Here is a 71,743-nt window from a genome sequence, read left to right as displayed (position 1 = left end):
ACACATACCGCTCACATGTTTGTCATATTCATTTTGAAGTTTGTAAATGGTGACAAGTAATTTTATTTTTTCAAAGTTCTAACTTTTTTTTTTTTTTGAAGGGTGACTTTCTTTTTGAGTGATCCAATGTCACATCGCCTAATCGGCGGCCCTAGCCAAGTCCGCCCAGACTTACGTTGTCTTAACCAGGCCCGCTCTGGGTTGGCCAGACTTGGTTACGGCGTTCCCCCGAAAACCGTACTGTCTCCACACGAAAAGCTTCGCTGAAGTAACAACCGGATGAAAACCGGGGTGTGGCTCAGGATCGAACCCCACTCGGTGGGTTTGTCACAAGTGGGAATTGAACTTGAGTTTCCATTGGAAAAGTTAAGTCTCCTATCACTAGGCCACAAGTGGGGGATTAAAAAAACATACACAAACACTAAGAGCACACGTTACATAGAGAGTGAGAGACAACTTATGTTTCGGCCTTTGAATGTTTATTAACTTGATTTAAAGTTTTCTTTGGGTGGTGTTGGGTTGGGTCACCAAAATTAGGTTAATCCATATTTGATCCAGAAAATACAATGTTATTCAAACAAAAAAAATGATACATTATGTAACTGTTTTCTATAAATATTTATATTTTGATAACAATATAACTAAATAGTCATTCGAAACATTGTTAATATTTATGGCCCGTTATGGGGGCCGACCAGGATTAGGTGAGGGACTAAGGCTATGTCAAGTCACCCGGCAAGATGGGTTCACGCGGCAACATACTTGCAACTCCCCCATTGAGTAAAGTAATGTGACTAATTTAGTTGGGGTAAATGACTAGAAGGTACATTTAGTCAGAATGTCTTAGAAATAACTGGATCAAAACCGTAAAACACACAAGGATTTTATGATCAACATCTGGATCATGACCCTTTCTTCTTTATTACTATTGAACAAAAACATCCAAATAATTACAAAACCTAAACCATCTATTTATACTAAATTAATTACCTCTTATACAAGTTATCCTAAACTAATACAAACTCTAATATTTAATTTACCAATAAATAAAATAACTAGATAAACCTAATATTAAAACTAATAGTTATCTATAAACAAATAACTTATATTTTGTTATTTCCTTCTCTTTATCAACTCACTCATCTTTATCTTTTCTTTCGCTTTATCTCGTCCTACAATTTTACCTAAACTATTAGGATTAACTCTTCAGAAGTTAAAACTAATAGTTATCTCTAAACAAATAACTAATATTTTGTTATTTCCTTTTCTTTATCAACTCACTCATCTTTATCTTTTCTTCCGCTTTATCTCGTCCCATAATTTTACCCGAACTATTAGGATTAACTCTTCAGAAGGTACATTTCAGTAATGTGTGGTAGACCTTTTGAGTACAACCCTTTGTTGGGATGGTTTTGTACCAAGTATATGTGGGTTGTCTTCTAAGTAGAAGCAGGAATAGGAAACGGGACTTGTGTGCAAAACATTTCAACATGTCGCGGGCCTGGGTTGGACTTGTACACAGACTGATGTCATCCATGAGCTTGACAATAAAAAAAAGGACATTGAAGGCAGGTTAATTTTCTTGATTTGAACTTGACAGTGAAAAAAGGACATTGAAGAGTAATAGAAAATAAGTTAAATAACATTTGAATCGGCTATTGCTAAAGATCTCGGGTTACACTGGGATGACGAAGATTTGGTTCGCATTCTACAAGCGCAATATTTTGATGTTTCGGAAGGGAATTTAAAAGTCCAGAGAGCAACGAGGATTCAGTGATCCAATGCAGAAGGTTTAAGCTCAATGAATGTCGATAAGTAGCCAACAAAAGTAACAAGCCATAAAGATGCTTTCACGCTCTCAAATATCACTGAATGAAGATGACTATGCACTATATCGATTGGAATGCTGCAAAGACGCTAATCAAGAGAAGGCGATTAGACTTTCAACAAAAGAACTTGATGAAGCCACTAAAATGCTTCCGAAGGCATCACCTAAACAATTTTAGTTGGGGATGGCTAGTCATCGATTAAACGAAACTCTAAAACAATTAAGTGTGAATTACATTTTCCGTCTCTTTCATCAAATTTCAGGGAGCATCCTTTTAACTAAGCTATTTACAAAGGATGTCCTATTATAAATACTTTACATGCGGTACCCTTTTGCCATATCCCTATTACTTTTTCTTGTTAAATCCACCTATGTACCACTTACATGAAGGCATAAAAGTCATTTAAAATCTCTATTTATAATAATTCAAAAGGTGATGTTAATTGACCATCATGCCCTCACGTGAGTGGCACATGGATGAACTTAACAAGAAAAAGTATGTGGGTTAGAACAAAAATATACCGTATGTTAATAACTTAAAAATAAAGGAAATTCTTTTTAAATAACTTGGTTAAAAGACATCGTCTGAAATTTGATGAAAACATAAAGGATGGAAAATCCAATCCATCCTATGTTTTCATCAAATTTCAAGGAGTGTCAGTTTAACTAAGGTATTTACGAAGGATGTCCTTTTGTTATAAATACTTTATATATGGTATCCTTTTGCCATAATCCAATAATTTTTCTTGTTAAATCCATCCATATACCACTAACGTGAGGACATAATAGTTATTTAACATCTCTCTTTTAAATAATTTTAAAAAGGATGTTAATTGACTTTTATGCACTCACGTGAGTGGCATATGAATAAATTTAACAAGAAAAAGTATATGGGTTAGAACAAAAGGACATCATTTGTAAATAATTTAAAAAGAAAGGACATTCTTTGTAAATACCTTGGTTAAAAGACACCATCTAAATTTGATGAAAAACATAAAGGATTGATTACCGTTATCATCTATAATTCATGTTGTAATACTATGTTGGTATTGGTATACGTTTTTTTTTTTAAATTTTGTATAAGTAGAAGCGTGCACACGAACTGATCCAAACTAGACCTTGCACACCCGTAGTCCACATGCAAAACCAAATAGAACCAATAAAACCACCCTAGGATGTTTAAAATAAACTTACCTATTTGTAGAAATAACTAACCAAGTCGATAACACCATGAGATCAACGTAGATTCGTTAGCATAATACAATCCGAAGCACCTGAACTCATTCAGGCCTTGATCACGAAACCACCTGACAAAGCAGCCCGGGCCCTATTTTGGCTATGGTGGCGGCGTGAAAACCAGCACGCAATGGTGGTGCTTTGGCCGACTATTTAGCATACTTAAGTAGGATTTGAACTCTAGGTGATAAATCAGGACTCACTCTTTGCATTTAACCAAAATCCCATTGTTATCCTTAAATGGTTGGCAGGAAGTTGGCCCTAAAAAAACCATAAAATAACATCTATCCAATTAGCCTGTTATTCTCTGATTTGATTACGAGGATTACCCGTTTAATCATGTATTTTATCCTATTTGATTTCACATGTGATATTTAATCAATAATAACCAACATATAAAATTTTAAATTTTTTCTTGTGTTACAAAATAATTTAACTAAAACCATAGTTTAAGAAATGTATTCTACTAATAATCAAATTGAAGAATGTATTAAATTATAAAAATTAACGACCAATAAAATTGAAGAATGTATTAAATTATAAAAATTAACGACCAATAAAAAAAATATATCCACTCAATCACTCAAAACTTGTCAATAAACATGCAATGATCTTTAATACAGTTTAACATACACAAACACTTTTTTTTTAAATACGCTCAAAACTTTCATAAAAAAGTTTTCAATAAACATGCAACAAAAACGTAACTGATTCTTTCCCGCCAAAATTCTCTATAAATCTGTCACACACGTTCAGTCTTCACTCTTCCCTCACAATCCGTACACACATTTTTCAGATCTGAATTTCACATAACTTGAAGAAGAAGAAATGAGAGGACCGAAGAGCACTGCTACCATTGCTGACAAGTAATTTCTGCAAATCTCATTCTACTTCTTTTATCATCTCCACGTTGTCACTCATTATTGATCTAGTTTTTCAACATAATAGCTTATTCTCTGTTCTTACGAGCAATTTCATTCAAATTTCACATCGTTTTCTCCTCATACTTCCTGTACGAACCGATATTTAACTTGTTGATCGCTTACTGCTTTCAATCGTGCATGAGGATGTTAATTTACGTCTGCTTGATGCGTTATTTGATCATATCTGTAACGCATCTTTGAATTTTCGTGTTGTTAAAGCACAACGAAGAAGACGAAGGCTGATAAGAGTACAGGAAAGAAGAATAAAGCCTCGAGTAAGAATTCCGGTGCTCTAAAGCGTCCTCCGACTGCTTTCTTCATCTTCATGTAAGCACGACTTGTTTCATGCTTCCAGATCTGCAGGTTTTTGAATATACATGAACACATCGATTCGCTTGTTGTTTCCAATTAACTTACGGCTCGTTTTCTCGTATCACAGGGAGCAATTCAGGAATGGAAACAAGGAGAATTTTCCTGTTGCCAAATCAGCCTCTGCTGTGTGTTTTTTAACCTCATTTGCACCTTTTGATTTTGATATTTGATTAATAACTTCTGTATGAATTGATGAATATGAATTTAATCGATTGATGATTAGATGAGTTGTGGTGTTTGTTACAGATTGCTAAGGAAGGCGGAGCTATATGGAAGTCTATGACCGAATCCGTAAGATCTACTCATAAAATCGAATAGTATTATCAGATCTGTTTGTTTAGACATTTCATCAGACGGTTGGAGTGCATGTTAAATTATGTTTGATGTGTTTAATCTGTGCGTAGGAGAAAGCTCCTTATTTTGCAAAGGCAGCTAGAAAGAAAGCAGAGTATGAAATTGCTATTAAACAACACAATGATAATCTGGTAATCATTCCTAAAGTTTATTTTGTCACATTATTAATTTGTTATATATCTATGAAATAATTTTGTTGTGTGTGAGCAATTAGAACGAAACTGCGATGGAGATATCTACAACATCATCTATGAACACTAATGAGGATGTTGAGCTGGAAGTTAACTCTCAGGTAATCTGCTAAACAAACAGACAGTTAGATTCGCATTCGAGTTAGTCGTAATCATTTTTTTTAGAATTAAACTCGATTTTGTATATTATTTTCTGCAGATTGTGAAGGTCCTGTGATAAGTGAAGTGTAGGATGAAGGTATTGATGCCTATATGGTAGCATAAAAATCAGTAAATAAAGTAGCGTTTAGTTTACTACTATGAATTGTGATTAATGTGCATGCGTTATCGCTTATAAGTTTTTAGAAACTATTTTTTGAGAAACTTGTATTGTGGTTTCTGTTGGTTTAGTATATTTTGGTACTTTCATATTTGTCTATCATGCGCCTTAAAGATCTACTTTCTTATCTTCAAATTTTGGCTACCACATTTGGGAGTATTCTGTTTGTCATAAAATGCTTAGTTTCAGACTATGATATATATGATTATAGGCTATGTAAGTTGTGAATTGCTTATAATTCGTAGGGCAAAACGTTCTCAACAGGAACCAACTTGTAACATTTTTAAAGTTATAGCAACACACATCCTTCACATAAGTAAAGACAAAGTAGACCTTCTGTGTAAAATAGAAAGAAACGTCACTAATTAGCAGGGGTAGATGACTAGAGGCCTAGACGCTACATTTTGTAAAAATAGTATGAAGGTACATTTGAGTAATCATGTGTAGACCTTTTGAGTACAACCCTTTGTTGGGATGGTTTTGTACAAACTACAAAGTGAAAGTATACTTGGGTTGTTTTCCAAGTAGAAGCAGGAATTGGAAACGGGACTTGTACACAGACTAATGCGATCCATCATCCATAAGCTTTGTATTGCAGGTGGATGTAGAGGTTTTTTTTTTATAAAGGTTAGGAAAAGTAAGTTGTATACTTTGTATTCTACTGACATATATGAAATTTAGGTTGATGCTACCTTTTGGTATAGATTGTAAAGTAAGCTAGTGTCAAAGTTCTCTATCTTTTATGGAGTAGAATTCTTACCATATCAAAAGTAAGCACATGTTAAAATGTTTATTTTATTGTTGTTTTCCTTGACCTGACAAGGCTCGCGACTTTCTTCGCTTTTGACCCCCAAAATGGTTATGGAAAAAAGGTAACAACATCCGAAAAGGAGCTAGGGAGGGATGAGTTGTGTAAGGATGTGAATTATTGGCATGACACAAATCTAACACGGAGATTAAGGCTTTAGGTCTGGTCTAAAAAAAATTGAGCTAGTTTCAAGCAGTGACGAAGCTTGAGATTTCCGACCAGAGGTCGAAAACATATATACCCAAAAATTTCTATAAAACAGGGGGTCGAAAATGTATATACCCAAAAATTTCTATACGAAAACTACATACTCTCCACTACTGAGCGAAAAGTTCGAAGGGTAGGCCGCCCCCTCCCGCCCCCACTATCCTTCGCCCATGGTTTCAAGTCAAACTTGCTAACACGTTTAGCTAAATGAGTCATATTTATATTAGCATGGCAGGTTGGTTAACCCGTCCGATCAAACTGTATATTAATTATTATCTAAAAATGTGTTCTATGTAATAACTAAAAGTATTTGAGTATTTTTATAAAATTTATAAGTTTAGTAATAAGTTGGAATAGCGTAGATATATTTTTTTCCCAACAAAATTAAAATAACATGCACATTTAGAATTTTAAAACATTAATATGGAATAAAGGAAAATTCAGTTAAATTGTATGTAACACGATTTTCGGGTCATGTATAATAATCGGGTTCAAGTGTGTTTCAATATTTCTAGTTGGTGGTAGTTGATGTGTGTAACATGATTTTCAAGTCGTGTATGATAACTGGGTTTTGAGTGTCTTTCAACTCACGAGCATGACATGTTTAGTATTCCTAATTGGTAGTGGTAGTTGATGTATGTAACATGATTTTCGAGTCGTGTAAAATTTTTAGGTTTTAGCTAGTTTGGCTATAAACTCCCATTTGATGTTTCCTAGGATTGTGGACTTGTGGCTGTTTTAGAAAGATGTAGTTCTCAATTTGTCGCTAGATCATGGGCTTTTGGAATATGTGGATCAAACTCTATTGTATGCAAGTATTTATAAAGTAAAAACTAAATTTAACAATATATGTAACTAATTTATAAAATTTTAACTAGTTGATTATGTCACGTCATAAATTAAATTTGGCATGTCATGTCAACATTAAACTTGTTACTAGAGGTTACTTGCTATAAAAATTGTAAGAAATAACAAATTGGATGTTAGCTATTAAATACATATAATAAAATAAAAGTTGCTTGCTAATATATACTTTTTATTTTAAAATTAGAAAGTTGGTTCCTACTAGATGTCATTAATATCCTATTTTATCAATTTAACTCGACAAATAGAGGTGGATCATTACTTAACCACATACATTCCTCGTTATAAAGGCCATATAAAGGAAGATATTTCCAATTAAATATTAAGAAATTGTATATAACACTTGCGTAACGATTGTGCAAATAATATGAATTTGGTTGTAAAAGTGTAGCCATAAAATATATATGTACATTTATATCTCATTCCTATCTAACCTTGCTGTCTTATTTACTGGTATTTAAAGAGATTGTTTTTTCTTACCAAACTCAATGCTATGAATACTTATAATCATAATTCATAAGGGTAGGTAGGTTTTTTTATGTCTCCCCAAAAAAAATGTATATGATAAATACATACCAAATCAAACCAAAAACTGTTGTAATTTCTTAATTTGATTATTTGATAATATACTTTTACAATACTATGGGTATTTAAGTTCTGGTTTGGTGGATTTTTATAAAACTTCTGGAGGATTTTGATAAAAATTCTAGACCGAATCGCTAGCTATGACCGTAGGTCGGCTAGATGACCGGTTAAGCAATTTGAACCGAATACATTTATTTAAAAAAAATTCCAAAAACATTAATTCGTCAAATCGTGAGATCCGAACCGTTTGAATCTCTAACTGGTCGGCTAGCTTCATTTACGTTTAAAGCCAGTCCAAATCCAAAAACAATAATATAAGAAGACAAAAATGAGTTAAGTTATATGTTTCATAATTTGGTATTAAGCATTTGTTTTTCATATACTGATAGATTATGGATACCAACCACGTGACATAATTACATAAAATTGACTAAAAAGCTAATATTATTATTCGAGTTTTTCTCATCTCTAAAAATTGACAGCAAATTTGGAGTTTTATATTAACAATAATAATAAATAAATTAACAACTGTATCTCTTCACGTCCTTACGGCTACATATCTGTAATTCTGTACATACATGTATTTATATATATGGTCAAGAACAACTGATATATTCCTGACACACAAAAAAAAAAAACAACTCCCACCTTAAATCTCGTTAGTTTCCACAAAAGTTAGTTTTTGGGTTTCATCTGTCAAAAAGCAAACTTCTGGTCACATAACTTTTCTGGTACGTCTTCTCATCGTTCATCATCTTATATTGTTGTTATTAGATCCATTTTCAATTTTCATATCTTCTGTTTTCAAAACTTTAATTAATTTGTAGGCCCTTTTGTTTTGTTGTTATGTTAAATTGTATAGATTTAAGGTAATTATGGCTAGAGATTCAGAAATAGTCAAAGTCAAAGAGGGTGGTGGTACAATTAGGGTAGGGGCAACTGGGAAAGTAAGTGATTTGATGATGCAAGAACTTGAGTCAAATGTCAAAGGTTTATCAAAGAAACCTGTGATCAAGTCGCAACGAATCCAGACAGCACCAGTTTCGATCGATTGTGGGGGGTCTACGAAAAGGCTGCAGAGGATGATGACAATGAATGGTCATGAAATTGCTCCAAGAAAGAAGGATGTGAAACATGTGTCTCAACAGATTCCTATGTTGGATTCCGAGGATTTGTGGATTGATAAAACACCGGTTCGAGGGGAACAAGGTAAGAAAGTGACGCGACGGATTGTTGAAACGGTGGACTTGAAGTGTGGGAAGTATGATGGAGATTGGTCGATTACGCCCATTGGCAATCAACTTAGAAGGCTTAGTTTTTCCAAGATTTCGAGTTGAGTTTGAAATTGTTTGATGTTTTTTATCATCTAACACTTGAATTAATTCATACACCATTAAAGATGCATTTGATGAAAGTGTGACTTTTGGTGTAGATATCAATTCTGGTGATGTACAAATCAAATTGAAAATTGAAGGTTTGGATTGGATTGTTTTTTGAGCAAACTTGTGGGTGCATGTACATAGAAAGAGTTTGATTGATGAATATAAGCTGTTTTACTTTTAAAAATTCAAATTTTGCAACTTTTTTTCTTGATTAAGAAGGAATCCTACTGGTATTATTCATTGATTTGTTCAAAAGTCACCTTGTCATGTTTCTTGAATCAATTAGAAAGATCTGTGGGGTCACTTACTATTCTTTATTCCTCATAATTTGTTCTTTACCTCTTGTCAATCATTTGATGAGTCTTATAGCTCAAGTAGAAAAATAACATGTTTGTTAAAATAATTGAAGTACTTTCATTATCGCCTTTTGCAATGTCGAATATCATTGGGATGACCATGTGGTAAGCGTCTTATTACCTCTAGCAAATAGTTGAACGCTACTTGCCCAAAACACGCATTTTACATGGTCTCTTTGATTAACAAGGCATTGGTGGACCCCGTGAATTTTCCAGTGACAGATTATTACGGTTACAAACATAAAATAAACGGATACAATGATTTAATCTAGGCATCTAGCCACTTAAACATCTTAGCAAAAGACAAGCCACAAGGTTTTTAAGTAAGATTGAGAAATATTTTTCAATAAATAACAAACAAAAGGGGAAATTACATTGAGAATTAAACTCAAGTGAATGAATACACAACCTACTTCTTCTTCCCTGCTTTGCCCTCCTTTCTTCTAATGATTTCATCAGCATATTTCACCCCCTTACCTTTGTACGGTTCCGGAGGTCTCCACTTCCTTATTGACGCCGCGAATTGACCAATGTTTGACTTATCATAACCACTCACAGTGATTCGGGTGTTGTCTTCGACTTTGACTTTTAGGTCATCCGGGATTGTCATTTTGACCGGATGAGAGAACCCAAGACTCAGTATCAACTCTTTCCCTTCAACCGTTGCACGATAACCGACACCAACCAACTGAAGCTTCTTCTCAAACCCCTTTGATACACCAACCACCATATTGCTGGTCAGAGTCCTGAATGTAAAATGTTCAGTGAATATAATTATCAACATTTAAGACAGAACAAATGAAATAGAGAAGAAGAAAATAAGATTTAAGATTGGTTACCTAAATAGCCCATGCATTTGATTGGCCCTTCGTGTCTCAACCGCCTTACTGACCTTAAGGATTGATTCCTGCCTATCTATTGTTATTTCTCGTGGATAAGATAACGCAAGTTCTCCTAAAGGACCCTTGACCTTCATATCTTGGCCTTCTAATGTGATAACCACATTTGACGGTACTTCAATCGGTTGCTTCCCGATTCTCGACTCTTTACATTCAACAGTTTTCCTTCTAAACCCAAGACGCGTGACGGGAACAGTCGAAACACAGATTCCAGCTCTTTCACCCAAAAAAGCAGACCCCAATTGGCTGAAACAAAGGTAACAATTGTAGATTTGTATCCCCAAAATGTTATAACATGATATCCTAACAAGGTTTAATACAGAAATATAACAGGCAAATAAATCAATAAAACTCTCGTAATTTGGTCACATGGTAGGTTTTATGAGAGACCTATCCATCAACGTTCATCACTTATCAGTGCAAATTAGGCGTGTAACTGTTCACAGTCCGGTTTTGACAAAAAAAAATCTGTTTGACCAAAATTTTGGGCCAAACCGCTAACTAAGGTTTTGGAAAAATACAAACTGAACGGGCCGAACAGTTGAAACCGGTTTTCCAAACCATGAACCGAACAGCATCGGTCCTAATCCCGCAGAACCAGCTGTTTTGACTCGGATGCAGCTGCTGGTTCGGCTTGCTTTCAACAGTTTTCGAACACACCTAGCGTAAATTGTTTATCTTCTACATGTACCATAGCAAAACCCTTAACAAATAATACTAATATCATAAACACAAATCCATAATTGTATGAATACCTAATAATTTAACCAATAATAACATGGATGAATTCAGTGAAATACAAATGTTGTTATATTCGCTAAATTAACAGATATTGTGTAATAGAATCTGCGTATTGAAACCGTACAGGCAAGTGTAAACCCTAATTGAGGTGAAAATGACAGAAATGGGTCAATTTGAGGATAAAGAGTGTGAAATTGAGTGGATAAGTTTGTTGAGGGAACAGAGAATGAAGGTGAATGAAATGGATAGAAGAGAATTAGGGTTTGAGAGTACCTAGTATGGAGAGATGCAGCCATTGTCACCAAGAGGAAGAAGATGATGATGATTGTGCAGAACTCACAATGCTGCTTTATCCTTTCACCATGTTTTAGGATTAGGACATTTTTGCCCTTGTTGTAACACTATAATCACAATCGTACCCTCGTATCTATTGCATCCACTTGTATGTATTTCTTCCCATAACACCTCTAATCTGAATTGCTCAGACATTTGACTTTGAACGGTTAAACATTATACTTGCTCTTAATAGTTTAGACCTCTTACTGATTTATCACTTAACCATTCAAAAGTTGTCAAACAACCCTTAAGTTGGTTACAAAGGTTGTGTGGTGTGGTGTATCTCTTAGTAGCTTTATAGTGTCACGTTATGTATCTCACATAAGTGAGAGGTTTTATCATTTGTACAGTGTTGGATAATACCCTTTTAAAGCACTCTATTAAAGAAAATAAAAAAAAAAAATCAAAGAGTAAAAAATCTGATTGGTTGGAATCGTTAGGTCCCACCTACAGATTCCATTGGTACTCGTTGCTGGGATGGAGCCCCCTCCATAGCGCCCCCCCCCCCCACCTCACTTTGGCGTCTAGGAAATGGGGGAGGGGCGCTATAGAACGTCATTTTGGCTGATTTGGCAATGGCGATATACCACACCATGTGGTCTAATAGTTCTTTTTCTAACAGCAACTTGCATTAAAGAGAAAGCAAGGCGTTAGGAACAAACAATACAAACAAAGCCAAACATTACAGTGTGCAAGACGATCTATTCTTATTCCAAAGGAAGCTACACAATTTAATGTCTTCAACTGCTTTTGCCACGTTCGAGACTCTCGTTGAGAAAACCTGCTCGTTCCTAACCTTACGTATTATCTAGCAAGCTGAGAGCATGAACTGTATAAAATTCTACTTTTGGTTTTTAAAAGATTTAAAGTCTTGTGTACCTTAATAAGATCCGAGAATACGAAAATTGGTTACGAATAATACTTAAAACATGGTTATGAATCTAAAGTTTATATAATGGTATTTTATAATCTTTTTAAGACAACTAATAAGGTGTTATAGTGTTTTGCTATTATTTTTAAGTATTATTGTTTAATTGTTTAAACTTAGTACGTGAATAAATAATAATATGTTATTATTGGTTAGACTTAATAAGTGAATAATATGTTAGAGGAATGTTTAAATGAAAACCACTAGTTATCGCGAAAACTTGAAAACTAACTAAAAAGGCCTAAAAAACTTACAATTTTTTTTTGCATACCAATTTTCGCTATTTTAGGTATATAAAAAAAGTTTCAAAAAAAAAAAATAGTAGTGCACATACTACACGTGTGAATTACACATGTGCACTAAAAAAAAAATTTTTTTGAAAGAAGTTTTTTTATATAAAAAAAATAGCGATTTTTAATAAAAAAATTGAAAAAAAAAAAGAAAAAAAAATTGTGTGTTTTTTAGGCTTTTTTAGTTAGTTTTCGAGTTTTCACGATAAAAGTAGTTTTCATTTAAACCATCCCCTATTATGTTATTTATGAGGATATAAACATTTAAAATTGTTTGACACATCACATTATGAGAAAAAAAGAAATTACTGGTATAGAAAGATGTGTTTGTTGTTTTGATGTAAGGGGCGTTATTTCTCACCATGTAAGTTAACGATAAAGCCCCCTGGTTATGTGTCGTCAACGTGGCGCTTAAGTGGCGTAATAAAGCCTATGGCTTTAAACCACACCCTCTAGCCTAATAGGCATGTCCTCTCTCTCATGCCGCTGACTCACCCACCTGTAAAGACAAATTCACACTCCGTCTCTCCTTGTCACACCATCCCGTCCACTTCTCTCTTCCATATGGGTTAGGACTGGCATATCTTGTTAGACACGACCTGTTAAGACACGAACACGAAATAGGTAAACACGAACTCGATACGAAATCTTATCGTGTCAGTTTTTCCAAACACGAACACGACATGTTAAGACACAAAAAAACTTACAAACGTATCAGAAAACATGTTAAGACACGAACATGACTTATTAAGACACAAACTTACCCTGAAGGGGTGGAGTGTGGAGTCTAGGGCTGGCATATTGTGTTAGACACGACATGTCAAGACACGAACACGATAAAACACGAACACGAAATAGGTAAACATGAACTCGACACGAAAATTAACAGGTCTTATCATGCCGACCTGTTTAAGACACGAAACTTGTTAAAGATCAAACACAAACCTGTTAAAATCGTGTTGTTTCATGTCATATTTTCGTGTCCCTGTCGTCTTCTATGGGTGTACCCGTTAGTAATGGTCTTATGCCTTACACATTTGTAAGGAAAGATAAACTCAAAATGAGCTCGATAGAAAGTTAAGATTTTCTAAATTCAAGGTTATACTGTTTTTTTTTTAAATATCCAGTGTCTACTATCAAACCTTTAAAAACAATACACTTTGTATAAACACACCAATACCAAACTATAAAAAACTCATAACTGGGCACAAATATCATATATCAATGTTTAATATCATACACGAGAAAAATAAATATAGTGAGGTAGCAAATATAAAGATTTACAAAGCGTTGTCGAATTTTATAACCTGACGCTATTGAATGTATCCACTCCTCTCACACACTTGGTGGACACTCCTCTATTAAAGATAATCTCTATCACATAAGGGTACGTTTAACCAACCCCTTTTTAGTTTGGTTATATTAGATTGTGAATTAGCTCTTTAAACCTAAAACAGATAAATCGGTTTTGTAGAACTGATAATGACTTGATGATTTTTCATGGTTAAAACTAGAAACTATCTTTTGGAAAACAGATACTAGTCATATGATTATCTTAAGCTTGTTCTTAAATGCAATGATCAATTTAAAATCCCACATCCAAACACCCTACATACTACCTTTTTAACAACATTTCCTATGCATGCTTTTAACAACATTTAACTTTAAATGGGTAGAAGAAGACATTATTTCACCCTTGGTCTAATCTGCACCTTAAGTCATAATCTCCAGCACCCGTGTTCAACTTGATCATGCATGAGCCACTTTGGTCCCTCGTGGGTGAAACTACATTCTGTGCGTGTGGGGTTTTAACTGCCATCTTTTCAACGGCCAAATCTTTGTTCGTTTTCAAAAGGTAGCTCTATGGGAGTCGCGTTGGCGTAAAACTCTTCCAGGTTGTAAATTTCTCTTTGTTCCGGTAGAAATATGTGCACCACTACATCACCTGAAAATAATATATAACACCACATAGTTAATTGTAGAACCAAGAGTAGGGCACGGACCAAACGTTCGGCGACCCAGTTAGTGAACCGTTCGGCGGGAAGTTCGTTTGTGTTCCTTCGTTTATTAAACAAACGTACACGAACAAGAAATTTCGTTCGTTTAGTTAAATGAACGAACATGAACAGAGGCCGCGCTCGTTCATTTATGTTGGTGAATGTTTGGTAACGTGTTCGTTTGTGTTCAATAGTTCATTGATGTTTTTAGTTTTTATATTTTATTTAAATACTTCAGAATTCTGACAAATAAAATATTTAATAAGTGTTAAGTGTATTATATATTTTTCATTAACGCTTGTTTGTGTTCGTTTGTTTCCAATTGTGTTCATGAACATTACTTTGTGCTCATTTGTGTTCATCAACGTTCGTGGCTTAAAATTAACAAACAAACACGAACAAGTTCGTTTCCTTAACAAACGAACACGAACATAAAATCTCGTTCGGTAAATGTTCATGAACAGTTCGTGAACACATATATTTCTTAAAAAAATGAAGACGAACAAGGTCTTGTTCGTGTTCGTTCGATTTTTTTGCAGCCCTAAAGTAACACGACATTGACATAATCGGTAGTTTTGATCAAATAACTGAAAGAAAACCTACCAAAGTCTAATAAGGTCCATGAATTGGCTTTTGTATCTCCAGTAGCAAATTTCCCATATTGTTTTTCAGCTAGATCATTTATTCGGTTCCTGAAGTCCAACATAAAAATAATATGCATATTACTTTTTTGATTTTTGCACCATGGTGCGTTATATAGAGTAACAACTACCTGATGGCGTCAATTTGTGGTCTAGAAAATGCAGTGGTAATAAGGAAGAATTTAGTCCAATAAACCAAAGGTTTCACAAACAGGAGTTTTATATCAGCAGCCTTCACATCACTTGCAATCTTTGCTAATGCCACAGCAACTGTGTACAAGAACAAGAATAACGTCGAATAACATAACTAAGTTGCCGATATATATATAAAATATAACGAAAAAACATTAGACACTCAGAAGTATATATATAATATATAATATTATAATGTGAAGGGCTTACAAGACAAACATTCAGCATCATCATCCACCTCTGCAGTAGGAGATTTTTGGTCACTGCTTTTGTAAACAACTTTCCCGTATTTCTTAAACAGGTCATCATACATGTCATCAGTATCTTGACTCGCATTCTGCAGGTACAGCCAAGAAAACCAAATAATTACTTATTTTCTATAATCGTCTATGGAATTTAAAAAAAAAATTCAACATAAGTTCGTACTGCTGCTAGAGCCATAGGGGAAACCACAGAAGAACCCCTTAATGATCTTTGTATAGTCCTGCCCAGTTTATAACTTTGAGGCATATGTGACGGTTTCCACCCGTTTGCGTGTGGGCTTAAGTGGCACAGATCATGTGATGATATTAAGCTGCTGGCACTGAATCTGGCAAAAGACGAACAGAAAAGTAAGCATTCATAACTTATCAGTGCAAATTAGGCGTGTTCACAGTCCGGTTTTGACAAAAAAAAAATCTGTTTGACCAAAATTTTGAGCCAAACAGCTACAAACTGAACGGACCGGACAGTTGAAAGCGGTTTTCCGAACCATGAACCGAACGGCATCGGTCCTAACCCGGCAGAACCAGCTGTTTTGACTCGGATGCAGCGGTTCGGCTTGGTTTCAACAGTTTTTAAACACACCTAGCGTAAATTGTTTATCTTCTACATGTACCATAGCAAAATCCTTAACAAATAATACTAATATCATAAACACAAATCCATAATTCAAATCACACCGTATGAATACCTAATAATTTAACCAATAATAACATGGATGAATTCAGTGAAATACAATATTCGCTAAATTAACAGATATTGTGTAATAGAATCTGCGTATTGAAACCGTACAGGCAAGTATTGGTGAAGTGTAAACCCTAATTGAGGTGAAAATGACAGAACTGAGTCGATTTGAGGATAAAGAGTGTGAAATTAAGTGGATAAGTTTGTTGAGGGAACAGAGAATAAAGGTGGATGAAATGTATAGAGGAGAATTAGGGTTTGAGAGTACCTAGTATGGAGAGATGCAGCCATTGTCACCAAGAGGAAGAAGAAGATGATTATGCAGAACTCACAATGGTGCTTTATCCTTTCACCATGTTTCAGGATTAGGACATTTTTGCCCTTGTTGTAACACTATAATCACAATCATACCCTCGTATCCGTTGCATCCACTTGTATTTCTTTCCATAGAACGTTAGTTCGTTACAAAGGTTAGTGTGGTCTGGTATAAAGTCGAGGTTTTATAGTTTCACGTCAGAGTGATGTATACATTACATAAGTGAAGAGTTTTATCATTAATTTGTACGGTGTGAGATAATGTCCTTTAAAGCCCTATTAAAGAAAATACAAAAAAAAATAAAAAAAATCAAAGAGTAAAAAGATCTAATTGGTTGGAATCGTTGGGTCCCACATGCACATTCCATTGGCGCTCGTTATTGGAATGGAGCCCCCTCCATAGCGCCACCCCCACCCTCCCTTTGGCGCCTAGGAAATGGGGGAGGACGCTATAGAGCGTCATTTTGGCTGATTTGGCAAGGGCGGTATACCACACCATGTGGTCTAATAGTTCTTTTGCTAACACCAACTTTCATTAAAGAGAAAACAAGGCGCTAGAAACAAACAAAACCAAACATTACAACGGGTAAGACGATCTATTCTTATTCCAAAGGAAGCTACACAATTTAATGCCTTCAACCGCTTTTGCCACGTTCGAGACTCCCGTTGAGAAAACCCACTCGTTCCTAACCTTCCCTATTATCGGCTCTAACCTATCTGACTCGCTTTGTTCAAATTGAAGAACTGAAGGAAGAGAGTTCTCAAGATTGACCCATGTGGGGCATGGGGAAGCAACCTTTGGCAGGTCGGACGATATTTGCTACATCATGGAACAAATATGGACCTCACTATGCAGCAACCTTAGGGAACTGGTGCAGGCAAAGCACACGGGCTTCGATATTCTATTCATCTGAGTTTTATAGGATGTATTAAGACCTGAAGACCATGTACTGGTGACCGGGCCTGAAGGCCCACATAGCCACGCATGGGAACGAAGTTTGACATGTGGGAAAGTTAAGGCGGGATTGTAGCAACCAGAAACACATGTATGGAAATGAAATTATTATCACTTGGGTGATCATTGATGGGCTCAAGTTACCAGCACACTTCCTTGCAATCAAGAAAACTGACGAGTCTTCACAGTTGTAAATGTTCCTCTGAGAGAGGCGGCTTTTAGGCACGAGGTGCCAACTCTTGTTACCTCTGAATTTGATCTATGCATGATTTATGTCAGGCAATACACAACACCCTTGGCTCACGTTAGGACCAGAGCATTGCTTATCGCCGTTGGGCAAACGATCAGAGAAAACAAACTCTCCTGGCATTTGAAGACATGCTGCGAGCATGTGTGTGACTGGCTTTGGTGCAAATTGAAGGACTCTTTGTGACAACCCTCAAAATTCCATGTATTCCGTACAATTTATTAATGATAATTGAAGTGCTTGATGACTGTGTGGAATTACCTAACTGCTCTCTGATTTCTGTGTTATACTTACATGTGCTTGTTAACATACTAGTAGTATACAGAAAAGTTAGTAAATAGTCCTGTGTGTTTTCCTAAGTGTTAGAAATTAAAAGTATTACAATATATATATATATATATATATATATATAAGACACTTTACGGAACAATTAAGCACTTTAACGGAACAGTATTCAACCGAACAACCGGACATCACCCGGAACACAAAAATATTGTTAAACACATTGTTTCACTTTTACTAAGCTAGTTATGAGCCCCGAACATCATAACCTATCCAATAAACATATCATATGCATAACACCCTAACTAAACCATTATAATCTAACTAAGTTCCCTAACCTTGCCATTGCATACCAACTAAACACCCCCTATCTTCCCCACTCCTAGATTTTATTTGCATTGTTTATTTGATTATGTTGGCTCCATAGAAACATATTACACATAGGACATTAGCATGTTGGAAGATTATTTATATAACCTCTAGATTATCATCACTCTCATCTTCACACTTCAACAACACACAAAACTCTCCCTTCTCTCCCTCATGCTCGGCCGAGAACACCACCACCATAATCAACAATTTTCGATCATCTCCTACCAATTCCAAGAGCATACATAGGTGTTAGAAGGCATACAACAAAGCTCGGTGCGTTCGGAAGTTGAAGGACCACTCACATCTTCTTTTAACCACCACTTTTCTACACTCGAACTCCCTTAGCCTTGAGCTAGTGGTAAGAACTTAGATCCGTTCATTTTTCATGTTATTTAAGTGGTTAATAGTTATTTGATGATGAGAATCCATGAACACTATAGGGTCATAAACAAAGTCTTGAATATAAAGTAACATGATGATGAAGTAAGATGAAAACATGATGTTAATATGAAGTTGTTTTGATTCTTGTTGATTATCTGATGATTTTCTTGTTAATATTGATGTTTGATGTTGTTGTGATCACTAAACATGTTAACGGAATCGATCGAACACGAGTTAGAAAGCTAAAAGCTGAAAACAGGAGTCTGATTGGTGATTATAGCCAACTTCAGTTGGCTGTAACAAGACCTTAATAACACGAAAACTGTATTTTCTGAAGCCTAGATTTATGTATTATGAAATACGGTTCTAATGGCACTGGAATCATAATTTTTGGACTTTGTTTACTATTTTTAAAGTGTCGTTTTGTAACAGCAGCTAAAGCTGCATTTTTGCTGCTGAAAATATGTGTTACATTCTTCATCATAACTTGAAACCTGAGTAGAACTAGGTCACGAAATTGGTACTATAGATGGACACTGATATCGTAGTAATTGTCCCACTGGAATTTCATCAATCCGACTTACAATGAATTTTTAATGAATTATTCCGTGGACTGCAGTCAGAAAGTAATGAATCTAATTGCAGTCCGGAAAATGAACTTTTATAAAATACTGGTGATGAATTGGATCCCAATATTTTTACACAATAATATTTGGACCGTTTAGCACCTTCTATAAAAAGTTGGGAATTTTTGAAGTAAGATAACTATTTTATTAAAATGACCGAAAACAACCCAGTTTTGGATATTTAAGTTAAAATGACAAAAGTAGTAATTTGCGTGTCTAAATGTCGAGTATATTATCTGAGGATGATCTAACATGTCATATGTCAATGAAAGTAATATGTGCAATATCGTATGCCTGTTCTTGAGTAGCTATAGGTGGAATGTTGATATGAGCATGAACTATTGATGTGATGCTTGTTATGTGATAGACGCGTGTAGGAACTTTGTGCTTATTTGAAGTCACTAATAAACTAAGTGGTAATCCTACTAGGACGTGATTGACCGACTTTGACTGTTAGCTATATTTGAGAATCTAACCGAGCAAACCGAGGTGAGTTCACACACTTTCTAAGGCATGGGATTCCCGGTGGTTGGGAATGGGTTAAAGAATTTAAAATGGAATCTACATATCCTCCTTGGGTAGGATATGTACGGCCATCCTCCATAGGAAGGATGCCAATATTAATCCTGCGTATTCTCCTTGGGTAGAACTACGTACGTTCGTCCTCCTTGGGTAGGACAACAACCTTAAACTTACTAGACAAAACTCTATCATGAAGTCCCTCAATTTATATCGACTTAATCGCCGAGGCCAATGGCGAGCGGGTCATTAGTTAATAGCGCTATTAGGTTTAGCAAACCTCACACCGTGCCAGTCGGACGGGCGTGTACTAATGGACTATGGCAAACTGTCAGTGATGATAGACACTGATGTAGGGCACAACTTATTTGCGTTAGTAGTCGATATGGTACGGTCTAGTGGTTCACATGGGGAAGCCCCCACTGATCATGGATATGGTTTGGGTAATAAAGAAAGAACCGGTTAATTTTTACTTTCAACTAGGGGTAACCCCCACGGCAATTACGCCAACGAAAGACAAACCACATTTTCAGAAACAACTTAAAACTAAACAACCAAACGTGAACTCACTCAACTTTGTTGTTGACTCGTTGTTACATGCCTTACAGGTCGTTAAATGCTTGGAGCTTGCACGAGGAAGGAGTCGTTGTGGGATACGGATTGTTATGTTCCGTGCTTAATATTTAAATCCTTATGAACTTATTAAACTTACGCTTTGGACTTTAAACTTATAAACTATGGACTTATGTTTTGGGTTTTACTTTTAATGCTTCCGCTGTTTAATTCGAACTTAGTTAACTAGCTTTGGTCGCCAATTGTATTGTGGTTGATTTTATTTACTTATTACGTTGTTCAATATGATTAGTGGCTCGATCCTGGTCATGTCACGCCTCCAAGCGATGATACCCAGCATGGTGGATTTTGGGGGTGTGACACTCTAAGAGAACTAGCTTCTTTTTATTTAGAGAGGAACGATTTGCCTATGATTGAGTATTACGGTGGCAGTTATCATCTTGGTAACAAGACAGCTCTGTTGAGGCATTACATAGATAATAATGCCAACCTTCTTGATAGACTGGGATGGTTGCCAACTTAACTACTGGTCTAGGACTGGTACTCGAAACTCTTGGGAAGGTTGTTTGGATCGGGAGTCGATTGGCGGCAACACGTGACCGTCAAGAAAGCTGATAAACTTAGGAAATGCTGGAAGATCGATGTAGGCGATCATATCGTGTTGAAAGTCTCACCCTGGGAGGGTGTGGAATGCATGGGAAGCATGGCGAGCTTAACTGACGTCACGATGGACTATTCAATAGTCTGGAAAGAATCGGTAGCGTAACCTACAAACTCGAGTTACCCGACGAATCGGGTAACGTACGCGATGTCATTTATGTTTCGGATCTAAGGCAGTGGTTGTCTGATGAAACACGTGCGATACCTTTACTGGAGGAATTTATCGAACACATGGACCAGGAAGTCAAGGTTCGTTAACTTAGTCGAATTCCAATCGTGAGTGTTCGTTGGAACTCAAGACGTGGACCGGGGTTCACGTGGGAGCGCGAGGATCAGATGAAGCTTAAGTATCCTCAACTCTTTCCTGTTGACCAATCAAATTCGGATACTACTAGTGAATTTCGGGACGAAATTCCATTTCAAGTTGGGGATGATGTGGCACCTGAGGAGAATCTGCAGCAATCTTGATTTATCACTTCACCTCTTTGTGCTTGCTTGTCAAATTTCGGGACAAAATTTCTTTCAAGTTGGGGATGATGTGACAACCCGAAGTTTCAAGATCCTTCCTATGCTTATTATTTGTTTGGCAAATCCTGTTTTACAATTTGATCTATGTGGTGTCGTGTGCAATTACCTGAAATGATTATATGCAGTCCATTTTATTAACTTTACTCAACATACTGACAACCATTAATTCATCAATATCTAAATTGGACTTTAGGCAAACATGGTATTGGACTGTCAATTTAAAGCTGGTGCAATGTGAAATAGTGGCCCAAAAGTCTTATCAGACCACATGCAAGAGTGGCCGACAATTTTGAACTTATAATCTAATTGGACCGAAATTGTTTGTAGATATTTAAAATGGAAGTTAATAGTGGGCCGGCTATGTTGGGGTTAGCTTGATATTGGTATGCACGTGCACACACCCTATATCCGAATTATACTGGGTTTCGGCCCACTCTCATGTCTGGCCCGTAATGTTGAAGTTGAACTATGTTATGTTTATTTATAAATTATGAAATAGGGTTAAGTATATTTGAATAATTAACAAAACAAAACCCTATTCTCATCTCAAGACTTTGAACGGTTGTAGCAGACCCCCCACCCTTCGAGACATTATATTCTTGGATCAAGCTTGTGGGGTTAGTGAATTATCATGTTTAATCCGTTTTGATAGTCTTGTTGTGTATGACTTGATCGCATGATGTTAGATTTGTATTAAACATCCTGTTAGACTTCCTGTTGTGATTGTTACTAACTTGTTACGAGAATCAGTTGAGGGATTATTTGCGAATATGTTGTTATTAGATATTACAAGTTAGGAATGCATGATAGTTGGTGATGTGTATGACTTTCTGATATGTGTTACAAACTTGGAGAGAATGGTTGAAGTATGATTTATTGGTTTGATGTATGCTTACATTATTATTAATAGTTTAGGTTGCAATATAAGTATGGTGTGGCATGATTAATGTATGGTGGTAAATTGTAATGATAATAAACTGTTATGTAAATGGATGAATAATCACATGTGAATGATGAATATTTGAGGATTGGGATTGAATGATTTTATCATATATTGATCTCGATCAACAAGTAGATTAAATATACATGTTTATGTAGTGGGTCGGGTAAAACAGGGATGGCACACACACATTGAAATTGGGCCTTACATGTTCTGTTGGGCCACATGGTTTAGTAAATTGGATAGTGGGCCGAGATGTGATAATAAGTTGCATAAATTACCTATGGGCTTAGGGGTAACAGTGGGTCGAGTAAATGGAATTGGGCCACACATTGGAGAGGGTTGGGCTCGATTGGTTAGGTACTATTTATTGGGCCACCAACTGATACGAGTGTATGTTAGGCTTCGCGTTACAAGTTGTGCACTCGGGTTTGGGGCTTGTTCTAGCACAAGTGTTCGTTTACATAGTAGACATTTAGTGTCGTAAATTGATATTTAAAGTGGAACCCAGTGAATCATTAACATGGTGGGGATTCAAAACATTTAGTACATGAAAGCATGGTGTTTGTTGCAAAGTGTTTAGTTGCATAATCTGATAATTTGCATGATATTATACGGTGCCTACTTGTGTAATGTGTGTGTAGAATGTAAAGATTAAGCGATACACGACTGATTGTTAATGGTATCCATGTTAGGATCATTTTGAGCAATTTGAACACGTAACTAGTCTTACCGAGCAAAACCAAGGTGAGTTCATCTCTTGAGCATGCGTCCCGGTGGTTGGGACAGTCAGTGGGTATCCCGGGGAGGGATAAGTCTTTTGGGTAAAAACGGGAATGTTGGATAATATACTCTTCCTATTACCTTTAAAGTCCCTCCGTGTTGTTTGGTTACCGGGGAGGTAACATGGTATTAGTTAGTAGCGCTACTTAGGTTTGGCAACCTCACCCCGTACCTGGGAGGATGGGTGTTGAACTAATGACCTAGTCATGACCAATGCTTTGATAGAAGCATTGGAGAAAGGGCAAAATAAACAGAAGCCGTCTTGTATTCGGGTTATTATAAACATTACTTTTGGATTTAAATTCAATGGATTAACTAAACACTTGGTAACCAACGTTTTGTAAAACTATGAACTCACCAGCGTTGTCTGATACACTTGTTGCATGCTCGCAGGTCGTTAGATTATATGGATTTGGAACTTGCTGTCTGAAGTAGCTGGAGTGGTCATGGGTCGTGCTAATTGGATACGAATGATGGGTTTATTGATTACATACATTTTATTTGAAACAGTTAAACTATGATTTCTTTTATTCGCTTCCGCTGAACATGTTGGTTTTCATTTAAACTTATTGATGTAACTTTTCATTAATACTTGATGATTTTATTTAACAACTTGTGATTGGTTCAATATGATTAGTGGCTCGTTATTGGTTTGTCATACGCCTAGTAGGGTTTCCCATGGGTGGTATTTTGGGGGTGTGAACCGTCACTTTTTTTATTTTTGCCCCATGCTGCGTTATATAGAGTAACAACTACCTGATGGCGTCAATTTGTGGTCTAGAAAATGCAGTGGTAATAAGGAAGAATTTAGTCCAATAAACCAAAGGTTTCACAAACAGGAGTTTTATATCAACAACCTTAACATCCCCTACAATCTTTGCTAATGCCACAGCAACTGTACAAGAACAAGAATAACGTCGTATAACATAACTAAGTTGCCGATATATATATATATATAAAATATAACGAAAAACATTAGAGACTCAGAAGTATATATAATATTATAATTTGAAAGGCTTACAAGACAAGCATTCAGCGTCATCATCCACCTCTGCAGTAGGAGATTTTTGGTCGCTACTTTTTTAAACAACTTTCCCGTATTTCTTAAACAAGTCATCATACATGTCATCAGTATCTTGACTATGTACAACCAGCAGAACCAAATAATTATTTATTTTATATAATCGTCTATGGAATTTTAAAAAATGCAACATAAGTTCGTACAACCATAGAAGAACCCATTAATGATCTTTGTATAGTCGTGCCCAACTTATAACTTTCAGGCATATGTGACGATTTCCACCCGTTTGCGTATGGGCTTAAGTGGCACAGATCATGCGGTGATATTAAGCTGCTGGCACTGAATCTGGCAAAAGACGAACATCAATGTAAGCATACATGGGATTTGGGTTTATGTTTTAGAATTTAAAGTTCGACAGAGAGTTAAAGAGGTAAGATCAAATAAAAAGTTTATTTTGCCTAAGTAGGATGAGAAGTAATCTTAACCATTCATTTTTCAAATCAATGGTTAAGATGAAAGTGTAGGGGAAAGGAGGAGTGCAAGGGTATATTGGGAAAATCCTATTTATGGACTTTCTCTCTCCACATGCAAGGCACATGCATATTCCACCCCCATTTTTTAAACGTTCATAACTTTTTTATACGATATTATTTTTTCATAAAAATTTCACCATAAAATCGAGCGTCTTTTTATCTTTAATTTGAGTACCATATTGCTATATAAAATATGAAGACTAAAAAACCCCCACTAAAATGTGTTGTATTTCTATGTTATAAAACATTTTTTTATGTTGGATTTTTGTACTACATTTTTGTGCTGAATTTTTTTGTCTTATTTTTTTTCTCAAATTTTTGTTTTGGATTTTTTTGTACTACGTTTTTTTTTGAATTTTTTCGTGCTATATTTTTTACTAGATTTTTTGTGCTATATTTTTTGTACTACAATTTTTGTGATATATTTTTTGTACTAAATTTTTTTGTGCTATACTTTTTTGTACTACATTTTTTGTGCTATATTTTTTTACTAGATTTTTTGTGCTAGATTTTTTTGTACTAGATTTTTTTATTATATTTTTAAAAAAACAAAAGAGTGTCACATGTCATTTTCACTCATATTATTAAGGACCAAAATGCCCTTCATTCCTACTTATTAGGAGTGTCACATGTAATCATAACAATTCTTCTTAGGCTACTTAGACAAAATTCACTTTTTAGTGGATCTTTCCCCGAGAGTTAAAATAAGATGTTTAGCGTCTTTCAGTTATGTTTCTTATGGAATAAAGTTGTTACTCCCTCCAAGTTTCAACCCGAGTTACCTCTTTGCCCTACATAAATCCCTAAAAATCTAAAGTAAAAGCCAAGAGGTTTCTTTGATCATTGGTTAACAATCTAAAACCTTTTTTTAATATATCAATTTCAGAATCAAATGTAAGTAGAACCTCAAAGATCAAATTGTTGCAGACATTTCAATATTATCCTACCTAAGATATTATCTTCCATTATAAACACTCGGTCTGGATTAAAAGCTCCCCAAACCTTTTCATCACAATTAAATTGCCTTAAATAGTAATAGAATCGACACAACTATTTGATTACGCCCTTTAATTTACGAAACATGTGACCGGTGCGTCGAGGTCGAAATGCAAACACGAATACACATATGGATACATACTAGTGATTGTCTGAACATGAAATTTGGAAATTTAAAGCAATAATTGAAGGAAAAATTACCTGATTTGAAAGGAAGCAAAGAGGGAAGTAGCCATTTTGTTCTGAGCGTGTTCGAAATCTGTACAACGTTTTATTATTTCCTCCTCTTCTACTTTCTCCTTATCATGTCAAAGAATTGATTATGCCCTTCATCTTCGGTATAAACACTTTTCAGCCCTCGATACTTGTAATTTCACAAAGGGGGTTGCTCAATTCATATATAATAACTATATTAGGATATGATGAGAATCATTAGAGAACACTAATTAGTGCGAGAACAAAATGAACAACTATAAATCACTAAATTTAGGGATTTGAGGTTTATGTTTTTTTTTATTTTATGTTTCTTACATTCATATGTGTATTATACATACATAAAAAATATATTTTTACCTACACATAACCTACATATGTGTAGGTTATATAAAAACGGAAAATTTTCTATATTTTTTTTTAATTCTAATATAAGAAACAATAAATCTTACATTTGTAACAATTTCATTTACTATTTAGGTTCTTAGGATTGAAAAAATGGGTGATCCACTTTGTTCTGTGAGTTCTCACGATATTTAGTGTTTTGCAAGTGGTTTTTATTTTGATCCATCTTATAAATCATAGACATCATAACTAATTAATTTCAAAAAGAAAGTGAAAGGTTAAAAACATAACGACTCACTCCCTTGTAAATCTTCAAAATGAAGTCTAACCACAAAAACATGTGTCACGGCCCCCGCGCCCGGTTTGACCCGGTCCAGGAGTCGCGGGACAGAAAACCCGTGGTATTTATTATCTGATTTGACAGCGGAAGTTTTACCAGGATCTTTAAACTTGAAAATGCCCGATTATTTCATTTCATATTCTGGGATGAACCCCGTAATTTACAATAGAGGAATTTCATGAGGAAATTCCATGTTTTACAAAACATGTTTATTTATTTAAGTGAGCCACCCTTCAAGCTTGATTAGTGCTCCGTAGCACTTTTCCTTGATTCACATGAGGTCGCCTGAAACATGTTTTAAAATATTTTTGTCAGCGGGGAAATACAGCGGGGAAATACTGGTGAATCTTTCAAAGTTAACAAAATGACACCTAGTTATCAATTACAGCCTAAGAGCGATTACAATGGCTTCTATCTTATTTTTATCTGGCGCCGTGTCACACCCTGGTGACGATGGTCATACCACTTATTGGCTCCTTTCACCCATGTAGTGATGATTATCACTGTTAGGATTTATTAGCCTAACCGTGAGAAATTAGTAATGTGCACAATACCCCACTAGCCAGTGATTCAAGATAACCACGACTTAATTCCTGTAATTATAACCTTGAAAATAATTTGAGGTATTGTAAACAATTTTAATAAAAAGAGAATGACTCACATTGCAAGTTTAAACGGGCAGAGTTTAGCCTACTGATAAGTCTGATAACCTAATTTAAACAATAATGCATACGAACTAGGTCAGTAACTAATACAACATTTACGATAACTCACGAGATACAAACCCTCACAATGAATGACAAAGTGCAATACTTAAACATCCATCGAATTCATGACGAATGACAAAGTATAGCCCTAATGTGGGCAGCACTTAAACATCCATCAGATAGTTCCAATCGATCGGACATTGAATCGTAGCAGCGCTCGAGTTAATACCCGGTATCGTGGAAGCACCTTCCTAATGGAAATTATGGTTTTGAGCAGTGTATCTTCGTTTTTGAGAAAAGTTTTCGACACCAGTGAACTGCTCATGGCCAACCCTATTTATAGCTGATTTTTGGGTCTTACGTGGCCCGCGTAAGCCCTTTCTTGATCCTTACACGGCCCGCGAGGCCGCCTAGTCTACGTGTAGGGCTTAAGTGTCACGAGTAGGTGTGCCAGATGGACAACGTGTGGCCCGGATGCTTATCCGGTCAAATCTTAAGTTGACGCGGCCCGCGTAAGGCCATGCTTCACCTTTACGCGGCCCGCCTGAAGGTCAAATTTCTTGTTTTCTTGGTTTTTCATGCACGTTAGGGTTTCAGGGGTCCAGGTTTTCACTTACGGGTTGTTTAGGGACATTTTTGGCAGTCCTTGCAACATGCATGACCTCATTTGATGCTTATTTGCGATTACGACGACGCCTTGTAAAATTGGATCAAGGGATGCTCGGCAAGGATTGATCCTAATGTGGAACGACAAATTTATCCCTCAAACTAGTTATGGTGAAACTCGATTCAGTCGACGAACCATTGTCCACACCACATCCAAACATAATTGTTCGAATGGGTTGGTCCAATGGTCCATTGCCCTTTTTGGCAATCCAGTTCAAAATCGGACCGGATGTCAAACCAGTCTCCTTATTGGTTCAATGGTTCGACCGGTCGGACCATACGTAAGAAACGAAAGTTATCATAAATATAAAATTTAATAGAGTTAAATCTGAAAAATATATAAAAAGCCGGTCCAACCCTTCTAAAAACCGGTTCGACCGGCCAGTTTCCCGGTCCAACCGTCAGGTCACCGGTTCAATCTCTGGTTCAATGTACGTCAGGTCCGATACCATGACCCGGACCGGCTCAACCTCCGGTTCCCGCCGGTTCGGTCCGGGTCTGAAAACACTGCTCACAGGCGTCAAGCGAAGCACATGCCCCACCATATCTTCATGTTACCCTAGTAACACTCATTGGATAAAAGATCTTTGTCCACTAGCTTGGCTCGTCGTCATGGCCCTTCGGTCAATCTTCTTCCACCAAAATTGTGCAACCAACTTTAAAGAAAAATATAGGATAAAGACTTTTTGCCAACCAAACAGCCCAACGGCGCAAAATCCTCTAATACAACTTTGTCAGAAACTCGCCGTGCGAGCATCGTGTGACGTCCTTAGATCCCCGACTACCACCTATTTCATCACACTTATGATCGTGGATCAATGATTTCCTTTTAGGCACATTTTATAGCATTTTGACACTAAATTTTCACCACATATCATGCATTTATCATATTCAAATCTCATCATTTTGGAAAATACATGTTTTGATGGGATGAAATCTACTTTGGTTTGTTTTTGGTTGATTTTGGAGGCGCTAAATGATTGCTAAGGAGCACAAAAGAATTGGAAAGAGTTGAAAGGAATTTTGAAGTCAAATGTACGATTTTTTGGATTGAAGAAGTTTTTAGACAAGACCCTCAGAACAATTATGTTAGTAATCGGTTTCAAGCAAACAAGCTTATACGATGCAACTAAAGTAAACGTGAAAATCAGGTCAATCTTCAAGTTTGTTTATACATATTTAGTGTCAACGTTTACAACTTATATCTTGTCTTAGAGATTTATAGATATAAAAGAAAATAATGAAGGGAAACATGGAAAGTTAGCTAGATAGCCTGGATGATTATAACAACAATCAAAGTGGGCTTCAAGTTCTACATCTGTGTGTACGTGGACTTCAACTATTATGGGTTAATAACTTAATGGGCTTAGTTAGTGTGGGCTGCGAACAACAAGAAAGAAAAAAATATAGAAGGCTGGATTTATCCTTTAAGCCTTTAAAGCGTGTAATATAACAAGAAAGAAAAAAATATAGAAGGTTGGATTTATCCTTTAAGCCTTTAAGTGTGTAATATAAATATATTTTTGGTTCTTTTGAGCCCCAAAAGAAAAAAAACTATATATATAGAAGGCTGGATTCATCCTTTAAGCCTTTAAGGCTTGTAATATACATATATTTTCGATCATTTTGAGCCCAAAAAATAAAAAAACCGTCTAGTGGAAAACCATCGTTGGGAATTCTAGTTGGAGTCATTTAAATGGAAGTTCTTCGTAAGTAAGTGGCGCTTTATGCAAACATTTGCGAACAACTCATTACTTCTCGTCATGATGTTGCGTTTGTATATTTTTCGTCTAAGAAGTGTATCATCCTAAATTTGTTATTTGTATATGCAAGATGAACCAGTTTAATGTGGGTATGCTCTGGTCAAAACAAAACAAAATGGAATATGTGGTTGCCTTTGATTTTAAATTTTGTATGCATTCATAATTTTATCACATTCATGAAGCTGAAGCTGTTATTTTAGGTTTCTGCGTTGGTAATTCCTTATTTGTTTTTATAGATATGGAAGATTGTGTTATATTATATATGCTTTATTATTCTGTAGCCCTTGGTCTATAAAAGACACATTCACATGTTATCCAAGATGTGTATTGAAGAAGCCTTCATGTCAAAAAGGCTTGCTTCATTATTGATGGATTTCCAAAAACTTTGGTCCAAGTAGAAGAGGTATATACTTTTTTTTTTAAATCAATATGCTAGTTTATTCACTTTATTGTACTTTATCTCACATAATAAAATCTTGAATGTGAATTTATATAGCTTGATAAGATGCTTAGAGGAGAGAGGCTAACTTCGCAATAGATGATGCACTATTGGGTATTGTAGTTGAACCTTTTACCTTACTCTTAATTATCATGTGATCATAGTTATTATGATGATATAAAATGTCATAGTAAAACCCGTGAAATCATTTATAGTAATCTTATACAAGATATCATGCTTGAATATTGTCTTGTTACCGTCACGGATATTCCGGATTTTATATATCTTTTCACCAATATAATCAATTTTCTTAATTGTTTAACGAGTCAACCAACCTACTAATGATAATTGATTTTTTAAGGGATGGTAATGGGTCGGTTTTGGGTAATACCAACCCCATACCCAGTTAAAGAAGTGTCTCATACCTGACTCAAAACTTATCGAGTAACTATTGGGTATTAGGCATGTACCCGGATTTCGGGTATAAGCATTGGTTTCTTAAAAATACTCATTTGGTATAACTTGTCCAAAACCCGTCCGGCATCAATCTGATAACTATTAGTCAAATCTTTATAGAAAAAATGGTTAAATGGCATGAATTATTTAGGAACAACTATTTTACAAATGTTTCAAGTTTTTTTTGAGTCATATTTATACAAAAGTTTTAAGTTTTGGGAATTAGGATGGTGCGAACCGTAGGATTTGATATAAACTTAAATTAAATAATACTATAAAAAAAATCAGGTATATAATTGGGTAAACGAGTATATATTACTAGGTGATTAGGTCGGGTAAACGGGTATATCACCAAATCGAATACTCGTTCCATACCAGCAAGAAATTTCAAAAGTAACCTAATATGCCCGATTACCCGACCCTATACCCATCTCAAATATTTCGGGTATTCCCATTGCATTCAGGTTTCATTGCCTATATAAATGTTGTTGGGGTAGTTTCATTTATTTACGGCAAGTTTTCTAATTTGTTGATCTATCATCAGAAAACATCAAAATTATCATATAAATTCATTTAATATAGCCAATGATGTAGTGGTGGAGTGGATGGGGAAAGACCTGGTGTTCCTCGTGACCCAGGTTCGACTCTCACTTTCCCCATTATTTTATGTGGCATCCAGGTGAAGAGCGAATACGGGTGGCGCCGGTTCGTCTTGGATGAGAGGTAAGGTCTTACCGATTATTCCACTATCGTGCCTTCGGGCGGATGGAAGTCGGGTTTCCGCGCATCTGAGAGAGCCAAGGGCTGGCGGCGGTCGAGTAATCGACCTTGGCCACAGCGCCCGGAGTCACGGTGGTTGACGGTGGTTGACGCGTCGTTCCTTGCTGTTAAAAAAAATGCATTAACATAAAATCATAAAATCAGTTATCAACCTAATTATTGATTAAATAACTGAAGATACATCATATGTTAATGTAATTCACACTAATATTAATTTTAATCAATTTATAAAGTAATACAAACCGGTACTTGATTCAAATTTATTTAATGTTAACCGAAAGGCACTAATGATCAACGTGTTTCACGTTCCGGACCGGATACCTTGCCAAATGTGCTAATCAAACACTACTCACATACTTACTTACTTAAACTAAACACCAATTTGGGTTTATCACTCACTTAATTAGCCATAAAATTTAAAATATCAAAACCGACTCGTGGGTCAATTTCTACCACATTTTGCCAAAAAGTATATTATTCTTTGCCAATAACACAAGACTATATCTTGTAAGCTTTAGTTTCTCTTGAGCTTGAGATTGTCAGTTACTAAAAATATAAAAAAAAAAAAAAAACAACAAGATTCTGTCTTCTTGTAGGCTTCAACAATATTTTACTTTGTGCATATCCGCTAGTAAAAGCCTACCTAAAACCGGCCCACACCGATCAACCATAGAGTGTGTTGTTTTTTATACATATTTACTGTCTTTTTCTCTCTTCTTTGATTAATATTTTACTGTGGGTATATTAACCATGTGGGTATATGCTTATTTTACTGTGTCAGTGGAATCTTTGTTTCAAAAACATTAGGTTGTTGTGAGGTGAGGTTCAGTGTTGTTGAAAATCTTGATTCTTTACCCAAAGCTAAAGTTTTGTGCTTTAATGCTTCTACATATATGACTGGTGGAAATATGGTCCTCGAATTTCAAAAGGGGTTGTCCCAAAACTGATATTGACATGCTAATGATGATGACAAGAGTTGAGATTCTTTTGGTTTTTTGTATGTGTGTGATGGTGGTACAGGTGATACCTATGGCAGTCAAGGGTAAAACTGGAAATACAACAGTTTCACGGTCACCATCATCGTCGTCGTCAAGAATGCCTAGTGTTGTGAATGTTGGAGCTTTGTTTACTGTAAACTCGGTTATTGGACGCTCTGTGAAGCCTGCGGTTGCAGCCGCCGTTGATGACGTCAATAACAGTCCAACTGTTCTTAGAGGAGTTGCATTGAACCTTATTCAGCATGATACAAATTGCAGTGGATTTCTTGGCACCATTGAAGGTACATGATTAATGACTTTTAAGTTTATTTATGTTTCATTGAGGGAGTGTACTCATTTGAAAATTAATTTAAATAAATTGGTTTAGACTTCGCTCCCTAATCAAACAAAGTACCAAGAAAGGGAAATAAACTTAAAAACAAGCTACAAGCATTTTTTTCAATTTCTAAAACACTTGACCATAACTTTTTTTCATTAATCTACAACTTATTTGTGTTTCTAGCTGTTGGTTGAGCGAAGTTGACAACTCCGTTTGTTGAGGGAGCGGAGTCTTGAAAATCCAAATTTGGTTTAAACTTTACTCCCGCAACAAACGATGTTGTAAATTCCGCTCTCTCAATGAGCAGAGTACCTAACACAAATAAACTCAAAAATCAACCACAAACACTTTAGTATTTCCTAAAACACCTAAACAAGAAGAATATCCTTTAGATTGCCCACTTGATGAGGCCATTTGAAAGAATTTTTGTAAGGTAAACATTTATTGTAAGAGTTTTTTTTTAGCTTTTAAGAGAGTAAATAGCGGTTTTGAATGTCATGATTCAACCAAAATGCCCCATACATATATAGCTAAAATAAAAAATAAAAAAAAGTCAAAATATTGGGTTTTTTCGAGGCCTAATAACTCTTTTAACAGCTATATAGCCGTTAGAACCCTCCAACGGTACAAACCGATAAACTAGTTGAGAAAACTGGTTTTTTTAACATCTCAAACCGCCGGGCTGGGTTGGGCTCAAACCAATTTGACACAAACCGGTTTTCTTAGGTGTATAGGGTTGGGTTATGAACAGGTTTGACGGGCCCAAACAGGTTTTTTACACCTTCATTTTAAAGTCATAAACACATTATCCAATTTATATGTTTGATCAGCTTTACAGTTAATGGAAAACGACGTCGTAGCCGCAATCGGACCACAATCCTCCGGCATAGCACACGTGATTTCCCACGTAGTAAACGAACTCCAAGTCCCACTTTTATCATTCGGAGCAACCGACCCGACCCTTTCATCTCTCCAATACCCATACTTCATCCGGACCACACATAACGACTACCACCAAATGTCCGCCATCACGGATCTCGTCCTCCACTTCGACTGGAAAGAAATCATCGCTATATTCGTCGACGACGACTACGGCCGCAATGGCATTTCCGCCTTAGGCGACACGCTTGCAAACAAACGCGCCCGTATCTCCTACAAGGCGTCGTTCACTCCAGGCGCGTCGCTCGCCAACGTTACGGAGTTACTCACTAAAGTTAACTTAATGGAGTGTAGAGTTTATGTTGTGCATGTGAATCCGGATACGGGTTTGAATATTTTCCACGTGGCAAAGAAGCTCGGGATGCTCACGAGTGGATACGTTTGGGTAACTACCGATTGGCTTCCGGCCGTTTTGGATTCGTCCGAGCTGCCGGATGACGACACGATGGACCTTATCCAAGGTGTCGTGTCGCTCCGACAGCATACGACGAATTCCGTTATTAAAAAAGAGTTTTTAAAAAAATGGAAGAGTAAACAAGGTAACGAACGTAAACAAACGACTAGTTTTAATTCCTACGCGCTTTACGCCTATGATTCGGTTTGGGTGCTTGCACACGCGCTTGATAAGTTTTTAAAAGCGGGTGAACGTATCACATTCTCGTATGATCCGAACATTCGACGTACGAACAGTACTGATATTCAGTTATCGAGTCTTCGTGTGTTTAACGAAGGAAACAAGCTTCTGGAAATGATTAGAGATACGAGGTTTGTCGGTTTAACCGGTGAGGTTAAGTTTGATGAGGATAAGAATCTTGTTCACCCGGCTTATGACGTAATCAACATTGGTGGGACCGGTGTACGGACCGTTGGGTACTGGTCGAACCACTCGGGTCTCTCGGTTGATTCACCCGAATCGTTGTATGGAAAACGGATGAACCGTTCTTCGGCTGATCAGCGGCTTTATAGTATAATTTGGCCTGGTGAGACGAGTGATAAGCCGCGCGGATGGGTTTTCCCGAACAATGGGAAGCCATTGCGAGTGGCTGTGCCGTACCGGCATAGTTATAAGGAGGTTGTGACAAAAGATAAGTCAACACAAGGTGTTAGAGGATATTGTATCGATGTTTTCGAAGCGGCTGTGAGTTTACTTCCGTATGCTGTACCACGGAAATACATCTTGTACGGGGATGGTCGAATGAACCCGAGTTACAACAGTCTTGTTAATGCTGTTGCTGAAAATGTGAGTTCTTGTTTGACTTTTGTAGGTCAAACAGTCAAAACAAAGTTTATGTGTTAAGTTTTAAGTTTGATAAAGGATAAGATTGGACTTTTATAAGTCAAAGGTGAAGGATAATAACATTAGCTTGATTTATGTCAATTTTCAGAAGTATGATGCAGCTGTGGGAGATGTTACTATAACAACAAACCGAACCAGGATCGTTGACTTTACGCAGCCGTATATGGAATCCGGGCTTGTGGTAGTTGTTGCAGTCAAAGCAGCAAAACCTACACCATGGGCGTTTCTCAAACCGTTCACAATCCAAATGTGGCTGGTCACAGGTGGATTCTTTATTTTCGTTGGATCTGTTGTTTGGATTCTCGAGCATCGCTTGAACCACGAGTTTCGTGGACCACCGAGCCAACAAGTCATGACAATCTTCTGGTCAGTATCTCTTTCTGTTGCACTAACTATAACTAGTTTTTGACAGTTTTGTCTTATAATTTCAGGTTTAGCTTCTCAACCATGTTTTTCTCACACAGTAAGTACATATGTTGACTACACCATCATAACATCAAAGACGAAAAATTTAAATCGCGGCTTTTCTGTATGCAGGAGAGAACACTGTGAGCACGTTGGGACGGATGGTGCTAATCTTGTGGCTGTTTGTAGTGTTGATTATTAACTCTAGTTACACTGCCAGTTTGACATCAATCCTCACGGTACAACAACTGACATCACGTATTGAAGGGATAGATAGTTTGACATCTAGTAACGAGCCGATTGGAGTTCAAGATGGGACTTTTGCGTATAACTATTTGGTTCGAGATCTTCAAATTGCGGAATCTAGGATCAAACCGTTGAGAGGTGAGGAAGAGTATGCAAATGCACTTCGTTTAGGTCCTAAAGGCGGTGGTGTGGCTGCCATTGTCGACGAGCTTCCTTACGTAGAGTTGTTTATGCGTTACACCAAGTGCGAGTTCCGGATTGTTGGTCAAGAGTTCACCAAAAGCGGTTGGGGCTTTGTAAGTTATATATCATGAAGTTTAATGCAACTAGAATACTTTTATAAAACAATTTAATTATTCATATCAGTTTTAATGTTGAAAATTATTTTGCTTGACTTGAAATTCAACTTGCATCTCAGGCATTCCAGAGAGACTCTCCACTAGCAGTGGACCTATCAACCGCCATCCTCCAACTGTCCGAAAATGGAGAACTGCAACGAATTCACGACAAATGGCTGGCAGCTCCTTCATGCTCGACTCAAGCCACCGATGTTGAAGAGAGCAGCAGCTTATCACTAGGCAACTTCTGGGGTTTGTTCCTCATTTGTGGGGTGGCATGCTTCATTTCTCTAAGCATTTTCTTCGGTCGAATGCTGTGTCAATACAGGCAGTTTACTCCCGATGAAGAAGAGCCTCACGAGGTCTTGGAACCGGATTCGCAAACACGCCGTGGGCGACCCTCACGACTCGTGAGCTTCAGGGATTTGATGGATTTTTATGATAAAAAGGATGCGGAGATCAAGGAAGTGCTTAGGCGGAATAGGCGTGAAGCTAGAAGGGAGTCTGGTGAACATAGTGGCTCACCTTAAAGGAGAAATTTGGTTACAAAATATAGTATTGTGTGAATTTTTTTTTATAAATAGAATGCTTAGTTTATTGCCATAAAATACGATTTTCTAAAAATCACCAGTCATAGGTACAGTTTCCATTTGTTGCAGTGTGTAAAACATGTTATGTTGCATGTTCCAAGTGTACATTCTCCCGGCCAAGATTCGACCGAATCTTTGCTTTTACTATGGGGTTGTTGTAATCAGTGTGTATTGAACATTCACAATGGAAACTGCGGTATCATCCATATAATTTAACTAAAATACACATTTATCCTTTTTTTAAACCCTCCACATTTGATTCCCCGTGTATATCGATAATCAACTAATTAAACTTTTTTCACTCACAACCACTCAAAAATATAGGATCGGGGATATGATGGAACAATGTGTCACATTTTTAAGCAAAATTACCATTTTTGTTTCATTTAAAAACGATACAAATTGTTATAACCTGGAATCTAAGAGCAACCCAAGGACGGTTTCCAACCAATGAGGAACCGAGATAGCAAGGACGGTTCCAACTTCCATCCACAACCCATGAGGACCCGAGATAGCGAGGATGGGTTCCAACCATGGCAACCAGTGGTGTTTGTTTGTGACTAAACTTTACTCTTGACTCAACATAAACAAGAACTAGATAAAATATCATCATCAAACATTCAAATTATGATACATTAAAGCCATAAAACTCACACCATCTCCTCAAAAAACAGAGATGATTCTAAAACTTTTTGAAATATCAAAACTTCTTATTTCTTGAATGAAATCTACCATAGTTGTCTTGTTCTTGTATTCTTGATATGTGATGGTCCATAGTAGATGACGAATTTACCAAATTACCCAAATCTTCAGACCAGAAAAAACCCAAATCTCCATTGCTGTCAGTATCATGTGCCATAAATGGCAATGTACATGCACCTCCTTCATAACCCTGTCAACCCATCACTCTTTCCCTTTAGAATCTTTATCATAGATTTTATTCATAATTTAATAGAATAAAAAATAAAAATAATAATACCTCAAACATTCCGTACGGATGGGAAACATTACTGTCCATAAATTCTTCAACATGCCAACCTGGTAACGTCTCCGTTAAATACTCCGTTATGCTACTGGCCTCCATCGAAACACCGTCTTCTCGGCTCACACAACCATCGTTCACAGACGTCGAATTTGTAGTGGATCTAAGGTTACATTGTTTGGATACAATGGAGCTTTTTCTGCTGCTAGATCCATTAGATATCGAAGAGCAGAGAGTTTGATCCGATGAACTGTCGTAACAGGAAGACGATTCGGATAGCTTAACTGCGGCGAGAAGAAAGCGACTGTGATACTGTGTGTGTTCGTTTGCTCCGTGAATTGAAATGTCACATGATTTACACAGAATCGCTCTGTCTTCTTTGCAAAACAGAAAGGCTCTTTTTTCCTGTTTTCAGTAATTTAACCATATCAGTTTGAATCATTAACAGGCAATAGAGTATATCAGCGCAATTCGTATGAATATAAATAATTAACGGCAATCGAATTACAACAGTGCAACTGTATGAAACATTAACAGCAATCGTATATATATTCAATCAAATTACAACAGTACAATTGTTTGAATCATTCACAGCAATCAATATCCGTGAAATCGTATGAATTATTAACTGCAATCGAATTACAACAGCCACAGTGCAAATGTTTGAATAATTAACAGCAATCAGTGTGATTCGTATGAATAATTAACCACAATCGAAGTGCAATTGTATGAATAATCTACAGCAATCGATGTATATCAGTGCAATCATTTACATCGGTGCAACTGGATGAATTATTAACTGCACTTCATGTGTATCGAATCGATGCAATTTTAAATAATTGAAAGGTCAAAGTTATTGTATTTAAAAAATTGTTTACGTTACCTGACAGATATCGCATAGAGGAGGTTGATCGGAGGAGTTGTGGAGGGAGAAACGGAGGTGTTTGTTAGCGAGCTTGTTGGCGTGGTGGACACGGCGGTCGCAGGCGTGACAAAGGGAAGCTTCATCGGCGGTGCAGTAAACGGAGGCTTCTTTTTTCTCACACATGTCGCATTGGATCTTCATTCGATTATTTGTGTGTGTGTGTAGAGTATAGGTTTTGTGTGTGAAATTAAGGAGGATGGATGTATGGGTGAGGAGAGGGGTGTCTGTGTTTTATACTGTTGTATCCTTGAATTCTTCTTGCCACCATGAATCTTTTATGTTGAGCACGTGTTAAGGGACGGAGGGAGTCACCAAACCGTGAGTGATTAACTTATTTTCTAACTAATAATGTCATGTTATGTCGAATTCTCACTTCACTTTTCATTTTGCACTTAATCACTAGTAATGTTCAAACACATAAAGAGTGGCAAACAATTTAAAAAAAATGTGATTGTTTGAAAGGGGTTGAGGCCCACCATTAACCCTCTCTCCCACCTTTCTCTTCTTCACCGAGTCGGTGAGTAGTCACCGCCCACACCACCTCTCTCCTCTTCCCCGATCACCACTCCAACACCAGCAATGGTTCCCCACTCGGTAAACCTCACTCCCCAATCCACACCCCGCAACCACTCCCTCCACCCTAACGAAAAAGAAAGAAACAAATTAAAGTAGTGGTTTTAAAAAGGTCAAGCTTTTGTTTAAAGGAATTAGTTAGGATGGGTTCTTCAAAAAGCGGGCTGATATAATGGATGTGCTATGATCTAAAAGTGGTTAATCTATATAACTAGTGATATTCTTTCACGCTTTGCAACGGGAATTTGGTTGGTATCAGTTTGGCTTATTACGATACCGATACTCGCTATTGTAATTGAAAGAGAAAACTTTACATAGATCAGAATGATTAAAAACGAATATCGATACAGATACTGATGTTCAGTTGATATCAGTTCGATTCCGTTGGATTCGTTTGCGTTCTATAAATTGACACCTAACACTTTCGATACCCATATTTATTTTATTGTGTTCTCTTTCAATAAACTGACACTATATCACGGTATCTGTATTCATTTTTATGCTTTCCGGTTTCATTTTTTATTTCATTTTATCCACTCTGTATGCGACGATAAATGAATATTGGTACAACTACCATGACTCTCAACCGATTGATAGCGTTTGAACAACATCGGTGGTGGTACCAGTGTTCGTTTTTATTAATTTTGATCGATGTAAAACATATGTTAATTTCTATACCGAGTGCGTATATCTTACTGGTACTGTAATAAACCGAATCGATATCTATCCAATAAAAATCAATTAACTAATAGAACAATCAAAATTATAAAACAATATTATAAAACTCTTTGATTACTATTCATGGGGACTTGCTTTTAATATGTATAATAATAATAATAATAATTGGCTATGTAACATAAGGTTGACCAAATTTAGGTAATGCAATCCTAACATTATGATTATATTTGTAGGCGCTAGAGGGGAGGGGAGTGAAATTGCATTAATTTTAACGTTATTCTACTAATTTTATGAAAATAATGTTAAAAGCAGTGAACGGTTAATCATTCATCATGTGGTGACATTGATAGCTGAAAGACACAAGGGTACATGCACCAATCGGTCTTTGTACTGATTGTTGAGTGTTACGTACCTCAGGTCCAAGACTTGATGCAAAACCACTATCGAGTCGGGGGTCTCATTGGAAACAGCCTCTCTATTCCTACGGGTAGAGGTAAGGCTGTCTACATCTTACCCTCCTTAGACTCTACTTTAGCTTTCCTATTTGTGAGATTTACTGAGCATGATGATGAATTCTAACAATATGATCATTAAGAAAGAAATTGTTGTCTACCTATTTGTATTTGTAGTCCGGTGCGTATTGGTTATACGATAGATTTATCTACCCAACAGTTGGTTTTGTTTCTAATTCAACACACAAACACGTTGCTCATGAACCGACCTATGACCGCTCATTGTAGACAAAAGATTCAAGCTCGATTACACTCAGATTTGTCTACATAAAATTGAAAGGCATGTATTTCATATGAATGCAATTTGATTATGCACTATGGCAACTCTAATGTTTTTGCTATTAGGAAACCCATTCCTTGTTTGCTAAAAGTTGTTTCTCTTTTAAGCTTACATAACAAATATTTGTGCCAATAACGGTTAAAAGACTGACATGTACTTGTCCTAGCAATGTAAAAACGGAAGCAGGTAAGTATTTGTGATTATACGTAGTTAGAAATGATAACATTTGGGCTCGATAAGTTTTTAGAAACCCTTATTACAACAAAAGCACCTTTAAAGTGTTGTAACATATATGTTACCAAAATATATGGTATTTGTGTGTACAATACTAAAACTTATGGGTAATTTATGTCTATTTTGAATACTTGGAGGGTGTAACTTGTGGTGGAGACATACAAAAATGAGGAGGTGATGGGTTTTCTTTTGTGCCAGGACTTTATGGGCCGTCCACGGTTGTTGTAATGGCCCCTTTTTTCATGAAAGCTTGGCTTCCTTTTGAAAGTCAAAGTCAATTCATTAGAATAACAGTTGGTCAAACTTATGAAAATTTTCCAACAATTACCTTTTCGTTACATGTTTTTTGGTATTTAAACGGCAATAAAGTAGATGATTATACATGTTATTGTTAAACCATTGGCCTGTATAGATGCAATAAGTTATTTTCATAACTCAAAATATTAGGCTCAAACTTTGTATACTTCCCCCAAACCAAGTCACACATGTCTCGTTGTTTTACGCGTGTCATGGATCAACGAAGATCCTAACAGAAGACATTGCTCGTATAAAATCTATCGGTTACTCACGCAAGTATGGAAGTGTCTTTCATCTAAAATGATTTAATATTTTGTTTACTTATTTTTAAATTAATTAATCATCGTAATAGTATTGTCTAATTAATTTAAATTAAGTTATAGAAAATATTAGGTTATTTATAAATGTATAGTTGATTATGAATAAATAAAACAAAGATTTAATATTTTATATGTACTTTTTGGCACCTAAAAGTGTAAGCTGATCAATTATCTTATCATTCATCTCTTGTGCAACTTGGCACATTTGTTTATTTTATATTTGATCGAAAGATGGGCAAACCAATAAAATACGGAGAGGTGTGGGTTCCCATTAACGCAAAATGACAAATAACACCTTTTTGGCAAATTCAAGTGTTCTCACGTGGGTGACCGGTCAACTTTCGAGCAAACTAGAATTTGGAACCGCGGGCGTTGCCCTGCGGGCTAGTAGATTTTACTGCGTGTGAGCGAGGCGTTGTCTTCATATGCCTTATTTATAAAACTCATGAATCCAATTTCGTTCGCGCTCCATGACCGGACAGATTGACCCCAAAATAAAAATATCAGTAACTAAACAATACTAACTAATCAAAAGTGCACAATCAGCAACATATTAAAGTCAAAATACATATATCAAAGCATTTCCAGCAAGTGTTGGCTATTTCGAATGTACACAACCAAGCGTTTCCAGCAAGAGTTGGCTATATAAAATCTGCACCTTGAACAACATATTAAATTAAGAATACTACCTTTGTTATCCACTATATGGGTCTGATGGCAGTTTGCAATGGCCCCTATTGAACCTTAAAGTTGAAAACATGAACGGTTTTCCTGTCACTTGAAACAGCCAGCCTTTCAGTCGTCGTAGAGAAAGCAAGGCTGTAGATATATGCTCTATGTGCACCTCTCCGAACATGAATTCAATGGGAAATCACTAATCTTGAACACGCTCTGGGAAGTTAAGCTTTGCCTGCAAATCATTTGAATAAATGCTATATTCATTGATATGGTACCAAATACCATCACCCAAAATGTTCACTCGTCAAAATCTTTTTTTTTTAGGACAGCCCCATCTTCCATCAATTTAGTCAAAAGATTATTAAGAAAGCATTGACATCATTTGCCAGATCATTCATTATCCAGATCATTATATATCATTAAAATCATTTATAGCTATTATTGCATTAATATTAATAATATATTAATAATACAAATTACTACTACTTCATCAGTTCAACTTTGTATCTGTATACATCTCTCAATACTTAAAATAGCCAATGCAAGTGATTTGAAACTTAGTTGTACCATGGCCTATGGGACACAAACTAAGACCACTTAGGTTAGAGTAGGAGCTTGTCTTCTAAAACCCACTTTCAGCCCCCGCAAAAGAATTTGACTACACACGCGTATAACACATACGGTTTAAATTCCAAAACCCCCTCTCTTAAACCTCACTTGTTATGATAAACAAATGTAATGATACAAAGTTGAAGAAGATATGTTTTATAATGGATTACTTAGTGAAAATCACTCATTTTACCGGCCCTCTGATTAAATGGCTTGTTTCAAAACCGGATATATTGGCCTTTGCACTCAATCAAATTGGTTTCTTGCACATGTTACTTAGTTCTTACAACTACCTAATTCTGCACACTTTACATCTTCCTCGATTTAACATGACCGTTTCTCCAAAAAGTGAAAATAATAAGTAGTGACTCTCGTAACCAACATCTAACCCATTAAACAAAGCCCGATCCCTTTCCAAAAAAAAAAAAAAAACCAAAAATCTAAACACAACACTCTTAGAAAGCATTTCATCAAACACCGGTTAGGCATCAACAAAAACTTAAACAATACCTTTCACGAACACCAGGCACATCTTGCTCACAACAACATAGCTCCAGAGACAACTGATTAGCTCCACCATTAGCGCACATACGAACTTTTGTAGAACTACAAACATACGAACACTATATGAAAATTGAAGTTCATACCTGTTACTCTAAGATGAGCTTGTCAAAGCATACTGAATGATGGGCCTATATGAAAATTGATACTGAACAATCAGCCCTTTTCTTATACAAACGTAACCCATCTTAACAATCATTGTCCACCTCTTGTCCGATTTCATCTATACAACCCCTACGGATCATATTCATCATTTGAACATCAGTTGTTGATAATAATCATACAACTGAAAAGAACAAAGCTTGAAATGGTCAGATTTACCTTACTCGCCTGTTTTGAGTTCTGTGGTGACCGGATTCTGAGCAAAACCTTCACCCCACTCGTCGGAACTGATCAAATTTGGCTGGAAGTCGTCTTTCTACGTCGAAAACCAATCAATCAGTTGAAAGACTTTAGGGTTTACCATCCAAAACACCAAATGCAAGAGCCAAAGCTAGCACATCACAAACCAAAACCTACAAATAGCAATGAATCAAAACAAATAACTAAATTAAACTTACATTCCTAATAACTCATGTTAACCCAAACAATAATGAAAACCTAACCCTAAACCCCCAAAATCAGACATGTACCATCCCTCAACTGAAACAAACTATACACAATCTTTGAAGTCCCAAAAAGCCTAACCTGTTAGATATGAATACATGGAACACCCGCTTTGACTATAAAAGAATACATGCATACCTGGTTCAGGAAAGCGGGTTCTCATCGGAGCTAAGCTGACTTCGTCGGAACCCTAAAACTTTCAGATCTCTCATCGGCGTTCATGCTGATCCCGCACCTGTGGTACCGTAAATTTGCAGGGCCTTCACCGGAACCCTAGCATCTTCTCTACGCCGCTAATCACCACCGGAACCGCACCCTGAATCCGGAACCACCACACACTAATAATCTCTTTAGTCACCACCACACCACCAGTGATAGGCAACGGCGCCGTTCCGGAACACACACGGGACATGGCCAGCCACCGTTCTCTCTCATCGTTCTCTCTCCATGTAATCGGCGGTGTGTGGGGTGAAGCAGGTTTAGGGTTTTATACTGGGCCTTCACATGAGACGCGTGGCCTGAATCAATTCTCAGACGTAGAGGAAAGCTGGAGAGGTGCGACCTCTATTTACTGGTGTGCCCTTTAATAACTGTTCATTCAGTTTAGTTTTTAACATATACTAGGGGGAATACCCGTGCGATGCACGACATGCATAATAGTTATTGGTTTTTTATGAAACGACAGTGGGAAGGGTTGTTGTAACTAACATAACATCTCAAGTTTCAGTAGTCAATTATAATTAAATTTGTTATGAGGTCTGTTGATATGAAGGTAGAAAGAAATAAGTAATGGTTGCCAAAACAAATATCTCATTTTTGTTTTAATATAACTCAGGGACTAAAATGGCATTTTACCCTTAAAAATATAATAACAAAAAAAAAAACATACCTGAGCAAAAGCCGTTCGAAGCGATGACCTAATGTACGTATCAGTCCGACTTCGCGCCACATAGGAACATGTAACTAAATTTTTGAATATATATAGATATATTAAATTGAATATATTAGCTACCATGAGTGTGTAGTACCTTCTCCTTTAATCCAATAACCTCAGAAGCTAGCAACTTGGCATGTTCGTCAGCTGCACTGCATTCTAGCTGGGCATTTCCATACTCGGTCCTGTGACAGTAATATGAAGTTTTGGAATATCACGTTTCATTTTCATAAAGATTAAAAGATATAATCAACATTGGGGTCTTCAATCGTGGGTTACTAAGTTAAACTTAGAAACACTTTTAAAATATTAAAAAAATGCTAAATGGCACACCTAACATGCCAATAGTTTACTAATATATTTATAGATCATAAACATGCTAATGAGCCAAAGCCAATTTAGGAGTGTCATTTTTAATCAAATTCCGGAACCCGACATGACTGGAAGTAACCCGAACCCGATAAGAGCAAACCTGGCCGTATCCGAACTGAATAAAACTACCTGTACACGAAGTTTTTTAAATGGTTCGGTAATCAATTAAATAATTAATGATTCGGGTTAACTCAAACAACTCCATTACTGTTTACATGTGAACCCCAACATATTTTAAGCTTTAGATTTAATGTGAGCGAACATTCATTCATATCCGCCTCGAACTTTGTTCCAAAACTTTCAACAACTCGAGGTAAAAAAGAACAACTGGCCACCCCTAACTCTGAACCCGTTCCTTACTTCCTTTATTGTACCTGGACTGCCATTTATATGCCCATGACCCGACTATACTTGACTTTGACCCAAATAGACCTTGACCCGACTAAACCTGACCTGACCTGACCAGATTTGAACTTTGATTCAACCGGGCATACCTTGGACCAGGTAGAACTTGGGCAGTTGGACCGCCAAAGTCGAAACCAAGCTGTGAACCATCAAGCATGGGCTCCTCTTCTTCCAACCAGTGAGTCTCGAGAATTTTCACGGCATTTTCATAAATTTCATTATTTTCCTGAGACTATAAGTTCTCAATCTTTGCTAAACTCACTGTCACAATCCATACAAACCGTAAAACATTACAAAAAGTAAAAAAAAAAAAAAAACAGACAAAAATCGTTAAAGAGGATCAAGCCAACATCAATATGAACACATTTTCACCTGTTACTCACATTTAGGATCTTGAGTTTATAAAGAATGTAAAAAGTAACTTCATTTTTTCATTAGTGCAAGCAGAAGTGGCATTTGCAAGCGCCCATTCAGCTTCTTTCTTTATATCAAATTCAGCAGTCTCAAGGAGATGGACCAGGGGAGTGATTAACCCAGCTTCGATTACAGACTGATATGAAAAACAAAATATTTAAAAATTACCATACTGTTTATATAATGGTAAAAAGTATGAAAAGATAAAGATGTAAATTTGTATTCTTACCTAGATTTGTTATTTCTTTCCAACCGTGATGTTTGAGATTGTCCATCAGGCTTCTTATTTGATGCTTTTTTGTGGTTATTGGCCAACAAACTCAACAGGCACGGGAGTGCACCATGCTCAATAATACACTGCAAAAAACATCATGGCACAAACAATGGGAATGAATGTCTGATGTATTATTTTGGACCTGGTAGCTTGGGAATAATAAATTCAGATTGACTTTATCATAAAGAATATTGAATTTTGATTATAAATGGGACACCTTATCCTAGTACTCTTCGAATGCAGAACTGAGATAACTAATTCTACAGATTTAACAACAATATTTTGCTATTTGAAGTATTTCTATACAGTTTGGTGTTTATCGATTTTTATATTTAAGTGTGTAGTACCCTCTCCTTTAACTGAGATAACTAATTCTGAGGTTATCTCATTTTTGTTTTAATATAACTCAGGGACTAAATGGCATTTTACCCTTAAAAATATAATAACAAAAAAAAAACGTACCTGAGCAAAAGTCGTTCGAAGCGATGACCTAATGTACGTATCAGTCCGACTTCGCGCCACATCGGTATCATTTTTCCATCTTCGGCGATACTCATTAGATATATCTTCAACCAATATTTTAGCAGCTGATACCCCTAAAGACACAATACTTTGCATAGAATTAATGTTTACGTTATCAAATGTATCATGATACGCAAGAAGTCTTTGTTCAGCCCAACCCAATATCGAAGTCAACGTAGAACTCAATATTTTAGCGTATGTCGGATCCTTTGTCGTTTTCGCATCTTTCACAACTTCTACCAACTGACAATCAGCAGCGTAAAGCAGATCATTATCCGTTTGTCCGGTTGCAATATGATTGGAAAAGTAGAACAATATGATTAATAATAGTAAAAAAACAGCATTAAAATTCACGTACAGTTTAATCAATTCATACCACAAATAATGATGGCCCAAGCTGAAACTGAACGGGTAGACACACAAACCAGTCCTAACCGATTGAAACCGTAGGTTTGGGACCCGTTTGGGTTTCTCTCTTTGAAACCGATTTTAAACCAAACCAAACCGAAACCGTAAAAAACAGTCAAAATTGTTCAAAACCGGTTTAAACCCAAATCAAACCGGGAAAAAAACAGTCAACAAACCGAATTACACGAACCTAATTTGAAACCAAAACCAGGTTTGACTTGTTGTTGACCAACCCGAACCGGTTTAGGGTTACGATAAGTACATAACTCATGTCACAAAACACTCTGTCACTTCACTCCTAAATTCTAATTATTTCCTTCTAAGCATATAATTCGCTATAAATGCATTCAGATCAATCAAACAACAACTCAATATATTAATCCAGTCATCATAAATCCCCAATCTAAAACCCTAATTAGAGCTCAATCAGAACTTCATCATTCAATAACACAATAAAACATTCAAATCATACAAAATCATCATAACAATAACAATAATAAGAGAGAGATAGAGAGAGAGTGTAATACCTCACGGCCGGAGTTATGCGACGGTGAACTGGACGCCGGCGAGGGTTTTGACGACGACGCGCCGCCGTCATGGTCAACGGTGGTGGCGACAGGTTTCAGGAGCTCCCGATCTCTGCTGCTCGGTGAGTTTTGTTGTGTCTCATATGGTGGGTTATGCGATAGGCTTTGTGATTACAGTAGATGAAAAAATTGTATAGTGAGGGATTTGCTTTGAATCTCTATCTTCAATATAGAATTACCCCTTTTATATCGATTGTGGGTTATGCAATGGGTTATCTATAGAAATTGAGTTTTCATGTAATAGTGAATTTTGTATTGAAGATGATGATGAGTTGAAGAAATTTTGTTGTTAGGAAACCAAAGGGTCAAGGAAGGTGGCTGGCAACTTTATGTTTTAGTGTAGTGAGAGAGAGATAGAAGGACCCAATTTAAAACCATCATAAATTTTGGTTTTAAAATAGGAACATGTAACTAAATTTTTGAATATATATAGATTAATATTAATCATAATAATTATTTAAGCTTTGGTATCTGGACACCCTAGAGTTTATGCGATTTAGGGGTTTATTGCAAACATTTTGAATGGTTAAGTGCTAAATCAGTAAAAGACATGAACCATTAAGTGTTGAATCAGTAAGAGGTATGAACCATTAAGAGCTATAATCCTTAAACGTTCATAGGCAAATGTCTGACCAATTCAGACTTCTGCTTGCGAAACAAACAGTCTGAACCATTAAGTGTTGAACCAGTTAGATGTCTGAACCATGAAAAGCTCCATTAAGAGCTAAACAAACAACCACTTATACAGGGCTCACTTTTACACCTATCACCCCTTATTATTCTCCAACATAATACATCAGTCAAGAATCTATATGACGCGTATAACGCTATACGCGTTATATAAGGTTTACTTTTGCAGCTTAATTCCTCGACAACAGACTCATCAATTAGTCACTATACGACATATATAGTGTTATACATGTCGTACAGAGGGCTCATTTAATGCAGGTTAAATCCTATACGACGTATATAACATTATACACATCGTATAAGGGGTGTCCAAACAATTTTGGGGTGACTAAATACCATGACCCTTTATTTTTTAGCTATAAAATAGTCGTAAGTCAACAATTTTAAGTACGATTATTTCAAATTAGATTATATACTATAAGTTACTAGGTTATAAAAACGCAAGTCAACAGTTTATATAAATTTCTTTTACTAAATGCATAAGATTAGATATGATTAAATCCCGGAGTTTCATTAAAAAAAAGACAAAATTGCACAAAACACTCTTTATATATTATCAAAACTGCACACTATACCTTTAATTTAAAATTCGTCAAAAAGACAAAATGTGCTGTTTTGATAATACATAAAGGTTGTTTTGTACAATTTAGTCTTACAAAATTGACTTTTCTGTATGAAAACTTATTATCGCATCATGTAAGCTTTAATGAGACTCTAATAAAGGGTTTATAAGGATCATGACGGTCTAACATATAATTTAACCGCTTACTTGTTTAAAAAACCGTTCAACCATTATGAGCTTGTTGAATTGACATGAATTACACACTCGCATTTAAATGGTTTCTTACCAAAATGTATGAACTCACAAAAGTATCTTATATTCAAATCTGTTCTAAGAGCTAAGGTAGATTCTTTAGAGAGCAAATAAACTTTGTTTTAGTCATTTACTAAATACCTGTCATATACTTGCCATTTTAAATGCCAAATGGTTAAAATTTCAAAAGCAAAACGATTATTGTAAAGTTATAATGTCTGTAAAATCGATTATTTGATTCATTCTATTGTATATGATAATACAGTAACCACTATTTATTTTTTTAGTAAATAATAAGCATTTTGATACCACTACAAAAACTCAAAGATGACATTTTGGTTTTCCAATTTCCATATATTGACTTTGTGTATCCTGACGTTATATTGGATTATTTCTTACAATAATTTCGTTATGTTTAGTATTAAGTTTTAAAACGTTTGGTGGACTAGTGGCAGTCATGGGTAGGCGTTATATAGGAAAGGTGGGGTACATAAATGCATGATGACAAAAAGTACCTTTTTGTGATTCTCATGGAGATATGATATGATCTTTATCACCGAAAATCAAATTAAAAACTATCACGACAACCCATGGCTTTATACCCTAGTGGTATCTTGGGAGTGAGATAATACTTTAGACCAATAGGTACAGGGTTCGATTCTCACAAGGGGTTTTTTCCATATTTATTGGATTTCCTCCTGAATTGGTGTATAGGCATTATACCTAATGGAGATGAATATGATCGGGTGGTTCCGCTGGTGGCACGATGATACTCCAGTAGTCCGTCAATGATCCAAATTTGCCGTTCAAAAAAAAAAAAAAAACTATCACGGCAGATCGCGAATAATTTTGATGCAGTATTATATGATTTTGTTTAGCAAGCTTGAAATTTGAAAGTTTTGGGGTAGGGGTGGTTATCACTCACCACCCATTTATCACTCACAACATCCAATCAAGTTCCGCCATGTCATCAACCATTATTTCATCACTCACAACCCTTTTTAGTGGAAATGCCCATCACTCACAACACCCAACAATAAACCTCACATCCCCTCACAATCTTCCATTTATCACGCGTTAAGTTTATCACGGGATTAATGTTTCACGCGTTAAGTTTGATGGGTGGCAGTGGTATTTGGCCAAGTTCCACGCGTTGAAAAATTGTATCACGCACAAAACTTCCACCGCCGCGGATGGCCTTATAATGGATGTTCAATTGTAGTTACTATTAGTATGTTAGCTTTAGTTTTAGTATTTTATGTGTAATGTGAAGCATGTTTAATATTAATGTTATTTTATATAAGTTGAACATTAAAACGTGAAACATTAACATGAAACATTCTAACATTAAAACATTACACATTAAAACATTAAACACTAAACATTAAATATAAAACATTACAACCTAAGCTTAAACATTAAAACTAACGATAAACATAAACAAATAACACATAAAGTGGAAGTTAAATACTACCACTACTTTTGGTCGGCGGATCCAGACGACTCCCCCTCCTCTTTGCTTTTTTAACTAGACAATATTTCACTGTATATTTTTTAGAATCGAGCTTGCCACAACTTTCATGAACTTCTCACAATATTTGCACCGGGCGTCCGACATAAGATAGAGCTCGAAGTGCTTCCAAACCTCTAGGTTTCTTTTGGTTTCAAGAACCAAAACAACACTTTCGTTGCTTGCCATTGATGGAGTCTTGGAGGTAAAAAAAAACTCGAGCATTTTTATGTTTTTGAGAGTTAGAAAAGTGTTGCCATTGATGGAGTCTTGGAGGTAAAAAAAAACTCGAGCATTTTTGTGTTTTTGAGAGTTAGAAAAGTGGTGTGGTTAAAACTAAACATTATAGGGCTATTTATACTAAGTTAGATGGGTATGATTGTAAAAAAAAAAAAAAAAAAAAAAAAAAAAAAAAAAAAAACCGGTCCAAATGGCTATATTACCGTTAAGAACCGATTCCCACCAGTAAAGTTTAAAAAAAACATGCATACCTGATTCCGGTTCCCGGTAACCTGGACCTACCGAATGGGTTCAGGTGGGTTCTACTGTATATATCTATACCCAGATCCTACTAATACATGGGTCCAATAATACCCGTTTTGGCCCTACCTAGTTCCGGATACAATCCAAAACCCGTTTTGTACACCTCTAGAGTGTATGATAAATCTGATTGTGATTTGTAAGGTACAAATAACTAACATTTGAAACATAAAATAAAAACTTTTTTCTGATAAAAATAATGTTTAGGTTAAACAAAATCCATGAGTTTGATATGTCTGGCATTTAGTTTCGATTATCTGGACTCTCACATGAAAACAAAGTCAAAACATATTAGAGGATTTTTCTTTAATTATTTGTTCAATTGTTTGAAAAGCCAACTCCCAAACCACAAGGCCCATTAAACTTGGGTCTCTTTTTATCTCACATACGGGCTTCAAATATTAGATTTAGACTTTTAGGATTATGTGTTCCAGAATCCAGACTAACGTTAGTATTTTTTTATCTGTTTTCAAATAATTTATAAATCGTGGACGTTTAAAGTAAGTAAACTAAGAATCATATTATGTAGTAAGATTCATTTAGTATATTAACTAGGTTAGAACCTCGTGTATTACACGGGTTGAATAAATGTAATTTTATATATCAAATAATAAAAAAGTTATATCTTTAAAAACCATGTGTATTACACAGATTAAATAAATGTAATTTTATATATCAAATAATAAAAAAGTTTTATCTTTAAAAACTTTGTGCATTACACGGGTTATATAAATGTAACTTTGTATCTAATCCATAGGATCGAACCATCTCTTCTGACTCTTTTTCAAATTCGATAAATGTTGATTGATCGTATATTTCATTAGAGTTCTATGATTCAGAGTATCCTTTCTTATTTGATCCCTTTGAATTCCATATTCGAAGTTGCGATCGGATCTATTAATTAAAAAGAATCGATTCAATACATTTCTTATGTACCTATGGGTGCTATGTTTGATTTGAATCAGATTTCGGACCAATCTATATTGATTGTCTGCCTCCATTATGTTGTTGCTAGCAAATACCACTATTTTTGGTTTTGGCAATAGATCAATCTATAGATAGATTTGAATCCACGGGTTATATAAATGTAACTTTGTATAGTAAATAATAAAAAAATATATTTTTAAAAAATCCGTGTTTTACACGAGTTGAATAAATATAATTTTGTATGCCAAATAATAAAAAAAGTTATATTTTTAATAAATTAACATTTAATATAAATTTATTATTTATATATTTAATATAAGATAAATAGGAAAGAGATGTATTTGTTTTAAAAATATATTAAATTAACAATTTAGATTTGAGGATAATATTTTATTAGAGTATGATAAGATTTAATATTAATTTATTATTTGTTTAGTTAATATAAAATAATTATAGATTTGAGAATACCTTCAATGAATGACACGTGTCCAAAAGTTGGTTTCTTTTATTATAATAGATAGATAATCATTTTATGTATAGTTGTATCCATTACCAGATCTAGTTGAAATACTCAACTCGTTGAGAAATACCCACTACTGGCAGCGTGCAAAAGTGATCATTAAAGGCTTCGGGTGTCATATGTAACCCGTTTAATAAACTAATTAGGCTCGATTGACATTTTAAATATATTTAATTAAATATGTCTTGTTCAGGTTGGTTTATTTAACTTGTTTAATCAAACATAGCAATCCATCAACCTCCGTAAATCAGAATAATAAACTATTTTTATAAGGTCAACTTGTCTATGGCCCTTTAATATATTTATTATTCCACAAACGTGTACTCCATTCAAAACACTTTCGTCAACCATTTGAGCATCCTTTAGATACATAGGTTAGACATAACATCGTCGGGTTCAGGTCAGGATTAGTTTCTTCATCACATCAAATATGGTATATTTGTTGAGGGGGGAAATAACGCATTTCCTTCTGTTATGTTTATGTTGATAAATTTTGTTACATGTTTATGTTTGATAATCTTAGGGTTCGTACGCTTGCATATTTGTTTACACTTATAAAATGAAACTTGTCTCGTATATTTCTTTTCCTTTATGGGATCACCCAGGCGAATGAAACCAATCGTTTAGGATGTTTGTCGTGAATCAATTGGTTCACTAACTACAATTTTGAGAAGTGTCAAATTAAATCAAAGTAGCCAGGTTTGTTGGGTCATATTTGAAAATGTATTGACTTTGAAATAATAATATCTATACCTTTTCGTTAAGCATTCTAAAACATTCATTACATGTGTCAGGTTTACAATTCAACGAAGCGTTAACTTTAGACGTTTACCTGAAAGCATTCCTAATCATGTTATGGCTAAAAGCTAAAAAACGTGCCCTTCATAAAACATTTTAGTTCTATAAAACATGTTTTACTTTCATAACACTTTGTCGAATAGGCACCCCACCCCCAAAATAGTCTAAAGAGGGGTTCCAGAATCTCACGTGAGCGATGTAGTTTCTACCGCCAAACAACCCGATGAGATTGACCCTTGCAACACACTTGAATTATAAAGCCCCAAAACCCGAAATTTCGATTCACTGGTATGTTTTCATGTGTTATGGATTTGAAAACAAATAACTAAGTTAATTAACTTAGTAAGAATATTAGTTAAATAGTAGGGAATGAAGTTTGGGACAAATTGGATCAAATGGCAAACATGAGGGGTTGAAATTGAGAGTTTGAAATAGGGGTGTTCATCGGTTCGGTTTATGGTTTATTTGGTTTATTCGATTTTCAAAATTTTGTACCCCAAACCAAAAACCAAACCAAACCAAACCAAATAAGGAATATGCAAACCGATCCAAACCAAATTCAATTCAGTTTGGTTTTTCGGTTAGAAACCAAATCTAACCAAATTGTACTAAGTACTTTTTTTTTCCTAATTTATATTTATGTTTGTGTTCCAACTTTCTAACATCGCAAATAATTTACACCTAACAATATATGAATACAAGAAAGTTTCATTGCGAAATAAAACAAACACATCCATAAAGTAGTCATAGACACAACCACAAAGTTAAAGCTTCAAAATATAGATCATAGAAACTATAAATAGTTAACAAGTCTAATGGCACAAAATATAAATAATCTTTAAACATGAGTCTTTCTCCAAGAAAATGTAGAAATCCTAAACCTTAGTTTCTATAGGTCCGAAGTTCTATTATTTTAGAAATGAGTGGGGTTGAGTTGGGCTTGTAGATTTACATTTGGTATTTTGGGCTGCATATAAAAATAACTAATTTGGGCTAATAAATTGTATATGATTTATAAAATATTATTATTTTTATTTAATAGTTAAATGGTTTATTCGATTATCCAAATAAACCAAATAAAATAAAATGTGGATCCATAAACCGAACAAAAAACCATATTCACAATTCGGTTTCGGTTAGAAACCAAACCAAAAACCGAATTCGTTATTCAGATCGATTTATTTGGTTACGGTTACGGTTCGGTTTACGTTTTTTATTTGGTTATGGTTTTTTCTGAACACCCCTAATTTGAAATAAGGTTTTTGTAAGAAAATAAAAACCTCAGGATGATGAGTATGTGTGTGTTGTGTACGGAGATAAAGAGAGGAGAAACCATCTCAAGAACAAGTGTGCAATTCAGCCCAGATCAAGGTCAAAAATGGATGCTAAATCTTGCATAGATGAAGATTTCTCATCATCTAATCCTAATATATATGTGGTAAGTTATAGATTTTGATTTAGTGACTTTGCAAATAATGGGTATGTGATCAATCTTTGAATTCATATGATAACAACCATGAATGTGTGTTAGAATCATCGATTAGAACTTGTTTTATAAACAATTCTAAGTGATTTAATGAATTAGATTGAAACCCATCTAGGAGGTGGGGTGGCGACATGGGTATATTAACCGTGTCCAAGTCTTGCTGAATACATGATGTATTAGGTGGTATTTTGCTCATTTTGATAGAATGAATGATTGTGGAATAGAGGTTACTTGATTGTTGGTTGAAAATGATGAATGGAAATATGAACTAGTATAGATTAGTATGTGAAACTGTATGCAAGTAATGGGTGAAAATGTATAGAATGTGATAATGATGTAATTGATAGTAAACTAACACGAGGAATGTGCTTTAAACGGAATATAAATGGGAATTTAGTTAGATTGTATGATTTGGTAAATATATGCATTAGTAACTTGTACTCTGTGTTGGAATGGTATGGTACACACTATGTGTTTGATTGATTACGTAACTAAGATTAAGGAAGTAACTTGTGCTACTTGTGGAACATATGAAATTACTAGCAAGTATCAAGGTAGAAGTTATGATGTATTGGCTACCTTGGATGAAGTTGTCAATTGTATAATCATGAAAAATACTAGTATGTGTGGAATTGATTATATATGTGTATATATGTAACTAAGTAATCATATGGTTGTATATGATCAATAACAAGAGTATGAAATGCATATTAGTCTAGTGGTTATGTTATAGCATGCCAAGATGAACATATGTTTCTAAATAGGAAGTTAGTATGTTTAATAGTTGACTTTCTGAGTAGGCAACGAATGTGGGAATATCATGGTTAGGCTTCCTAACACGATTGTAAGATTAGGGAAATCATGTTATGCATTTTAGGTCATTTATGGTTTACACATGATGATACGTTGAATTGTGTGGATTTGCAACGATGTGATTATTAATCTATGTTTTGTATATATATATATATATATATATATATATTAGTAATTGACTAATGAAAGCCAATACAACATATGAATTGTAAACATGATGACATGAAAGAATAGGAATCATGTAAATAAGGATGAAATGATGTAAAGCTAATAGATCAAGAGAAGGCAAGGAAGCAAGCACGAACATGGAAGCTCGAGGTAAATGATTCCTGACTTTAACTCCATTTATGTTAATGAATCTATACATATAAATATATGCAAGATGTGTAGGAATCATGAAAGGACGAGTACATAATAATGGAATCAAGGTTTGGAATGTAGTAACAAATCAAATGTAGTATAACTATACTTGAATCCAAATGGTGGGAACAGATGCGTCATTAATAAAAAAGGCAAGCTAGTAAAAGAGATTAACTTGTATGTTAGGATAATGGATTTAGAGTTAGGATGATATAGGGCCTTGGAATGGCATATGAAAGCTTTATATTTACGTATCAGTAGTCGTAAGAATGGCTAACGCGACTTGAAAATGGCAAAAAGTTGAAAATCCATGTTTTATATCAGACAAGCCTGCCGCCGACGGGGGTAAAGGCTGTCGCCGATGGTTTAGGTTGGCCGATGACCTAATTGGTTGTCAACGGGGTTAATGCCCTTCGCCGACGAGCTTAACCCCAATTTTCTCTGTTTCTTCGTTTTTTCGATCCCGAACCCCGCGGCCCATTCCCAAGCCTCGTTAAGCTTTTGAAATGCACCCTAAACCTACCAAAAGGTTTTGTGAGATACGGGTAAGGATGGAATTCGTATATGAGCATGTATAGAGACGAACTATGTATGAAGGTGGATGGACAGAACTTGTAGTATGTGCGTATAAATAGTAACTACATGAACATATGCCGATACGATTTCTATGTATGTATGTATTGGAATTTGAATTATGTGTGAATGGATGGAACTTATAATATGTGTGTATGGGTGGTGATTACATGAATGTATGTGGAGAGAATTTGTATGTATGTATGTATGTATGTATGTATGTATGTATGTATGTATGTATGTATGTATGTATGTATGTATGTATGTATGTATGTATGTATGTATGTATGTATGTATGTATGTATGTATGTATGTATGTATGTATGTATGGGAATTTGAATTGTGTGTGGATGGATGGAAATTGTGTATACATTGGATTTAAGTACATGGATGAAAACTAACGATGCTATTCATATTATCATCGAGAATGGGAATGAAAGTGCAGGTTAACAAGATTGGGCCTCGAAGGTTGAATACTGTGATCCGAAGATCAGATCAGAGATTGTAATTAGATGGATCAGTACTTGTAGACGAAGCTTGATGTTGTCACTTGTTTATCTAAGTTTAATTAATGTATGGAATCGTTATTTATCTAATGAATTGATTTCATTGTGACTACCGGTTATACAAGTCCTCACCTAAAGAGCGGAGTGGCTAAAGATCAAGTGAAGCGCAAATTGTACGAGAGTGGGTCAAGTAGTATTACAAGCATGTGTCATTTCAAACATAATGTGCAAAAGTAAAGAATGTAATGCTCTTAAATAAGTTGTTTAAATGGTTTCCATGTATCGTAGAATGTTTAGTAAGCGAAAAGTTTTTAGGTTCGTATTTCTGTTGCGTGTTTTTCAGTTAAAACTGTTAAGGATTTGCATGAATAATCTAGACAACTACTCCATGTTCACATGTGAAAAGGGGCATCTCTCATGCACAAACAGAACAATCTAAACATAATTTCACGCACAAGCCAACCATGTGAGAAGTAAAGTTTTCGCATGAGGTCTCTAGCGAAATCTTAAGAGTTTTCAAATGGACATAGTTCTCGCATTAATCATAACTATTCGCATAATTATACTTTTCACACAACTACTCCTGCGATGACTAAACTTTTCGTATGAGAACTAAGCATGCTAGAGCTACCATACAAAAACTATTATGCGAATATCGTCATATTAATGCGAAAGTTGTAATTCAAAAGCTTATCATGCGAGAATTGTACCTACCTCTTCGTAGAAACCCTAAAAATTGTAGTATTGTCTGACCTAACTCATTTCACGTCAAGATCCTAGCTTTATTGATCGAAACACATCAAAACATCATTCCAAACATAACCCATCCATTTCATGCAAACTTTTGTGAAATCTCATCTTCTTGTCGTGATGAATGAGAACTAAGCTTGCAAAACTCGAAATCTTCTTCGATCTTGTGAAAAAATTGTGCACACACTGCCCTAAAAATCTAGGATGATGAAACGATCTCGAATTCGTAACCTTCCTTTGAAAATCTCATCGAAAGATAGCGATTTTAACTTAAACCGGTCTCTCTTTCAATCTCTCTCACACACATTTTCTCTCTCTAAAGGGTGTGAAATAAAATGCAAATTATGCAAATCGAGATTTGGGGGGGGGGGGTTGCCCGTGCATCCTTTCAATACTTGGGTTTCGATGCAAATTGCCAAAATGCCCTTACGGGCCCTTAACTTCTCCATTACCCAAAATGGGCCTTTTCAACATATATCCAATACACAATTGCATTAGAATTTATAGAATTATAGGATGTTACGGGTTTACATAGCCGGTTCCAAACCTTGAACCAAACCCGAGTTCTTTTTTTTCAAAATTATAAACCGTGAACCAATTGTATAAACCTCAAATTGGCAATGCTAACGATTTGCTTTGGTTTAGACGATCCGCTTGGTTTCCACGGTATATGCCAATAGTAACTTGACGATGGTTCAAGTGCAAAGGCTTGGTACAACGGGTTTAAGTGTTGGCTCAGTGTCATAGTGTTGTTGGCATAGGGCAGAAACACGCTAGATATTATCTAGATACAAGTTGTTGAAAGGAAAAGTGATGTATTTCTTATAATAACTAGTTTTATAAATAGTGCCGCGTTGCGGCGCGCTCAACCGAATCATTCTTGGTATGATAACATATACGTTTTACATTAGAACCCAACACGATCATGCTAAATTGAATCATTCTTGGTGTAATAACATGACAAATGCATTTTTAACAAAACAAACTCATATTAAATTGTATCAAACACAAAAAATGTATTCCACAAAAGAGACTTCTAATACAATCCAATCATCAAGATTAATGAATATTAATCATAGCACATGCCTAAGATATGTTTACCTTGAAAAATGACAAGACAATGAAAAAAGAACTGCGATGGCCATAGCAAATATGCTAATATTCGATTATGTTGGTGGTGTTGAAGCTTTAACAGGTCTTCTTTTCTTCAAACACTTCAACCTTTCAACCATGGCTCGCTTTTTCATGGTCTGTTCACCAATCTCCTTAACCAACTGAAAATATCCAAAATGTTAGTTATATATATATAATATTATGAGTTCTTCAATCGTATTCGACTGAAACACTAATTGGAAAAGCTTTAAAACACAAAATTGTATTTCAGTAATGGATTTTTTTTGAACGGTGAGAATCTTTAACTTGTTGTGAGAGAGATTTCACACCCTCCTAAACAGAGAGCACTAACCCTACTCCATTATTTAACTTGTATTTCAATAATGGACATTAGAAATTGAATAACGGGTCAAGACGGGTTCGGGTCAGAATAGGCTAATTTAAAACCATTTCAATCTGGTGTACTTCTAACATATTTGAGCCGTTGTTACTCGTAAGACATAAAAAAATAGCCCACAGTTACCTGTAAATAAGTAAATTGGCATGAATGCAATTATAAGTAAGAACATACTCTTCTCCTTCAGCGGGCTCGTTAATTGAGGGAAGAAAATTAGCCTGAGGCACCAGCTGAAAATCTTGCTTTCCCAACTCTTGGAGCATTGGCTGTGCACATATTCATACACACACAAAAATATATATAAAAAAAGAGAGTGTCGTTCAATACCTGCAAGATGTGTGGATTAGCTTGCACTATTGCATAAAAATGCTTGAAACTGTTGGTTGTTGCACATGAAATCCAGGTTGCTAGTAGCATCCGTAGGTGCATTCCCACCCATGCCAGAAAGACTCCACCCCAAAGTTAAGAATTTTATAATTTAAGATATTCCAAATTATTAAAGAAAATGAAAATACCATTAATGAACATCTGACGCCCATACCAAGTAAAAAGATTCAAAGGTTTGAATTTGACCGTGTTGGCGAAGCTGCTGCTGGTTGTGCGGACTAAACTAATGAACATCTGACGCCCATACCGAGTAAAAAGATTCAAAGGTTTGCATTTGGCCGGGTTGGCGAAGCTGCTCCAGCTTGTTTGATGCCCTGAAGAAGATCACACAACTCTGGTATGGCCTAAATAGCATATAATATGATCACATGTTACATTTTTCATACAAAAGTGCATTAGCCATATATCATTCCAATTTAGCGTCAACCATACTAACTTAATACGGTCAACAACAGATGAAAGACAATCAACAAAGTAAAGCTGAGCAATTGTTTTTCATGTGCTTAAGTTTAGGCTTTTCTATATTTGATTGAGCAAAGACAATTTTGCATTGTCCTCTGTTATCCTACTATTACCATCTACACCAAAATAACATAAGGAAATAATGAAAATTCAATGAAATCTCCAACCAAGTCTATACATCCACATGAATACATTAGTGTAAATTGATGAGATTGAGAGGATTTGTATAAAATTAGAACCTGAATCGACGTAGTTGAACCATTATTGGTAGATTGTTTTTGAATACTCTATATGCATATATATGTAAAATCAGATATAAGAAACAAAGGAACTGAACCACAACTCACCGACCCTAAACCTTGTTCAGATTTTCGCTTCTTCCTCCACTAAGGAAGCCACTACTGAAGGTGCTGTTGCAAACTCTGTCTCTGCATCAAACAACAACTCTTTTCACTCCAATGAAACAAAGCTAGCTCCCAAGACGAAGAATCCGATTTGTGTTCCATAGAGGATCCGTAGCACAAACCTACCTGAAGACACAATTCTGAGAGCAGCGAACACAAAAATAATATTCATCAATTCGAAAGCAACAAAAACTAACCTATATAGATAGAACATATGAGAACAACTTTAAATGAAGTATAGTTGTCTGTTCATCCCAGCTAGTAATTGAGGCAGTGCAAAGAAAGCGCCGTTGTAAGTGTTTTGCTGGGTTGCACTGCATAAGTTGTTCTAGGATGATTGTGTTCATTGTTTGAATTGAAACCGTGTTAAATATGTTCCTAAACCTGCATGAATGGTATTTGGTTTGATAACACTAATGTAAATCCAAGTAAGACACCCTGCTTATTTTTTCCTATAAATTTGGAAAAACCATTTGTTTACTTTTTTCATATAATTTGGAAAAACCGTTTGGCTCAAGGATCGAACTCAGGTTTCCCTTACTCTCCTGTCATTGCTCACCAGTGCCTCACTCTGCACCAAGTAGGAGTTGAACCTACATCTCCCAAGAGAAATGCAAGCCTTCCACTACTTGATCGACCTCTTTTATAGCATAAAAGCCGACTAATCAAGATCAATGCAATAGAAAATGGACAGAATTATATAACTATAGCCATTATGCTTGTTCTAGTACATCTGCCTCCTACTGTATGTATATTTTTTTTGCACGCAAATCTTAAAACGCATATGAAAACAAAGGCTTATTATTGTGGTATGCATATTTAAAATTCATTTCACTAAAACATAGTGTATAAAAGCAGAAATAGCCCTTGAATAGTTAAATCCTATCAAAAGAGACACAATGTCTATATATAAAAGGGAAAAAAAGCCATGCAAAGACTAACCCATGTTTGTCGCCTATGCAAATCAAACAAAAAGATTGGAGAATATTATTAAAGTGAAAACCCCTTTGTAAATTGTCTGCAAAAAAAGAAACCGGACATCTTTCCGGTGGGTTTGGGGGATTTCTAATAGGAACCGCCAAGGTAAACCAATCAGCGCCAACAGCCGTCCAAATCTACCAATCACCCCATGGAACCACTGGTCGCAATCCCCTACAAATACCCTTGTACTCTCCACTGTCGGTTGTTTCTGCAGGGAGGTCACCGAAACTCTTACCAGACAAGCAATCCTTCACGAAACCCTACATCAGGTGGCCGATGTTTGTCTCAATTGTAAACCCTCACTATTACCGTGAATCCACCATCATCGTCGTCATTAACGGCCACCAGATCTTGTTCCTTCAAGCCCCCTCTTTCTCTCGCGTGTGGTGGGTTTATGGAAAAATGAGAATGGCGGTGGTTTTTAGTGGGGTATTGAATGCGTGGGCTTGACAAACTCATACACGTGGCCTTTAAAAACTCGGCCCAATAGAAGACTGCCATCACCTCTAAATTACTATTCATTTCGTTCCTTCAAGCCCCCTCTTTCTCTCGCGTGTGGTGGGTTTATGGAAAAATGAGAATGGCGGTGGTTTTTAGTGGGGTATTGAATGCGTGGGCTTGACAAACTCATACACGTGGCCTTTAAAAACTCGGCCCAATAGAAGACTGTCATCACCTCTAAATTACTATTCATTTCGTTGCTCTATTAATAGATTTAGATTAGATTAGATTAGATAGATTAGATTTTCTAGGCCTACAATTGATTTTTTGCAAAGATGCTCCTACACTTGAAATCCAGCACCTCAAGGGTTTATTTCACTAGATCAACGCTATGCACCAAAGGGCATTCTGTCTATCGATATCAAGGTATTGGATAAAACATTAACTTTTTAAGTTGTGAGAGTTCAATCCCTATGGTGTAATAAAGTGTTACTTAAGAGTAGATTAGAGAGTGTGAATTTTTATTGTTAAAAAATAATGTATGATGTCATAAAGAAATAAACAGAAAGAACATGCATTCGAACATTTCCAGTTTTTGATAATTTAAAAATTATGTGTTTGAACTTAATTACAAAGATGGCCAATATTTCAACTTTTTGGGCATAGTTTCTCTTAAAATTTTATATAAAATACTATACAAAAATGATGAAAAAGACATGATCCTTGTTATATATTTTGTAGGGCCTCAATGAATATAGACAATCTGGCGTATTCCATTTTCATTATTATATGCATACTAAATTCAAAATCATAGAGATTTATGAAAATCAAAATCAAAATGGGACATATGTTTCTTCTTTATTTGGTCCTACATAAACACGGTTGAGATACGCCCAAATGACACGTTGACTCGCGCTAAGATAGTCAAAGACAACAAATGTAAGTTGATGGTAGCTAAATGGATTAATGGTAAGATAAACACAACTGATTCTTGACTGGTAAATTGAATAGTAAAAGTGTTTTTTAGGAGTTATGATTTTTATGTACTTATGTTGGTGGCTTGTAGCAACAATATTATGATTATGAAGCAAAATGTGGTTATATCCAAAGGCAAAGGGGTAGCTTTGGTTGAATGGAAGTAGTTGGAGGCTATTTAAGCTTCACATGCAATGTTCATAGATAGATATAAAGAAACTGGATCTACTTCTTTGGATCCACATGTACCCATCACCTTATTTATTCTCAAACCCTTCCACCCTTCTTTTATTTATTTCTCATTTGGACCACAACAACATTCTTCAATCATGAACTACATCAATCAATTCTATAAAACGTACACACACACAACTATAAAAGAATTAATGTATAATAAAAAAGTGTATAGACTAATAAGTAGGAAGGATTTAAGGAAGTAAAGAGCAATGCTTTTTAACGGTAATTACGGAGTAAAACCAAAACTCTAAGGATTTGGAATCCTCTAACGTGCAAATGTATCCAAGAATCATTCAATTGAAAGGATCTATAGGACAGGTTGGTTACCGAAAATCTTAGTAGTGTCGGGGTCTATCTGGGTGCGGCCTCTCTGTCCCTAGGAATGGAGATAAGGTTTGCCTATATCTCACCCTCCCCAGACCCTACCATTAGCTTGCTATTTGAGGGATTTACTGGGTATGATTGTTGTACTTTAGTTTCACGCTTACGTTCCATTCTTTTTAAAATTTCACCATGCTGCGTTTGGACTTCAAACAATTTAGCTTAAAAGAGAACCACAAAATATTTAGAAACATACAAGATTGTTTTAACTGGCGAATACTTGAACCATCAAAATATCACAATGTATTCACATACTATATTTAATATATGTATTCAACACTAAATGAAATGTATGTATGCATGCATATATGTATGTATGTTTAGAGAGAGAGAGTCGTACAAAGGATATGAAACTACCATAATGCGACACATGTCTTTGGGCGAGAGGTAAGTTCGTTTGCTCCATAATTACGTAAAGATAATACATAATTACACACTAGAAATAATTACGCAAAGATAATACATAATTACACACTATAAATAACTACGCAACCATATATAACTAATGAGGAAGGTTAACGTACATTACGGCTTAACGTACATCACGTACGACATGTAATTACGCACGTTCATTTTAAAATCACGCACGTTATAACTCAAAAATCCAAAATCACGCATGTTATATAACAAATTACGCACGTTGTTGTACGTGAAGTACGTTAAGCCGTAATGTACGATATAGTTTTTCTATAACTAATTACGCATATATATTATGTAGTGTATGTAAATAATTAAGTAAATTATATAGATTTGTACACAAAGTATATGAGAGTCAATCTTTTTTAAAAAAGATACCAAAAGAACAAAAACCTCTATATTGCTGCGTATTTAAAAATAATAATGCATATAAAAAGTTATATACGTTAAAAATGAGAAAATCAGAAAAAGGTTAGTAATACTACGTTAGGGGAAGGTTCATTTGAGAAAAAAATTTAATTGAGAAGAAAAAGAACAAATGGTAATTTTGTAAAACATTAAATAGTTTTCTCACTTATCTCATTTATTATCATTTTTGACTAATTAATTAGTCATAAAGACTATTATCCTCAACACTAACTTTTTTGTCTACACGCATCAAAAGTTATTCTATATATTTCGGAATTCATCATACACGTTGAAATTTATCCTACACAACTCGTAATTTATCATACACTTTAAATTATTTTATTTTATCTTTTTGAAAAAATATATATTTTGAAGATAAGTTACCAAAAATTTAATGCAGTTAGCTATTAAAGAGGAAAACTACAAATTAATGGCATATGCAGATTTACCAAGGTACCCTTATAGTAACATTAAATACTTATATTAAATGAAGTAGAATAAAGCATTTTTTTTGGGGGGGGGGGGGATATTCCACGGTTCTCCCAACCGCCGAGGTGATTCCACCTCGCAGACCGCCACCCAGCAAGCCTGAGTCTGGGGGTAAATCCGTTACCGTAGGGGGCATTGAGAACGAGCAAGACTCGAACCCGCCATCTCCGGGTTAGAATGCGGGCTGGTGGTCACTGGGCTGACACCCAATGGTTAAAATAAAGCATTTTATTAGTTGAAATTTCTTATTTTTTCTTCTTACAAAAAATTTCTTTTCATTTGAACTCTCCACTACTACCTTATTCCTATTTTATTCTTCTAGACTCTTTTTCACAGATAAAAAATTGCTAACATAACACCACTATCATCTTAACCCTTGATTTTCTTTTTATATGTGTGTGCGTTTTTCTATTGACTACATATATATATATATATAGGGAGAGGATCATGAGAAAACTAGATATAAATGAGAAAACTAGAAAACTAACTAAAATCCACTAAAAAGGAGGGGGAGAGAGACTTTTAATGAAGGAGGGGGGACTTTTAATGAAGGAGGGGTAAAATTGGAAAAAAAATATATAACTTTTCAAACATTTCCCATTTCTCTATACGTTATCATTTTAAAACAAAAATGGCACCATAAGATCACAAATTTTCTTATCTTTCATTCAAGTATATTCGAGCATATTTTTTATGACATAAAAAAAGATTTATGGTGTCGTCTTGTTTTCAACACTATTAGGGGCTGTTTGGCTAAGCTTATTGGAATGACTTATTTGCTTATTTGCTTATTTGAAAAGCAAATAAGTCATAATGGAATGACTTATTTACTTATTCATCTCACATAATAAGCTAACCCAAACACCTTTTAACTTTTCAAAAAGTAAATAAGTAAATAAGTCATTAAAATAAGCTTAGCCAAACAGCCCCTTATTATAGTAGTGCACATGTGCAATATAACATGTACTACAATTGCATTACATGCTTAAAATTAGCTTTTTGAGTCTAGTTTAGCTTTTAGGGTTAGTTTTTTTGGAGGTTTAGAATTAGGATTAGGTTTTTGGGTAGGGGGTTTAAGTTTTTTTTTTTGGAGGGGGGGGGGGGGGTGGGGTAGGGGGTTTAGGTTTTTTTTCGGGTTTATGTTTAGGGTTTAGTTTTAGGTTTTTAGGGGGTGGGGGGGTTTAGGTTTTTAGGGGTTGGGGGGGTTAGGCTTTTGGTGGGATGGTGAATTTAGGTTTTTAGGGGGAGGGGGAGGGGGGTCGGGTGTTTAGGTTTTTTTCGGGTTTATGTTTAGGATTTAGTTTTAGGTTTTTGGGGGGTGGGGGTGGGGGGTTTAGGTTTTTGGGGGTGGGGTGGGGGGGGGGGGTTAGGCTTTTGGTGGGAGGGTGAATTTAGGTTTTTGGGGGGTGGGGGTGGGGGGGGGGTTTAGGTCTTTGGGGGGTGTCGGTGGGGGGTGGGTTAAGTGGTTTAGGCTTTCCGTATTAGTGCACATGTGCAGTACAACAAATTTTTTTTTAAATTTTTTTCCATACATAAAACTTAGCGATTTTTCTTTAAAAAATTGTAAAAAAAAAAAAATTGGTATCTTTTTAGGTTTTTTTAGTTAGTTTTTTGGTTTTCTCATTTAAACTAGTTTTCTCATGATCCATCCCCTATATATATATATATATATATATATTCTAACGGCTTAAATTACCCCAAACCCGTTTTTGATGGGTCTTGAACACTTGACCTCAAGGGTAGCAACAACACATTAACTCCAATGATTTTGCCAATTGAATCCAACCCGCCACCCTCATAACATCTCATCTCCAATTTATTAATAAGAAAATAATATTTCATTGATTTTGAGAATTTAGTTTGTTCATTTGAATAACAAATGGTTCAGGATAGGAGTTTGTGGAGTTGTAGAATTAAGGTTAATGATTTTTAGGAGAGTGTACTGAAGTGGGTGTGTGTATGTGTGTTTTCGTTTGAGCTTTTTGGGTTAGGGGTTAATATTTCCTACTTTTAATGTGGACTTTACATTGTGATTATTATCATGTGTGTTTGTATCTGTTGCTACAGGGTGTTATATACGTTTTATTATGCTATGGTATTCTGTCACCACGTATTTTATGACCGGTAGATTTATATTGCTAAATGTCTAGTTCAAATTATGTGCATGCAGTTTGGTTCGAGCCTGGGGTCTTTTTTAGAAGCAGCATCTCTATCCATATGGATAAAGGAAAGGTTTGTCTACATCTCATTCTCCCCAGACCCTACCAATAAGCTATTGGTGGGATTTACTGGGTTTGATTGTTGTTGTATTTGAATAACAAATTGAAGATTTTATGTAAAATGGAACGAAAAAAGGATATAGCAAATATGTTTGAAATTTTTTTAGCAATTTTAACGTTTACGGTTGCCGTAAAAAAATAAAAGCAAGTTATATTGTAAAAAAAAACCAAACGGGTTCCTAGCGGGCATCATGCAAGAACAAAAGAAAATACAGCATTCGAAACAGTCACAGTTATACACAGGATTTCTATATTTGATCAAAACAAATTAATTACTCCAGCGATTTAATAGAATTAATTAATATTGAAGAGTGAATTATAAGCATGTGATACAATGCATTAATTACCTGGATTTTGGTACACGCAGACATGAGTCAACTATGTACAATTTGTTTAAATTCAGTCTAATTCAAGCAAAGATTCATTATCATCAACTATGCAACCCACATGTTTCTTTTAGTTTTTCCAAGTTTTTATATTTCCAAACACATTTTAAATTAAAAAAAACATACAATTTTTCTTTACTTTTAAATATATGAAACACAAAATCTTATATAAACAGAAACTATCCGTAAAAAACTCCTTAGTCCATGTGTAGTGGTTAACACTCCACCCTTGGGCGTTTTGCGCCATGTGGCTAACAGTCAGTAATGGGGCATTATGAGACGTTTTCTAAAATTGGTGTAGTGAGGATATGAGCATTATGGGGCATTATGTTTAAAAGTGTGTAAAAATTAAATAAAATAAAAAAAAACCAACAAAAAAAACTATTGGACAAGGAAAACAAGATTAAATGTGATTAGTTGAATTCAATCCCCATCTGGCGTGGAATAAAGCACGCTCCAAGCATTTTTTTCGCAAAAAAACGCCCACGGGAGCCGATATCGGGCGTGCTTGAGCGTGCTTCATCAAAAAGATGCCCATTTTTTCATCCACTACGCATGATCTTATATTCTCTTCATCATCTTCCACCCTATAATTATCCTATTATTAACTAGGTTAGAACCATGTGTATTACACGGGTTGAATAAATGGAATTTTATATACCAAATAAAAAAATATATCTTTAAAACCTCGTTTATTACACGGGTTGAATAAATGTAACTTAATTTATATGCCAGATAATAAAACAATATATCTTTAAAAATCTCGTTTATTACATGGGTTGAATAAATGTAATTTTATATATTAAATAATAAAAAGTTATATCTTTAAGAACCCCGTGTATTGTAGTAAATTTAATTTTATATATTAAATAATGAAAAAAGTTACATTTTTAAGAATCTCATGTATTGTATGGGTTGAGCACATGTAATTTTATATACCGATCAACAAAGAAGTTATATCTTGTTATAAAACTTTTAGAATAAACTGACAAAATAGCTTAAACCACAGGGATTAAAATGACATTTAACTCTTTACATTATATTAATTTATATTTAGTATACATCTTTTGTTAATTTCAAGATAAATAATTTTGAAATCTAATAAATATTTCAAAAGACTATATTATCTCCTATACGAATTGTTTAAAGGCAAATTGGAAAATAATAATCTCATCTTTCTGAAATTGGCCGATAATAATCCCAAGTCAGTTATTAGCCAATAATAATCCGACCTCGTCCAATTTTTTTGTAAAATAGTCTGCCGTTAAAATAAGCTTAATGGAGTTAAGTGTTTTTCCAAATTATAAACCGATGTTTTAGGGCTTTTGATCAGAACGATGATACGAGTCGATTGATGTAAAACTTACCTCGAAATTGTGTTCGAAATGGCTTGAATTTTGTTAATTGGAAGTTAAACACCCGAATTGAAGCACCGTTTTCGTGGGTTGGGGGCAGTATTTCGAGGTAAGTTTTACATCAATCGACTCGTATCCTCGTTCTGATCAAAAGCCCTAAAATATCGGTTTGTAATTCGGAAAAACACTTAACTCCGTTAAGCTTATTTTAACGACAGACTATTTTACAAAAAAAATTGGACGAGATCGGATTATTATTGGCTAAGAACTGACTTGGGATTATTATCGGCCAATTTCAGAAAGATGAGATTATTATTTTCCAATTTGCCTTGTTAAATTTATATTAAATTTTATTTTATAATTATCTTTTAATAAATATTAATTATAATTAAGTAGGAGATAGAGATGAGAAAACTAAAAGATATATGTCTCCCTCAATTGGTTTATTTTATTATATAGTACAGATATAGATTAGAAATACAACTTATTATACTATTGCATAACACGTTAGTTGATATTCCAAATAATCTGGAAGTGTATTTGTATAATGATAATCCCTTTCATTTCACGTTTCAATTAATCAACAATCCAACTTGCTCTTTGATGTTAAATTACCCATTATTTATGGAAAACAATATCAAAACAAATGTTTTATGAAACTTTATCCGTATCCATAATTTCTTAAATGTTTGAAATATATATTAAATTTGATAATTTAAATTAAATAATAATTATCTAATTAATGATGGCTTAGAATAATGACAAATGTCCCTCCATTGGTTTCTTTTATTATATACGATAATATAACCTAATGAATAGTAATTTTTTTATATTATAATATAATAATATATATAGTTTTTTAATACTTTTATTATTATATTATATTATATATTATATACTACTATCACCTTATAATTATATACTATTATAACTTTATAATAATACGTTTTCATATTTTTCTTTACTTTAATGATTGTTTTTTGGAATAATTGATTTTAATAATTATAACTATTAGCCGTTAGCTGGCAACGGTCTTAACTTAAAAAGTAACCAGTGGTGGTCCCACCGTTTCATATATTGTAAACCAATGGGCCATTACTAAACCGAAAAGGTGTAACGTCCTGCTTCTTCGTACTTTCCATAATTAGAAAGCATTGTTTGTATTTCTATTTTTGGAAGTCTTGTATTCTTGTAATCGTCTTTTCGTTGTAATCGTTGTAAAATTCGAGACTTGGATCATAAATAAAATTCGTATTTCTTTAAATTTATGTTCTACATATTTCATACATGTTCATACGTTGGAATAATCATACATGCGATACATTATTCATAATTCATGCAAAACGTGTTAAACTTACAAATACTTGAACATACGTGCTCAATTCATGCGAAAACGATACTTATTCCCGACATTCATACTTATTCATACTTGTTTAATTAAAAATCATTTTTTTAAAATTTATATCTCATCAAATTTTGTTGCTAATTGTGTGATTTAGTTCAGTTTTGATAAGTTTTTGTGAATTGTTGACTGATTTTGACTTGTGAGATGTTTGATTATGATCTAATTTCAATACTAATTGTCTGATTCACTTTAATTTTGATCATTTGTAAAGTGTTGACTAATTTTGACTGTTCAGTTTTTGTAAAGATTTGGGGATAGGTGTAGCTCTGTATTTTTTGTTCGGTCAGGTGATGGTGGAAGGAGGTGGTGGTCGGCGGCAGGTGAGGGTGGGAAGTGGTGGTGGTCGGCGGCAGGTGAGGGTGGGAGGTGGTGGCGGCAGGTGGTTGGAGAGAGAGTGTGTATGGGTGTGTTGAGAAATTGCAAGATGTTTGTTTTGTTTTCTAAAAATCATTATAAATTAGGATGTGAAAAGTCAATACTACCCTCATGTGCAGTGCACATGACATAACTTAACTGGAAATTATAACTGGGTTTGCCCTAAAGGACATAACATGCAGGATTTTAAAACGTTAAGGACAAAACTCATCAAATTTAAAGACAAAGGACACCGCCTCCAATTTGGGACAAACATAAAGGACAAAACTTGTAATTTACTCTTTATTATTTATTTCTTTATATATATATATATATATATATATACATATATATGTGAGAGAGAGAGAGAGAGTCATATATGAGTGAATAATAGTTTTTTTTTTAATTTTGGTGGGCTTGTAGTGATTTATTTTTATTTTTTTAAATT

The 71,743-nt window shown here is 35.2% G+C and overlaps 6 protein-coding genes, 1 long non-coding RNA gene and 1 pseudogene across 12 annotated transcripts in view; 3 read left to right on the top strand and 5 right to left on the bottom strand.

Moving 5' to 3' along the window:
• LOC110885969 (high mobility group B protein 3) overlaps positions 1-5,342 on the top strand; it is a 7,095-nt gene extending 1,753 nt beyond the window's left edge. The window contains exons 1-7 of one of the 2 annotated variants that reach the window (XM_022133714.2): positions 3,791-3,930; positions 4,207-4,314; positions 4,427-4,484; positions 4,606-4,650; positions 4,764-4,844; positions 4,928-5,005; positions 5,104-5,342. In XM_022133714.2, coding sequence (XP_021989406.1) covers positions 3,893-3,930; positions 4,207-4,314; positions 4,427-4,484; positions 4,606-4,650; positions 4,764-4,844; positions 4,928-5,005; positions 5,104-5,121 — 426 coding nt within the window. In that variant the 5' untranslated portion in view covers positions 3,791-3,892 and the 3' untranslated portion in view covers positions 5,122-5,342. Of the gene's footprint in view, positions 1-3,790; positions 3,931-4,206; positions 4,315-4,426; positions 4,485-4,605; positions 4,651-4,763; positions 4,845-4,927; positions 5,006-5,103 lie in introns of those variants that run through there. The other variant, XM_022133715.2, reaches the window with a different exon arrangement.
• Positions 5,343-8,266: 2,924 nt separating this feature from the next.
• On the top strand, positions 8,267-9,253 carry LOC110885968. Its single transcript, XM_022133712.2, has 2 exons — positions 8,267-8,418; positions 8,550-9,253. The coding sequence occupies exon 2, from the start codon at positions 8,563-8,565 to the stop codon at positions 9,022-9,024; it is 462 nt and encodes a 153-aa protein (XP_021989404.1). The 5' UTR covers positions 8,267-8,418; positions 8,550-8,562; the 3' UTR covers positions 9,025-9,253.
• Positions 9,254-9,671: 418 nt separating this feature from the next.
• Positions 9,672-11,522, bottom strand: LOC110885967 (50S ribosomal protein L6, chloroplastic). The gene is made up of 3 exons (XM_022133710.2): positions 11,339-11,522; positions 10,265-10,570; positions 9,672-10,171 (listed from the first exon to the last, which is right to left on the bottom strand). The coding sequence occupies exons 1-3, from the start codon at positions 11,359-11,361 to the stop codon at positions 9,835-9,837; spliced, it is 666 nt and encodes a 221-aa protein (XP_021989402.1). The 5' UTR covers positions 11,362-11,522; the 3' UTR covers positions 9,672-9,834.
• Positions 11,523-14,141: 2,619 nt separating this feature from the next.
• On the bottom strand, positions 14,142-16,812 carry LOC110885966 (protein Iojap, chloroplastic). The gene is made up of 6 exons (XM_022133709.2): positions 16,663-16,812; positions 15,876-16,038; positions 15,660-15,786; positions 15,389-15,527; positions 15,220-15,308; positions 14,142-14,564 (listed from the first exon to the last, which is right to left on the bottom strand). The coding sequence occupies exons 1-6, from the start codon at positions 16,683-16,685 to the stop codon at positions 14,443-14,445; spliced, it is 663 nt and encodes a 220-aa protein (XP_021989401.1). The 5' UTR covers positions 16,686-16,812; the 3' UTR covers positions 14,142-14,442.
• A 7,503-nt stretch (positions 16,813-24,315) lies between these two features.
• Positions 24,316-26,361, bottom strand: LOC110882817 (annotated as a pseudogene).
• Positions 26,362-32,352: 5,991 nt separating this feature from the next.
• LOC110885965 (glutamate receptor 3.4) lies at positions 32,353-37,199 on the top strand. Of its 2 annotated transcripts, none has more exons than XM_035978668.1 (6): positions 32,353-33,113; positions 33,990-35,330; positions 35,476-35,753; positions 35,819-35,850; positions 35,925-36,334; positions 36,457-37,199. In XM_035978668.1, exons 1-6 carry the CDS (start codon positions 33,075-33,077, stop codon positions 36,904-36,906), a joined length of 2,550 nt encoding a protein of 849 aa, XP_035834561.1. In that variant the 5' UTR covers positions 32,353-33,074; the 3' UTR covers positions 36,907-37,199. The 2 variants fall into 2 exon arrangements, with proteins under 2 accessions (XP_035834561.1, XP_021989399.1); XM_022133707.2 differs by having other exon boundaries at positions 33,982-35,330.
• Positions 37,200-37,369: 170 nt separating this feature from the next.
• On the bottom strand, positions 37,370-39,165 carry LOC110885964 (B-box zinc finger protein 21). The gene is made up of 3 exons (XM_022133706.2): positions 38,832-39,165; positions 37,946-38,353; positions 37,370-37,858 (listed from the first exon to the last, which is right to left on the bottom strand). Exons 1-3 carry the CDS (start codon positions 39,012-39,014, stop codon positions 37,667-37,669), a joined length of 783 nt encoding a protein of 260 aa, XP_021989398.1. The 5' UTR covers positions 39,015-39,165; the 3' UTR covers positions 37,370-37,666.
• A 3,127-nt stretch (positions 39,166-42,292) lies between these two features.
• LOC110885963 lies at positions 42,293-48,519 on the bottom strand. Of its 4 annotated transcripts, XR_002562517.2 has the most exons (12): positions 48,078-48,519; positions 47,083-47,385; positions 46,576-46,703; positions 46,316-46,482; positions 46,022-46,193; positions 45,250-45,340; positions 45,111-45,159; positions 44,360-44,811; positions 43,937-44,130; positions 43,702-43,849; positions 43,565-43,617; positions 42,293-42,677 (listed from the first exon to the last, which is right to left on the bottom strand). It is a non-coding gene; the product is annotated as an uncharacterized LOC110885963 (long non-coding RNA). The 4 variants fall into 4 exon arrangements; XR_004869621.1 differs by having other exon boundaries at positions 45,111-45,340; XR_004869622.1 differs by having other exon boundaries at positions 44,360-45,159.
• Between the last annotated feature and the right edge of the window lie 23,224 nt (positions 48,520-71,743).

Source organism: Helianthus annuus, chromosome 10 (assembly GCF_002127325.2).
Source record: "Helianthus annuus cultivar XRQ/B chromosome 10, HanXRQr2.0-SUNRISE, whole genome shotgun sequence".
Classification (NCBI taxonomy): Eukaryota; Viridiplantae; Streptophyta; class Magnoliopsida; order Asterales; family Asteraceae; genus Helianthus; species Helianthus annuus.
The sequence above is the reverse complement of the archived record's forward strand: the minus strand, read 5'-3'. Positions and strand labels throughout refer to the sequence as shown.

What these genes read in the sequence shown, in the direction of transcription:
- LOC110885968 (XM_022133712.2), top strand. Translation starts at nt 8,563, where the DNA reads ATGGCTAGAGATTCAGAAATAGTCAAAGTCAAAGAGGGTGGTGGTACA.
- LOC110885967 (XM_022133710.2), bottom strand. Translation starts at nt 11,361, where the DNA reads ATGGCTGCATCTCTCCATACTAG. An exon ending in GCTGCATCTCTCCATACTAG is followed by an intron (nt 10,571 to 11,338) that starts GTACTCTCAAAC and finishes CCTTTGTTTCAG; the next exon opens with CCAATTGGGGTCTGCTTTTT. An exon ending in CAAATGCATGGGCTATTTAG is followed by an intron (nt 10,172 to 10,264) that starts GTAACCAATCTT and finishes TTTTACATTCAG; the next exon opens with GACTCTGACCAGCAATATGG.
- LOC110885966 (XM_022133709.2), bottom strand. Translation starts at nt 16,685, where the DNA reads ATGGCTGCATCTCTCCATACTAG. An exon ending in CCCCTATGGCTCTAGCAGCA is followed by an intron (nt 15,787 to 15,875) that starts GTACGAACTTAT and finishes CTGTACCTGCAG; the next exon opens with AATGCGAGTCAAGATACTGA. An exon ending in TGATGCTGAATGTTTGTCTT is followed by an intron (nt 15,528 to 15,659) that starts GTAAGCCCTTCA and finishes TCTTGTACACAG; the next exon opens with TTGCTGTGGCATTAGCAAAG.
- LOC110885965 (XM_022133707.2), top strand. Translation starts at nt 32,789, where the DNA reads ATGCTAATGATGATGACAAGAGTTGAGATTCTTTTGGTTTTTTGTATG. An exon ending in ATTTCTTGGCACCATTGAAG is followed by an intron (nt 33,114 to 33,981) that starts GTACATGATTAA and finishes ATGTTTGATCAG; the next exon opens with CTTTACAGTTAATGGAAAAC. An exon ending in CCAAAAGCGGTTGGGGCTTT is followed by an intron (nt 36,335 to 36,456) that starts GTAAGTTATATA and finishes CTTGCATCTCAG; the next exon opens with GCATTCCAGAGAGACTCTCC.
- LOC110885964 (XM_022133706.2), bottom strand. Translation starts at nt 39,014, where the DNA reads ATGAAGATCCAATGCGACATGTGTGAGAAAAAAGAAGCCTCCGTTTAC. An exon ending in CTCTATGCGATATCTGTCAG is followed by an intron (nt 38,354 to 38,831) that starts GTAACGTAAACA and finishes TACTGAAAACAG; the next exon opens with GAAAAAAGAGCCTTTCTGTT. An exon ending in ATCCGTACGGAATGTTTGAG is followed by an intron (nt 37,859 to 37,945) that starts GTATTATTATTT and finishes ATGGGTTGACAG; the next exon opens with GGTTATGAAGGAGGTGCATG.